Source organism: Corythoichthys intestinalis, unplaced genomic scaffold (genome assembly GCF_030265065.1).
Source record: "Corythoichthys intestinalis isolate RoL2023-P3 unplaced genomic scaffold, ASM3026506v1 HiC_scaffold_23, whole genome shotgun sequence".
Lineage (NCBI taxonomy): Eukaryota > Metazoa > Chordata > Actinopteri > Syngnathiformes > Syngnathidae > Corythoichthys > Corythoichthys intestinalis.
Genome location: NW_026651592.1, coordinates 10,494,017 through 10,566,105, shown reverse-complemented (window position 1 = coordinate 10,566,105; position 72,089 = coordinate 10,494,017). Strand labels below are relative to the sequence as shown.

The following is a 72,089-nucleotide window of genomic DNA, read 5'->3' as shown; positions in this document are numbered from 1 at the left end:
CGTACATGTTTTTCTGCCATTTAAAATGAATGGAAAATTTGGACGTTCATAGTTGTCAATGGCATAGCCTTACTTGGGTGGCAGTTGAATGTCAATATGCTATAATGTAAAATGTATGGTCAAAAATCACAACCACGTGTTTTTCTGCCATTATCAATCAATGGAAAACTTGGACCTTCATAGCCGTCAATGGCATAGCCTGACTTGGGTGCCAGTTGTATGTTAATGCGCTGAAATGGTAAGTGTATGGTCAACGATCAAAGCCACACGTTTTTTCTGGCATTTAAAATGAATGGGAAATTTGGACGTTCACAGCTGTCAATGGCATAGCCTTACTTGGGTGGCAGTTGAATGTCAATATGCTGTAATGTAAAATGTATGGTCAAAAATCACAATCACATGTTTTTCTGCCATTATCAATCAATGGAAAATTTGGACGTTCATAGCTGTCAATGGCATAGCCTGACTTGGGTGCCAGCTGAACGTCAATCTGCTATAATGTAAAGTGTATGGTCAAAAATCTCAGCCATACATGTTTTTCTGCCATTTAAAATGAATGGAAAATTTGGGCGTTCATAGCCGTCAATGGCATAGCCTTACCTGGGTACCAATTGAATGTCAATACGCTGTAATGTAATATGTATGGTCAAAAATCACAACCACGTGTTTTTGGCCATTCAGAATCAATGGAAAATTTGGACCTTCATAGCCGTCAATGGCATAGCCTGATTTGGGTGCCAGTTGTATGTTAATGCACTGATATGGTAAGTGTATGGTCAACAATCAAAGCCACACGCTTTTTCTGCCATTTAAAATGAATGGGAAATTTGGACGTTCATAGACGTCAATGGCATAGCCTTACTTGGGTGGCAGTTGAATGTCAATGTCCTGAAATGTAAAATGTATGGTCAAAAATCACAACCACACGTATTTCTGCCATTCAGAATCAATGGAAAATTTGGACGTTCATAGCCGTCAATGGCATAGCCTGATTTGGGAGCCAGTTGCATGTCAATGCGCTGTAATGGTAAGTGTATGGTCAAAAATCACAACCACGTGTTTTTCTGCCATTGTCAATCAATGGAAAATTTGGACGTTCATAGCCGTCAATGGCATAGCCTTACTTGGGTGGCAGTTGAATGTCAATGTGCTGAAACGTAAAATGTATGGTCAAAAATCACAACCACACGTTTTTCTGCCATTATCAATCAATGGAAAATTTGGACCTTCATAGCCGTTAATGGCATAGCCTGACGTGGGTACCAGTTTCATGTCAATGTGCAGTAATGGTAAGTGTATGGTCAAAAATCACAGCCATACATGATTTTCTGCCATTTAAAATGAATGGAAAATTTAGACGGCATAGCCTGATTTGGTTGCTGATTGTACGTTAATGCGCTGAAGTGGTAAGTGTATGGTCAAAAGTCAAAGCCACGCAGGTTTTTCTGTCATTTATAATGAAAGGGAAATTTGGACCTTCATAGCCGTAAATGGCATAGTCTGACTTGGGTGCCAGTTGAATGTCAATTCGCTGTAATGTAAAGTGTATGGTCAAAAATCACAGCCATAAATGTTTTTAAGCCATTTAAAATGAATGGAAAATTTGGACGTTCGTAGCCGTTAATGGCATAGCCTTATTTGGGTGCCCGTTTCATGTCAATGTGCAGTAATGGTAAGTGTATGGTCAAAAATCACAGCCATACATGATTTTCTGCCATTTAATTAAAGCCATACATGATTTTATGCCATTTTATAATGAATGCAAAATTTGGACGTTCATAGCGTCAATGGCATAGCCTGATTTGGGTGCCAGTTGAATGTCAGTGTGCTGTAATGTAAAGTGTATGGTGAAAAACTCACAGCCATACATGTTTTTTTGCTATTTTATAATTAATTAAAAATTTGGGCGTTCATAGCCGTCAATGACATAGCCTGATTTGGCCATACATGTTTTTCTGCCATTTAAGATGAATGGAAAATTTGGACGTGCATAGCCGTCAATGGCATGGACGTGCATGGCCTGCAAAAATGCCAAATACCGAAAAAAACAAATGCCACGTACCAAAAAAAATGGCACATGCCAACATCCAGCTTGCCAAATACGAAAATAAAAGCCACATGGCAAAAAGACAAAATAACCAACAAAATTCCACATGACAAAATAAATTTTGCCACATGGCAAAAAATACCACATGGCAAAGTTAATTTTGCCACATGGCAAAAAAAAATCCACATGGCAAAATCAATTTTGCCACATGGCAAAAAAAAAAAAAGTCACATGCCAAAATCCATTTTGCCACATATCAAAAAAATGCCACGTGGCAGAAAAATGCCACATGGCAAAATCAATTTTGCTACATACATACCAAATACCACTTTTCGTTCTCGCTGTCGGACATCTCAGATTAAGTCTGATGTCACAAATTCTCAACTTCCTCTTTTAAGGCAAAACACTACCGCTTTTGTCGACCGGCGTTGCTAAATTCAGGTTTTTTATTTTTTGAGTGGGATTGCTTCGGCGCGCCGCGCAGCCCGAACCACTTGACCAATTGGCACAGTTCAAGTCTCGACACGTACGGAATTTTTGCACCACGATCACTTTTTTTCAAACGGACCTGAAAATTTTCCCGTTGCGCCCTTCACTTTAAGTGCAGCAAACTCACTCCAGAAGTTCAGTGAGGATCTCTGAATGATCCAATGTTGTCCTAAATGACCGATGATGATAAATAGAATCCACCTGTGTGTAATCAAGTCTCCGTATAAATGCACCTGCTCTGTGATAGTCTCAGGGTTCTGTTTAAAGTGCAGAGAGCATTATGAAAACCAAGGAACACACCAGGCAGGCCCGAGAAACTGTTGTGGAGAAGTTTAAAGCCGGATTTGGATACAAAAAGATTTCCCAAGCTTTAAACATCTCAAGGAGCACTGTGCAAGCCATTATATTGAAATGGAAGGAGCATCAGACCACTGCAAATCTACCAAGACCCGGCCGTCCTTCCAAACTTTCTTCTCAAACAAGGAGAAAACTGATCAGAGATGCAGCCAAGAGGCCCATGATCACTCTGGATGAACTGCAGAGATCTACAGCTGAGGTGGGAGAGTCTGTCCATAGGACAACAATCAGTCGTACACTGCACAAATCTGGCCTTTATGGAAGAGTGGCAAGAAGAAACCCATTTCTCAAAGATATCCATAAAAAGTCTCATTTAAAGTTTGCCACAAGCCACCTGGGAGACACACCAAACATGTAGAAGAAGGCGCGCTGGTCAGATGAAACCAAAATGGAACTTTTTGGCCACAATGCAAAACGATATGTTTGGCGTAAAAGCAACACAGCTCATCACCCTGAATACACCATCCCCACTGTCAAACATGGTGGTGGCAGCATCATGGTTTGGGCCTGCTTTTCTTCAGCAGGGACAGGGAAGATGGTTAAAATTGACGGGAAGATGGATGCAGCCAAATACAGGAACGTTCTGGAAGAAAACCTGTTGGTATCTGCTCAAGACCTGAGACTGGGACGGAGATTTATCTTCCAACAGGACAATGATCCAAAACATAAAGCCAAATCTACAATGGAATGGTTAAAAAATAAACGTATCCAGGTGTTAGAATGGCCAAGTCAAAGTCCAGACCTGAATCCAATCGAGAATCTGTGGAAAGAGCTGAAGACTGCTGTTCACAAACACTCTCCATCCAACCTCACTGAGCTCGAGCTGTTTTGCAAGGAAGAATGGGCAAGAATGTCCGTCTCTCGATGTGCAAAACTGATAGAAACAAGCGACTTGCAGCTGTAATTGGAGCAAAAGGTGGCGCTACAAAGTATTAACGCAAGGGGGCCGAATAGAATTGCACGCCCCACTTTTCAGTTTTTTATTTGTTAAAAAAGTTTAAATTATCCAATAAATTTTGTTCCACTTCACGATTGTGTCCCACTTGTTGTTGATTCTTGACAAAAATTAAAATGTTATATCTTTATGTTTGAAGCCTGAAATGTGGCGAAAGGTTGCAAGGTTGAAGGGGGCCGAATACTTTTGCAAGGCACTGTATGTCAAATCTATTGATGCAAATGTACTTGGATTCCATTGACGCATCTGTGAGTCCATGCCATTGACGGCCATGGACGTCCAAATTGTTTCCCATTCATTTTCATCGGGTAAAAAAAAATGTCCCCAAATCAACATGAAATGACCAGATATTAATAGGACGTGTCCCCCAATTGTCCCCGAATCCATTGATGCTTGTGGAGGATGCTGCCATTGACGTCCAAATTGTTTCTCATTAATTTCAATGGGTACAAAAATGTCCCCAAATCAACAGGAAATGACCAGATATTAATAGGGCGTGTCCCCCAATTGTCCCCGAATCCATTGATGCTTGTGGAGGGTGCGGCCATTGACGTCCATGGACGTCCAAATTTTTTCCCATTCATTTTTAATGGATTAAAAAAAAAATGTCCCCAAAACACCAGGAAGTGACCTGCTATTGTCCCCGAAATGTCCCCAAGCCAACCTGGGCGGGGTTAAGATCTGTATCACCACAGAGCAAAGTAAGCAGAGTAATTTCTCCGGAAATTCCAGTTTCTAGTTTGTTTACATCTTGCCATGACGTCCTGGTGGGTTTACTTATTTTTAAAAAGTGTCCTGTTCTAGCTGAATGTGTATAATCATAAAAAGAAGTGCCCCGTTCGTTGGTTTGACACACTAGACCAAATTAATCCTTTAAGTCTCAGGTCATCATTGTAAATTTAAAGCTTTTGAAGCAATTCTTTAAAAATTGCCTTTGTAAAACTACATGCTTTTAAAAATAGTATTGGTGAAATTCGCCCCCCCGGCCCAGACGCACCCGCGGACAGCACCAACCAAAACAAGTGCCGCTCGGCTGACGCTGCCCTGTGTGCGCCCGCCGGGAAGGCCGAATCTTGCGCGTCCTCTTATCTTAACCCTTTGTACTGACTCCATGTTTCAAAAGCTTGAAGAACACTCACCGAAAACAGGTTGACAATTTATTCGTCGACAATGGTAAAAACAAGGCAAAAACAGATGACGGAGGGACAATTCTGGATCCAAAACAAGGCTATGTTTCCGAGCAGAAAAAATCTGTGTTATCTCAGTGTCCAGTCTTTTTAAAGTCTTTGCTGAGGCGGGCCTTGTCGAAGGCGTTTCTGGGTGTTGCTTTTGGGCCATCCCCTCTGTGGCCGGTTTTGGGCGGCTTAGGTTCGTGCGCGGATTGGGACGCCCGCTATCAACTTTGCTGTCCGGGCTGGTTGTACTTGTTTAGGACAAGGCGCTTTGTCCTTGGAGTTTGCTGGGAGAGCTGATTACACGAGTTGGTGCGTCAATCTTGTGATAAGACGGCATTGTGTATCTCTTCTATTTCTTCTCATTAAACTATGGTGTGCTATTTATTTTATTTTAATAGTGTAGTCCTACCGTAAATATGAAAATTATACTATTTCCTGATTAATTATATTACTTGTGTTAGACTAATGCAAACAGTTAGACGGTGCCTACGAAAACCTGTACCATATGTATGTGTTAGACTATATATGTGTTAGACTAATGCAAACAATTATATGGTGTGTGCGATGACGATATCTTTTCTCCTTCAGTATATACAAAATCGGCTTTGGATATCGGCAATCGGATGAAACATTTTTTAGATATCGGTATCTGCATTTGAAAATCCCACATCACTCAACCTCTACTTTAATAGCTATGTGCAAACCCAAATTTGGCTCAGTTATATAACTTTTGTCAGGAACAATAGATAAATATTGTGAAAGGGTATCCAAAACATTCGATCCAAGTCATGCACCCATTCGGTGTCCTGGAAAAACGGTGACATCGACACAGGGAGGTGAACAACTTAAAAGCAGCTGCGTGGCGAATGGCAAAATCAGTGGCTATTTTTATGGGATTAGACGCATGATGACCGGCAGTTTCCGAATGCGTCGACTAAGTCTTGAGACGTCTAGCTTGATATATATGGGAAATCTCTGGACTTGACTGCGTCGACATGAACTCTTTGTTTTCTTAATTTAAGAGATTCTATAATACAATAGTAAATTTTGGCATAGTTGATGTATTTTAGAGCAAGCCCACCAACAATGATTGGTTTATTTGTTGTCCATGTGGCTAATTCAGTCCACATGGTGTTAAGTATTAACATGGCATGATAAATCAACAGAGATTAAAAAAAATGACATTGGATTGATATGACTTTTTTTTTAATTTCAGAAAAGCAGTCAGAGAACATTATCAAACACAAAGTGCAGTAAAAATATTGTGTATATACATTAATATATGCTTATGAATCCTGCACATAATAGTATAAAGACATATGCCCACCACATACCACGTTTATCTTGATTGTAACAAACATTCATATCCAAGTGAATTATGCTTTTCCAGATTTTATAAATGATTTTTATTGATTTCTTTTCAGCCTAATATTGTATACATGGTAGAAGTACAAAACAGTGGAGCGTGTGGATGTAACAGCTTGGTCGGGACAAGTCAGACGTGACCGACCCTTGCTGGCAATTGGGAGGCGAGGCGGCAGAGCAGGTGCAAACTGAAACATATTTCTTTTCCAAAATACATGAAGCGCCGCACTAAGCTTCATCTAAGCTTAAATTTGCTAGGGCAAACAGGAAAGGCTATCGGCAATGTGGCTGGAACGCCACACGAAGCAGTGGCATTTCAATAAATCAAATGTGAGCACGTTTAGTTTTCAATATGTCTGTGTCACAGGAGCCAGGCTGAAATATGTGCAAAGTGACAATGTGCTTAATAGCTCTTCTAAACCAGGGGTAGAAGGCGGCGTAAATCAAGGGGTTCACACACGAGTTCAAATTATACACATAATAGACATAATCCATCACTGAACGCAAGTTCTCATGTTCTCTAACCAACGGAGGTACAATGTAGAATGGACAGAAACACAGCAGAAAGACCAGAATGAGAACACCCAGGGTGTTGGCGGCCTTCAGCTCCGATTTCTTTGCTCTGAAAGGGGCAGAAAGTTGAACACGTTTGTTGAGAGAGCGCATGGCTCTCACCTGATACACGACAACCACAAACACTCTCATGTTCAGCGTGACAATAATGCTTAGAGGAAGAAAGAAGTTGATGCTGAAGTCCAGAATGCCTCCGATAACACCGAAATGGCTAAAACATTCTCCAATGCAAGTGAGAAACAATTCGGGATCAGCCAAGTTGTCCTTCAAAAACATGGTGCAGAAGATAACGGAAGCTGACCAACAGACACAAACGCAAAGTTGAGTTTTTGTCACAGTGACTTTGACAGTATAATGCAGAGGATAGCAAATAGCCAGGAAACGGTCTGCTGATATCAGCACCATGTTTCCTACAGAAGCAGACTGACAAATGAAAGTCAGGTAATTCCAAAGAACACATGCCATGGGACTAAAAAACCAGCAGGCTGTGCTCATGATGATCATTAGTGGCATCGCCGCCAAGCCCACCAGGATGTCAGAGATGGCGAGGGAGAGGAGGAGGATGTTGGTGGGGGTGTAGAGCTGCCTGCAAAAACACACACAAACACATAGAACAACAGATAATGCAAACAAGATGTTATGAAATACACTTTCAAGGTGATGAGGAGTAGGCGGCTACATCATTCAACACAGTAGAACAAATCTTGGGTTCAGAGCAAAAGAACATGTGCCTGAAGTGGGAGATAGAGATGATGACGAACAGGTTGAGCAGCACAGTGAGGACGCAGGCGATGGACAGGAAGACTCTGAAAAAGACAAACAAACTCAAAGACCCGTCAGACGTAGGCTTCTTGCAGGAGATGTTGCCTAGCTGTGGGAAGCAGAGATCCGATTGGTACTCAGAGCCCATGGAGGAGCTTGAGCTGAGACAGTGTTCTGTCTGAAGTTCCCTGTTTTTAATCTCTCTTATTTATGGTGTTCTTGTACCTCCCCCAAGAAATTGCGATTGGTCAGTGTTGTCAAAGTATGATGTCATGTTTAGCGCCATGCCCAAGACATTACATTGTCCAATTTTACACTATCCTAAAACATTTTCATTGCCAATGACTAAAAGCCAGCAAGAAGCCTACCTAAGGTTTAGGTTTTGAGTAGTGTTGCACCGATACCATTTTTTGGGCCCGATACCGATACAGATACCTGGCTGTGCAGTATCGGCCGATACCGATACCATTCCGATACCAGTCTGTTTGCAAAAAAAAAAAAAAAAAAAAAAAAAACAATATATATAAAGTTTTGGTCAAAAGTTACCATACACTTGAGAAGAACCTAATGTCATGGCTCTCTTGAGTTTCCAGTTATTTCTACAACTCTGATTTTTCTGCTATAGAGAGATTGGAACAGATACTTCTTTGTCACAAAAAACATTCATGAAGTTTGGTTCTTTTATAACTTTATTATGGGTTAACAGAAAAAGTGATCAAATTTGCTGGGTCAAAAATATACATACAGCAACACGAATTAGCAATTTCTTGTGAGTGATTATTGACTTGAACAATCATTGACTTGAACAAGGCCGGAAAGTCACTTGGAGCCATTTCAAAGCAGCTGTAGGTCCCGAGAGCAACAGTGCAAACAATTGTTTGTAAGTATAAAGTGCATGGCACCGTTTTGTCACTGCCACGATCAGGAAGAAAACGCAAGCTATCGCCTGCTGCTGAGAGAAAATTGGTCAGGAGGGTGAAGATTCAACCGAGAATCACCACAAAGCAGATCTGCCAAGAATTAGAAGCTGCTGGAACACAGGTGTCAGTGTCCACAGTCAAGCGTGTTTTGCATCTCCATGGACTGAGAGGCTGCCGTGCAAGAAGGAAGCCCTTGTAAACCAACAATCATCATCGTACTCTAGAGTTAGTTATGGTGTGCCGCAAGGATCTGTCCTCGGGCCCATCTTGTTTACGCTGTATATGCTTCCTCTAGGTAATATCATCAGAAAATATAGCATTAACTTTCATTGTTACGCTGACGACACACAACTGTATTTATCAATTAAACCTGAGCAGGTCAGGCAAGTAGAAAAACTAAGCGCCTGCGTCCGAGATATAAATACCTGGATGAGCACTAACTATCTTCTACTTAACCCTGAAAAGACAGAAGTCCTTATAATAGGCCCGAAAAGTGTTAGAGACTCTTTAGCTGCCCAGGTAGTCACTCTGGACAATGTAAGTGTAGCCTCCAGCACCACAGTTAAAAACCTAGGAGTTTTATTTGACCCTGACTTATCGTTTAAAGCACACATTAAACAAACCTGTAGAACGGCTTTCTTTCACCTGCGCAACATCGCCAAAATTAGAAATATTTTATCTAAAAGCGATGCAGAAAAATTAATTCACGCGTTCATTACATCGAGATTGGATTACTGTAACTCCCTACTTGCAGCTTGTCCTAAAAGCTCTCTAAAAGGTCTTCAGCTAGTCCAAAACGCAGCAGCAAGACTTTTAACAGGAACCAATAGAAGAGAGCACATCACCCCTGTGCTCCAGGCACTTCACTGGCTTCCAGTCGAGTTTAGAATTAAATTTAAAATACTCCTTCTTACATTTAAGACCATTAATGGGTTGGGGCCACCTTATCTCACCGATGCTCTGGTTCCATACCGCCCCAACAGAACACTCCGATCTCAGAATGCAGGTCTACTGGTAGTTCCCAGGGTTTATAAAAGTACTGTCGGAGCTAGAACCTTTAGCCACCAAGCCCCTGTTTTATGGAATCAGCTTCCAGCTAGTATTAAAGAAGCCGAGACAGTCTGCACATTTAAGATTAGATTAAAAACGTTCCTATTCGACAAAGCTTATGGTTAGGCTAGTTGAAGTCGGAGTAGACTCACAGTTTAGTCTAAGCTGCATTAGAAGCTATAATGCTGGGGGCAGTACAGCCGCTGAGTTCTATCTCCTTTTCTTACTCTACCTACCACTTGTCTTACTTTATTTCTATTTTCCAATGTTAATATCTAGTTGTCTAGTCTCTTCATCACTAGTCACCCGGTGTCCCCTTTCCCCCCTCCCCTCTGGGGAGGGGCTATTTTTCAGCTGCAGCCTCCTGACTGTCCGGACCCCTGGCTGGATGGACGTCCTCGCTGCTACCCCCGTCTCATCTGACTAGAGGGACTTCTTCTTGCTCCTTTACTCCACTGTATTTTTACGGACTATAATTTCGCTTGCTAATTCCCATTAGCCGTTCTGGGGTTCCTGTCTATCCGTCCTGGGAGTGGATCTCTCCTGACTGTGGTACTCCCCAAGGTTTCTCATTTTTCTCCCAATTGACTCTGGAGTTTTTGGAGTTTTTCCTTGCCGGCATGGAGGGTCTTAAGGATAGGGGATACCCAGGACTTGAATTGCATCTATTCATCTTTGTTGCATCTATTCATCTTTGTTGCTTCATTTCTAATTTCATATTGCCTCTGTTAAGCCCTTTGAGACTTCTGTTGTGATTGAGGGCTATACAAATAAAATTGAATTGAATTGAATTGCTCCAAAAGCGGCACCTTAAGGCTCGACTGAAGTTTGCTGCTGATCACATGGACAAAGAAAAGACCTTCTGCAGGAAAGTTCTGTGGTCAGACGAAACAAAAGTCGAGCTGTTTGGCCACAATACCCAGCAATATGTTTGGAGGAGAAAAGGGCTACGTTCATACTACAGGTCTTAATGCACGAATCCGATTTTTTCGTGTTTTTCCAACTCGAGTGAGGCATTAACTTGACGGTCTGAACGTGACAAGTCGCATTGAACTGGACCATTTCAAATCCGATCTGGGTCACTTTCGTATGTGGTTCAAATCCAATCTGGGCCACATTTTTCCAGACTGTCGCGGCGGTCTGTACTGTCCACTCTCCCAAATCAGATTTCATGCAACAATTACGTCATCAAATAGCGAGAGAGACACTTACCGTAGCGGTGCCGCTGTGCGTTATTAGCGCCTAGCTTGCAGTGAACACGGCTTTTGGGGAAGGGCTGGGCTTGACAACAGTCATAAAAAATAAAAATGAGTTGAGGATAAGCCTGAGAATGCTCAGTTTTCTCTCTGCTCCAAGTGAGCAATATTTCAACATTGCCTACACGGCCGAGGTCGGGGCAAACTGCCCGTATGTGTGTGTGACGTGCACGGACCGTGCGTGCATGCTATCGATCCATATAAACTTTGAATATAAGCCTAAACGGGGATTATTTATGTCTGTTATTTGTGTCCTCCTTTTGAAAAGCAAAATATGATATCCCTGGAATGACGGATGACGTGTGTCATTTGTTTTGATGCTTCTGCGCATGCGGGTCGTCTTGCTCAGCGCGTGTCGGACTGCGAATTAGTGCGCATGCGTAATACTTGAATGGTCTCAATGGACAAAGGCAGTCTGAACGGGCACGCCAAAAAACCAGATATGACAAAAAATCGGATTCGTGCATTAAGACCTGTAGTATGAACGTAGCCTAAGTGAGGCCTTCAACCCCAAGTACAACATGCCTACCGTGAAGCACGGTGGTGGTACTCTTATGCTGTGGGGCTGTTTTGCTGCCAATGGAACTGGTGCTTTACAGAGAGTAAATGGGATAATGAAGAAGGAGGATTACCTTCAAATTCTTCAAGATAACCTAACGTCATCAGCCCGAAGATTGGGTCTTGGGCGCAGTTGGGTGTTCCAACAGGACAATGACCCCAAACACACATCAAAAGTGACAATGGAATGGCTAAATCAGGCTAGAATTAAGGTTTTCGAATGGCCTTCCCAAAGTCCTGACTTAAACCCCATTGAGAACTTGTGGACAATGCTGAAGAAACAAGTCCATGTCAGAAAGCCATCAAATTGAACTGAACTGCACCAATTCTGTCAAGAGGAGTGGTCAAAGATTCAACCAGAAGCTTGTGGATGGCTACCAAAAGCGCCTAATTGAAGTGAAAATGGCCAAGGGACATGTTACCAAATATTAGCGCTGCTGTATGTATATTTTTGACCCAGCAGATTTGATCACTTTTTTCTGTTCACCCATAATAAAGTCATAAAAGAACCAAACTTCATGAATGTTTTTTGTGTTCTTCTTCATTCTGTTCCAATCACTCTACCAGAGAAAAATCAGAGTTGTAGAAATAACTGGAAACCCAAGAGAGCCATGACATTATGTTCTTCACAAGTGTATGTAAACTTTTGACCACAACTGTATGTACGTATAAGGGATGGAACGATACAGTTAAGTCACGGTTCGGTATGATTTTCGATACAATTCAATACATTTAATGCTCTGAAACAGAAAATACAACTGTTATTATTATTTTTTAAATGTTTTTTTATTTGCTAACAAGCAAAAATAACAGTGCCATCAAATAAACAAACATTTTAGTGCATAATATTTATGTGCTTGCTTCTTACTGATCTGAAGAAATTTTATATAAAAGTGCTGAGAACAATCTTTACTGTTTGTAAAGTGGGGCACACTGTTGATTGCTGCAGCTCTCCTAGCAGCTATATTTACCCTATAAGCAGGGGTGAAAGTGGCTAGAATTTCTTGTCGGAACTCCCCGACGTGAATGTCGCCACGGAGCCAGAAATTGTATTTATTTATTTATTTATTTATTTTCATTTTGGGGGGGGGGGGTCAAACCTCTTAAACTACTGAAATGCAAAGCAAACTGTCTTGGCAGTTATTTCTATAGCACATACAAAAACGGATTTTCATTGAAAATTGTATTTTTTTCAATGAGTTGCAAAATAAAAGTCAACAAAAACAGCAATAACCCCAACCTCCATCTCCGAATTTTCATTTTCCCTCATTTCCTCACATACTAAATGCCAAATCCCAATTTTAACTACTTAAGAACATAGGATGTATATTAAAATTGAAGTTAATGTAAACATTGACTTTTTTGTTTATTTTTGTAATAAAAAAAGGTAACATACATTCAGAAAAATAAGTACAAATGCGGAGTGAAATGGAATACATTTTGAAGATCACGCAAACATTGACTTTTGTAAATCATAAGGAAATGAATAGGTAGCCTAACATAAATGGACAAATTTGAGGCCAAAGTGCACATTGACAGTTAAGATGTTCGGAACCTCCCCATCACAGCAAATAAAACTAAATATGATAAATAAGCCTCCTCAACTCTTTTGTTGCTCTTAAAGATTTGATCCATTTTATGTTGCATTGCCCTTTTTGTCCAATCAATCCAACAACCTTTTTTTTTTTTTTTTTGCTGTTCCAGAAAACATGCACATTTGAACCAATCAGAGCTAACTATCTCTGCTGATCACATGTCAGTATGAAAGCCAATTGAACGGATAAATGAGTTCAGGCGTTTTGCTTTGCTGCGTGTATTCGCATATTGACGTGACTCATCATCGTCAGACTCAGATAACTGCAGCAGCTGGGGAAACCTCCATGCCGTCCGTGGAATAAGATAGATAATAAATATTGGTGGAAACGGATTACGCTACACAAGCACTTTATTATGCTTGTTGTTAACACTTGTGTATGTAAATCTGATGTCGGGAGATTGTTTTCTTCTTGGAGGTGAAATGCAATTGTGGCAGCTTAGCATTTTTATTATTTTTTTTTACATAGCGTTTTGACAGTTGCCGTCATATTTTTGGAATCAAAGCACCGTGTACCGGAACAGCATTCCGGCCCTGAATCTTATACCGGAACTGCGTTCTGGCCCTGAATGTTATACCGGAACTGTGTTCCAGACCGTTCTGGCCCACTTTCACCCCTGCATATAAGCAAAACATCCAATTTGTGGTCCGAGTCCATCTGTAACATGTACTGAATTAACAGTATTTGCAGCATTATCTATAGTCACTGGTATGGATTGATTTGGCCTGCTTAACTTCCATTCAGTCATGGCGGTTTCTAATTCATCAATCCATCAGTATATGGACTACGCGTCGCTCTGGGCTCATGCAGCTAATGGCATGGGATCTAATGTAGCATATCTAGGTTGCTATTTGATGATATCTAGTGTGTGCGCGCAAGAGTTGGCATGGGATCTAACATCAGACATCTAGGTTGCGGTTTGATGATATCTAGTGCGCGCGCTTGAGTGTTTTCTGGCCACAGAAGCCAAGTCACTTATGCTCATTACTGCACAACACCAGCATATGACAATCGGCGTTCATAAACAGGACGAGTTTGAAGGACGGCGCTCTTAATTTGCCACTCATTGTTCATCATGAAACCATGAGTCTGCTTAGTCTCCCACGGTCTTAACCTTTCTGATCCCATCGGCGCTACAACAGCAGGCGCTAGCTCACGCATGTTAATCGTTTGTGAATGCCGTGTTAGATGAGCAGCGTAACATCGCGGATATGCGTTGTAGTGAACATCCTTAACATTGAAGACGAAGGTGTTTATTTCGTTTGGTAATTTCGCGACAAAGACATACAGATGTCATGCATCGGGATTTGGGAAATTAGCTCACGTGGGGAGGACAGTACATTTGCGTTCAAGTGATGCCAGTAGATGTTATCGACGCCCTAAATGTTGGTACTCGTCGATACTGATACCACCAATTCGGGCCGGATCGGCACCCCCTGCCAATACTGGTATCAGTATCGGTGCAACTTTAGGTTTGAGTTGTGTTGGGTTTATAACCAAAATGCAAAATATTTTTTTTACCTAACCGTTAGGTAAAAAAAGAAAAAAAAAAACATTTAATAACTTCAATAGCCATAATAGTCGCGTCATGCAGCTGGTGCGTTCACCATTCACTGAGCTCTCAATCTAGGAGATGGGAATTTTGACTCTCTGGCACGATGACCATAGTGACAGTGCCTGCCAAGATGTAGCCTTACAATATCAGGCGCTCATTTTACATGGCACACCCTGCACAGTCCGATTCACTTATGTTAAATAGCCTGCCAGGCTGACCCAATAGAGCCCCTCACTGGCATTTTTCCAACAAAATAAGTATGGCTCTTACAAGGAATATCAAATAAAATACTGAGTGGTGGACCGTATAAACACATTACAGTATGATACATTGAACATAATGGACCCCAAATTTAATACTGAAATGGTTTTGATACAAAACTGGCACAGTGCTGGTCCAGATGAGGTAACATGTTTGACAAATTTGGGCTGTACATTGATATGGTTTCTCCTCCTGCGTGTTCTCCTGTTTAGTGTCGCAGAGCGGATGCCCGTTTTCAGGGTGCGCGCTGCTGTGACGTCACACGTTAACCGTGAAGGAATCTGACCTTTTAATCAGACTGCCAGAATCGCTCCAGCCAAACCGCAGACGCAGCTCCAACGACCTGGGCTGGCGGGATCCCGACATCACCAGCCCGGCCAAAAGGCCAAACTCAGCACATTTACCTTAGTCTTAACTAGGGTTGTTCTGATCATGTTTTTTTGCTCCCGATCCGAACCCGATCATTTTAGTTTGAGTATCTGCTGATCCCGATATTTCCCGATCAGATTGCTTTTTTTTTTGCTCCCAATTCAATTCCAATCATTCCCGATAATTTTTCCCGATCATATACATTTTGGCAATGCATTAAGAAAAAAATGAATAAAACTCGGATGAATATATACATTCAACATACAGTACATAAGTACTGTATTTGTTTATTATGACAATAAATCCTCAAGATGGCATTTACATTATTAACATTCTTTCTGTGAGTGGGATCCACGGATAGAAAGACTTGTAATTCTTAAAGGTTGTAAATTGTGACTAAATATTGCCATCTAGTGTATTTGTTGAGCTTTCAGTAAATGATACTGTAGCCATGCCCAAATGCATGATGGGAAGTGCAACCATGACTGTGCGTAGTGCTACCAATTTATATATATTCTCTGCGTTGGGAAATAACAGAGTGTATTAAGAAAAAGATCAATTACTACCTTGCTTCCCCACATTGCTTCCCACGATATTTCTAATCGTAGGGAGAGGGATTGTAAGGCTTTAGTCAATTAAAAGAAGTAGCCAAAGGCTTTCAAAATTCACTTTACTCATTTTACGCTGCCTTTTAGCTCTCTATATAGGTAAAACGGCGCCATTACAGATTGAGCGCGACAATGCGTGAGAGGGTCGTGCAGCGCATGCATTAATTACGTTAAATATTTTAACGTGATTCATTTTTTAAAAAATCAATTACCGCCATTATCGGGATAAATTTGATAACCCTACCTTAAGCCAAAACTAAAGATTCTGGATGAGTGTAACATATTATGTCTAATGTTAAATACAATTAGAAAACGATTTAACTAAAAAAAAAAAAAAAAAAAAAAAGAATATATATATATTAAAAAAAGGCATGTCCGATATTTTTTTGCCGATTCCGATACTTTGAAAATCCGATTGATCGGGACATCTCTAGTCTTAACCCTTTGTAATGACTCCATTTTGAAAGCTGGAAAAAGGCTTCGAAGCACAAGTTGATAATTTATTCAGGTCGACAGCAGTGTTGGGCACGTTACTTTAAAAAGTAATTATAGTTACTCACTACTTCGTCTAAAATGTAACTGAATTACTCTATCGTAAAAGTAACTAGTTACCAGGGAAAGTAACTATTTCCCTTACTTTAAAAAGAAGTTGGATGTCAAAGAATTTGAAATTTTCTGAGCAGTATTCGAGTCAGTTGAAGAGAGAAGAACAGACAGGTAGTTGTGTTATAGAACCTTGTAATATTTATTGCACCTCACCAGCAAAAGATTTGTCCTACACTTAAAGTGCAACAAAAATAAACAGATTTGAATTGCTTACCACAGATGTCGACAAAAGCTTTGCCCCGGGACATAAATTACACTTTACATGTACGTTCTTTCCTTTAATTTCGACCAACTTGAAATAGTGTTTGTATCTCCACCTCATAAAGGACAAATTTTCCTCTGAATGCTCTGCCATCATATCCCTCTGCATCTTTTTTTCGTTTGTGTGTTTGCCGCTCGCTCTGATCCGGTTTGTGTGTGAAACACCGGCTGTGAAGTTTTTTTTTTTTTTTTTTTTTAAACAAACTTTATTAACAACAAATACACATATACAAACATAGGGCGAGACAATTCACATATAAACAACCGGCTCGGACGTAAGTATGCTATTAGGCTCGTGCGTTTACGTCACAGAATGGGGGATCACGTGAGATTTGACAACAAAGCTGCCATGTTGGAAGCAGGTTTGGCTCACGGGACATTCAACTTTAACTTGCCAGTTCGATAAAGAGACAAACTCGTTACTAAGGCGAAGAACAGATATGTGATCAAACTTAAGGATGTGAACAATGTTGACCCTATGTTGTCCCTGAACGCACCCCAAGTCTTGGATAACAAATAAACAGAGTACACTCGCTACAGCTGGTAGTTTCTTCAATTTATTCAAAGTAAGTAACGCACCGCTTTTGACCGTCAGTAACGGTAACGGCGTTGTAACGGCAGAAGAAATAATTAGATTACCCCGTTACTAAAAAAATAACGCCGTTATGTAACGGTGTTATTTATAACGGCGTTATTCCCACACTGGTCAAAAGCGATCAAACGGCAAGACGAAACAAAAACAGACTCGGGGGGGTGGGTGGCAAGGTCACCCTATCACACGTCTACAAAAGGTTCCCGAGAAAAATGACCACGATTAGTTAAACATTCAGTCTTTTGAAGGCTCTCGCGGGGCGGGCTGTGGACAGAAGGGTGTGTTTCAGATAATCTTCTATTGCAGTTTGGTTCAGCTGAGGTGGGAGGTTGGGCCTGCTTTGACGTCTGAGAGGCGCGGCGCTATCAAATTTCGTTCTACTTGTTCTGGGGTGTTGCCTTTGTAGGCCGGGGCGTCCTGGCCCCACTGAAGAGATGCCGACGCAATTGTTTCCTTTGCTTATCAGGCGAGGGCTGATATGGTATGTACTGATGACTCAGCACTGGCCTCCTGCTTTGTGAGGAGTGCGTCTGTGTATTATAACTTATAATTCTTATTAGGGTTGTTCCGATCATGTTTTTTTGCTCCCGATCCGATCCCGATCGTTTTAGTTTGAGTATCTGCCGATCCCGATATTTCCCGATCCGATTGCTTTTTTTTGCTCCCGATTCAATTCCAATCATTCCCGATAATTTTTCCCGATCATATACATTTTGGCAATGCATTAAGAAAAAAATGAATAAAACTCGGACGAATATATACATTCAACATACAGTACATAAGTACTGTATTTGTTTATTATGACAATAAACCCTCAAGATGGCATTTACTTTATTAACATTCTTTCTGTGAGAGGGATCCACGGATAGAAAGACTTGTGACTTTGTATATGGTGACTAAATATTGCCATCTAGTGTATTTGTTCAGCTTTCAGTAAATGATAGTGTAGTCATGCCCAAATGCATTATGGGAAGTGGAACCATTACTGTGCGTAGTGCTACCAACTGATATATCTTCTCTGCGTTGGCAAATAACATAAGGTGTTAAGATAAAGCTCAATTGCTACCTTGCTTCCCCACATTGCTTCCACTGACATTTCTAATTGTAGGGAGAGGGATTGTAAGGTTTTAGCCATTTAAAAAAAGGCTCCAAAGGCTGCCAAAACTCACTCTACTCATTTTACGCTGCCTTTTATCTCTCTATACAGGTAAAACAGCGCCATTACAGATTGAGCGTGACAATGCGTGAGTGGGTCGTGCAGCGCATGCGTTAAATGCGTTAAATATTTTAACGTGATACATTTTTTAAAAAATTAATTAGGATAAATATGATAACCATACCTTAAGCCTAAACTAAAGACTCTGGAAGAGTGAAACATATTATGTCTGTAACGTTAAATACAATTAAAAAACGATTTAATTAAAAAAAAAAAAAAAAAAATGTATATATTAAAAAAAGGCATGGCCGATATTTTTTTGCCGATTCCGATACTTTGAAAATGACGTAATCGGACCCGATCGATCGGCATTCGATCGGGACGCCGATCGATTGGGACATCTCTAATTCTTATAGCATAATATTAAACTATGGTTAAATGTCTTTTTTACCATATTGAGTGTGTTAGAATAATGCAGTTAGATGTTGCCTACGAGAAAAGGTACTATCTCCTTCAAGCGTTAAATTTCAAGCGCACCAGGTCTGCACGGTCCGTCCCGGAACAGTGCGTAACCTATCATTTGGACTGTCAGATTGATGATATGGGTTTCATCTGGCGCACTGATGTTCAGCGGACGTGATTGCTATGCGGATCTGGCGAGCTGAGATTGGACCCAGCACGGAGTCACCTGCTATTTGGGTATGCACATTGTGAGGCTAGCATTTTCAAGTTACACTTTTTACAAGTTCTCTGCTTGGTTACGTTCATGTTCATACCATTTGGGGAATCATTTTCACACCCACAGACTACACACTATTTCTTACTGTAATCCCTCACTACTCTGTGGCTTAACTTCCACACAGTCAGTGCAATGCAGATTTTTAAATATTGTTATAGGAATAAAAAAAAAGTTCTAAACACGTATAGTCTTTGGTTCTTGCTCTGTAGTTGTTGTCGCTTTTGAAAGCTTAAGTTTGACAAAAATTATGTATATCCATCTTGCCTTTTCGGTCCTCGGGTGGTTTTGGCTAAGCAAAGCAAATGAACACCTAAGGTGCTAGCCATATGATCTGTTTAAAAGATAATTATAAAAATATCTTTTTTTTTGTTTTATAGCTTGAGAACATTTATAGACAATATTTTACCGTAGAATTCTTAAAATCATATACTGTATAGGAAAGCCAATTACATCCAATGACACTATTTGGCCACCAGGTGGGGCCTGACTCCCCAGAAAATCTGCTCATGGTTGCCAAGCGAACCAAATTGGTTAGGAAAGGCTTGTTACGACGTATCCGACTTTTGTGTTTTCGACTTTACAACGCCGGAGTCTCGTCAGCCATTTTGTCTCCAATCTTTTTTTGTTTGTTTGTTGCGTAACAGTGCCCCCCCCAATGTTTTGTCACCAGTCACAATTTAATTTTTTACTTTATTTGATTAATATAACGTATAATACATGTTTTTAGATAGTTATTTTGAGATTTAGGGGGTATTTATAGGTACTTAACGATTTAATTCCAATCTATGCAGAAATTCGGGTTTCGTTGTCGGCGTAGAAACGGACCTCGTTCGTAACGTGGGGACTACCTGTATTTGGAGATAACTAACGTTGGCCTGCAAAAAGTAGCTGCTAAGGTCAAATTACCTTTGGTGCAAAAAATTTGGCGACATACACTACCGTTCAAAAGTTTGGGGTCACCTAGAAATTTCCTCCTTTTTCTTAAGAAATAGAAAGAAATTTTTTCAATGGAAATAACATGAAACTAATCAGAAAAATGGCTATTCTAGTTGTAAATGTCCGGTTTTAATGCAATACCTACGTAGTTTTGTAAAGAGGCCCATTTACAGCAAACATCACTCCAGTGTTCTCATGGTACATTGTGCTTGCTAGTTGCCTTAGAAGGATAATAGATGATTAGAAAACCTTATTAAATTATGTTGGCACAGCTCAAAACACTTTAGGAGGTTAGAGAAGCTATAAAACTGATTTTCCTTTGAGCTCGTTGGGTATCTGGAGCATCACCTTTATGGGTTTGATCAAACTTGCAAAATGACCAGAAAAAGACAACTTCCACGTGAAACTTGACAATCTGTTCTTAGAAATGAAAGGTATTCCATAAGAGAAATTGCCAAGAATTTGAAGATTTCCTATAACGCTGTGTACGCATCCTTTCTTTCTTTATTTTCCCTTCAGGCATGTAGGTCATTCACTAGGTCCCCCCGCGTGGTTCTGGGATTTTTGCTCACCGTTCTTGTTATCATTTTGATGCCACGGGGTGAGCTCTTGCATGGAGCTCCAGATCGAGGGAGCTTATCAGTGGTCTTGTATGTCTTCCATTTTCTAATAATTGCTCCCACAGTGGATTTCTTTACAACAAGTGTTTTACCTATTGCAGATTCAGACTTCCCAGCCTGGTGCAGGTCTACAATTTTGTCACTGGTGTCCTTCGACAGCTCTTTGGTCTTGGCCATAGTGGAGTTTGGAGTGTGACTGACTGAGGTTGTGGACATTTGTCTTTTATACTGAGTTAAAACAGGTGCCGTTAATACAGGTAACGAGTGGAGCCTTGTTAGACCTCGTTAGAAGAAGTTAGACCTCTTTGACAGCCAGAAATCTTGCTTATTTGTAGGTGACCAAATACTTATTTTCCACTCTACTTTGGAAATCTTAAAAAAAAAAAAAAAAAAAGTGATTTTCTGTTTTTTTCCCCAACATTCTGTCTCTCATGGTTGAAATTTACCCATGTTGACAATTACAGGCCTCTCTAATCTTTTCATGTAGGAGAACTTGCACAATTGGTGGTTGACTAAATACTTATTTGCCCCTCTGTATCTGTAATGGAGTGGCCAACACAGTCAACAGATCTCAAACCCGTTGAGCTGTTGTGGGAGCATCTTGACCGTATGGTACGCAAGAAGTGCCCATCAAGCCAATCCAACTTGTGGGAGGTGCTTCTGGAAGCATGGAGTGAAGTTTCTCCAAATTACCTCAACAAATGAACAGCTAGTATGTCATTGGTCTGCAAAGCTGTAATTGTTGCAAAGGCAAGGCAAGGCAAGGCAAATTTATTTATATAGCACAATTCAACACAAGGCACTTCAAAGTGCTTTACGTCACATGAAGATCATAAAAATCACATTTAAATCAATACAACGTAAAAACCAAGACAATCAAAATAGGAAATAAAACTATACATAAAAATCGCATTTAATCACAAATAGAATAAAATAAATAAAATAAAACAAAAACAACAACTACTAATAATAATCTAAATCAGCAATGGAGATAAGCACAAGAGGAATAGAAAGCAAGTAGATTGAAATATATAGCCAGTTATGGATATGCAGTGCTAAACAAAAGCGTTTTTATCCCTGATTTAAAGGAGCTAACAGTTTGAGCATACTTCAGACGTTCAGGTAACTTGTTCCAGAGGTGAGGAGCATAATGAATAAATGCTGCCTCACCCTGCTTGGTTCTTGTTCTTGGAACATGCAGGAGACCGGTTCCAGACGACCTTAGGGGTCTAGATGTCTCATAGGAATCAAACAAATCAAGCATGTATTTTGGTCCAAGGCCATTAAGTGTTTTGTAGACGAGCAGTAGTATTTTAGTCTATCCTTTGACTCACTGGAAGCCAGTGTAGCGATTTCAAAACTGGTGTAATGTAGTCAAGCTTCCTTGTATTTGTGAGGACTCTGGCTGCAGTATTCTGTGCTAGCTGTGCCATCTTATCTATCGGAAATTTTAACTTTTCGTAACTCTGGCAGGACTCTTCGCTCGACCGGCCAGCTTCTTTTAGATGTTCCAAGGTCAAAACTTAAACAGTGGGGAGACCGATCCTTTGTGGTTGCTGCCCCCAGGCTGTGGAACAGCCTTCCCCCCCGAAATCCGCACCACCACGGATGTAGGTCTTTTTAAGTCTCGGCTAAAAACATACCTTTTTAGACTCGCCTTTTACAAAGATTAGGATAGCCTGGTTTTATTAGCTTAAGGGCTTTTTTCATGTTTTTCGATTTTATTGGTTTTATTGTTTTACTTGCTGGACTTTTATTGCGATGCGCTCTGTTTTATTTTATTTTTTAAATGTCATTGTATAATATTTTCCTGCCTTTTATTTATCTTGAGCCATGTTTTGTTGTAAAGCACTTTGAGGGCCTTTCGGGTTTTGTAAAGGGCTATATAAATAAATTTGATTGATTGATTGATTGAGCTGCAGCTTCCTGACTGATTTTTCATCAAGACCCGTAAATATACCGTTGCAATAGTCCAATCTGCTGAAAATGAATGCATGCATAAGTTTTTCCATGTCTTGTTGAGTCAGAAGCCCCTTAATTCTCGCTATATTTTTTAGGTGGTAATAAGCAGATTTAGTGACTGACTTTAGATGGCTATCAAATTTTAGGTCTGAGTCAATAATTACGCCAAGGTTTTTGACTTGATTTGTAGCTGTAAGTGACATTGTGCTAAGGTGCCTGCTTATCTTTGACCTTTCCTTTTTTGGCCCAAAAATGATCACTTCTGTCTTCTCCACATTTAACTGGAGAAAATTCTGGCACATCCATTCATCGATTTGATGAATGCATTTACTCAGGGAGACTAAGGGACTACAATCATGTGGGGAGACAAATGTACAGTTGTGTGTCATCGGCATAGGTGTAATAGGAGATGTCATACTGTTCCATAATCTGAGCTAAGGGAAGCATGCAAAGAGAGCATCCTTTAAAGTTTGAAGGAGATAATGATTATTTCAAATAAAAATCCTTATTTCTTATCTTGTCTATGTCTTGACAATGTTTTCGAATCATTTTGCAATTCATTTGCATGATTAAAGTGTGACTTTTGAAGGAAAACACAAAATTGTCTGGGTGACCCTAAACTTTTGAACGGTAATATACTTCTTTCAATGTTGTCAGTTTGATGAAAACAACATTACTGTCTGTTTATCTTGCTTTGTGTCTGCAGGGACAAACACAAGTATTGCCTCAGGTGTCGTTTTGTTATGTTCACACCTCTAATTGCAAACCGCTGTCATCATCCCTTACTAATGGGCCAAGGTGTGAACCAATGACAGTAAATAGTCGACCGAAACCTCCAAGGATATCCTCCAGGGAAATGCAAGCCATATTGGAAATAAACTTTTGGTTACTCAAGATTTGAAGGTATTTCGTGTTTTACCTACAGCGCTTCTTCTCATTATCATGTTTATGAAGTTGATGAGTCGTAAATCAGTGCTGGTCATGACCGGTCTCAACAGAAAATCCTCAGTCCACACAGCAGGACAGTCCAAGATAGCGAAAAGACTTCTGGGAGCCAGGACTGAGATGAGAATAAGACCAGGGGTGAAAGTGGCTAGAATTTCTTGACGGAACTCCCCGACACTAAGGTCGCCACGGAGCCAGAAATTTTATTTATTTATTCATTCATTTTTTTCCCCATTTTTTTTTTTTTCATCAAACCTCTTAAAACTACTGAAATGCAGCGAATATTCAGTCGCTGCCACCCTCCCAGTTCAAATGGATTGGACGTCTACTAGTGATAAATAGGCCTGTCGCCATAACAAATTTTAGTGGGCGATAAAGGTTCTCATAAATTGCCATATGCGATATTATTGCGCCCCCCCCCAATTTTTTTTTAAACCAATTTACAATAAGACAGAATACAGTATATATTAATAATACATGGTAATATGAAGTACACCCATTTACACGCGATAAACGTTTACTCTAAAATTTAAAAATACTTAAGAAATCACAACTAAAAACAATAGACCATGCCTCTTTTAAGTAAAAGACAATATCAATACTGCACCGCACAGAAACAGTAAAATGTCTTTTTCAAGAAAAAAATATATAGTTGCAATTCAATAACTTAAGCATTTAGGCACAGAGGTATAAAGTTGTAGTAACACAAACAATTGCACTTCAACAACGACAGAGGAAAAACACAATAATTAAGTAGCAGTAACAAAAATTTGGCTTCACTAAGGCTAGGTTCATATTGCAGGTCTTAATGCACAAATCCGATTGGTAGCTGGGATAGGCTCCAGCACCTCCGCGACCCTCGTGAGGAAAAGCGGCATGGAAAATGAATGAATGAATAGCCACGTTTACATGCTGACTTTTTTTCATACCGATTCAAATCATTCCTAATGGAAATTTCACATCAGCTGTTTACATGTCACTTCATCTATTCCGATCCAGCGTTTACATGTGTCTGCCTTTATTCCAAAAGGACGTTTGACAACTGCCGTCTGACATGCGCAGATTAATCAAAACAAAGCGTCACGTTGCAAAACATGGAGATCGATCGTCAGATCAGCTGCTGTTCTAACTTTTCGAGTGGAAACAAAACTTCAAAATGACACGCCGTTCATTTAAAAAGTTGTGTGGGTGCGCTGTGCGTGTGCTTGGAAGCCATGTTGCATGTGATGTTACTTACGTCAGCAAGTGACGTCACCACGTCAGTACGGAGCATGTGCAGAAAGAACGCAGCCAGACACCATTCCGCTTCCCTGTTTACATGATATAATTTTACTTCTAATCGGTTTGGGAAAAGGAATATTCCACCCCTGTGAATCGGAATGAAATTCCATTCGGTTTGGGCCTGTTCATTCCGAATGAGGTGTTTATATGGAACACATTTATTCGGTTTGAACAAATATTCCGATTGAAATTGGAATATTTGGCTCCATGTAAACGTGGCAAGTGTCATGTCTGTTTTTTTTTGGCGTGCCCGTTCGGACTGCCTTTGTCCATGGAGTGCGTTCAAGTATCATGCAAATGCACTAATTCGCAGTCAGAGATGCGCTCTGAAAAGGGGCCCGCATGCGCAGAAGCATCAAAACAAATTACACATGCTAGCTGTATGTCATTCCTGGGTGATCATATTTTGATTTCCAAAAAAATGAAACAAATAACTAAGGGTGTAACTGTACATGTATTGAACCGTTTCGGTACGTGGTGCTCAGTTCGGAACGGTGGCGTACCGAACGACTTTCTGACGTAATGTAACCCTTACCTTTCGAGGCTGTGAGTCGATCGGGTTACAGTTTCTTTGTGTAGATCAGAGGTCATGGAACCGCGGACCTCGGTCCGGGTCCGGACCCTCAAGCCGTCTGGACCGGATCTCAAGCTGTCCGGACTAATACACGTTGCAACAACAAAAATCATTTTTTTCTGCGGGTTTGCAGAGTGGAGGCGGGCAACAAACAAAAACCTTAGAGGTGACGCGCGTGAGCCAGCCAATGGGAGTGAAGCATTTGAAAGTTATTTTTAGAACAGCATGTTTCACACTCGCTTTCCAGACTCCGCGGCGTGACAGCCAAAAACTTAGCCGAATGAAGTTGGAGGAAGAGGTGAAAAGGTACGGCAAATGGCGTGCTCCAAACTACGCAAGATTGATGCAGAAAACCGTGTTTAACGAGGAGTGGACCAACACATTTTTGTTCATTTACCTGGCGGCAGTACAAGACCCCTATGCCTCATCTGAGACTCATTCTGAGACAGTAGCGCTTATAAAAAGCAGCAATTTGAAAAGGCACTACGAGACTAAGCATGCAGCTTTTTTTTTTTTTTTTGTGTGCAAAGTTTCCTTATGAACTCTGCCATCAGTTCTCAAAAAAATAGCGGAATTAGGGGCTCAATGTGATCGCACCTCAAGGCTCATTTATTCATTGCATAGCACGCGCAAATGAATACTCCCTCAGAATAGCGTGGATATTGGGTCAAAACAGTCTTTCAGTGATGCACCGATTGTCAAAGATTGTATGAGTGTAGTTGCTGAAACTTTGTTGATGGAAAGCAAAAAGAAGAGGTCTGTCAAAAAATAAAGCAAATCCCCCTGTCAGCATCCACAATTTAAAAAAAAGTCTTGAACATGCTCTTATGGTGCTATTTAACGATTCAATTAAAGCACTTTAGTTTTATGCACCTTTTATATTTTATTTACATTTTTGAATTTTGTAATTATCAGCATGGTCACGTAAAAATACGTTTATTTTTTTGGGGGGGGGGAAAGCATTAAAAATATTTCCAGACCCGAGATTGTTGTAATTTTTTTATTTCGGACCCAGAGGATTTTTAATTCATGACCCCTGGTGTAGATTATATTTACTCCGTCTTCTCTACTATAATGAGGTGTTACGAGTACCCCTGGTGGTCAGGGGCCGCAAGCGTAACATAAGACGGCAGGTGTGAAAGGAGGAGGCAGTGACAAGTCAAAATTGCAAATTTAACAGAAAAGAAACAATGGACACAGCACACATTTACCCAACCCCCTGCACTATGCAGCAAACACCAAATAAAAAGTTCCAAAAACCCCAACTAAACCTACAACCGAAAACAACCCCAAAACTAAATCACTACCGTGGCAGGCACCTATTGTGCCCCAAAATACATGGGTGGTGTTGCCGCTCAATCTAATGCAGGGCCGGCCCAGCCTATATGCAGACTCTGCAGCTGCTTAGGGCCCCTGACCACTAGGGGGCCCCCCAATCTGGCAATTGTTTAATTTATATTCTGTTTACTACAGTTTGCTTTATTTGACTTTTGTGAGTTTTGATACTTGATTACAAGCTTTAAAAAAATAAAAGTTCTTCCTTAACTTTCTTTCCTCTTTTAGAAAAAGGTTTGGCACTATCTACTGTAAGTACTGACAATCATTTAGGGTGAGGAGTTTGAAGTATGCGGTGCAACAAAATCTGATTAATATACAAAATATGGACGTATGGGTTGGATTGCATGTATTGGTTTCACAGTACACTGTGACGAAATGGTGGGCCAAAAATATGGGCCCCTTTGCATTATTTTGCTTGGGGCCCCCAAATGGCCTGGGCCGGCCCTGATCAAATGGACTAATACAGAGGGTTACCTACATGAGGTGGGAGACACGATGTATATCTGCAGGTGTATAGCTAAAGTCCCTACCTCTGTGCTCTGCGCCAACCTAAAGAAAAAGACAAAAGAAACCATTAATAAACAAGTGGCAGAAAGCAAACTTCACAAACACAATCAAAGTCAACAACATAACAGGCTTCAACAAACCAATACAACCAAATTGAGAGCTGCCATCGCCTCTCCTGAACAGAGCAAACAATTCAACTTATATAGTGGCATGACGAACACATGATTGGATGATTGGCTAATGGTGAAGTGGTTCCAGCTGTGGAGGCCATCTGTGATCACACAGGTGGAAACTACTGCATAGGAAAAATACAGGTGAAAACCAACATAAACCAGTACAAAGTGAAAGGGAAAACAAACATACCTGAACAAAAGGATAAATTACTCTCCATCCGTAACATGAGGACCAACACGGTACGCCAGTATAACCCAGAAACGTCAACGGCGCGACAACGTGGCCGCGGCGAGAACGCAGTCATTAAAGTCAATCAGACAATGCACACCAGTCGCAGTGCGGCCACGTGTTAGACGCGTCCCAGAAGCGGCTCAACGCGACGCACGCAAAAAGAACGGCAGAGTTTATTATTTGACGCGAGACGCGACCCTCCTGCGGCAATACTACTACCGGTAGCTAAGATCGGGCAGAGCGGAAGTCACTCGTGTAAAAATACGGTGGATCTGGTCGATTTTCAAACTAATATGCAATCGTAAACCACTTTTTGAGTCCATCAGATCTCTTGAGTGGTAGATCGGGGCACAGTTGACTTGTCTTTGTTGATTTACTGCTGTTTTCTCTGCTATAATAATAACCAACACGGCCCGGTGTTCAATACAATACCCTCCTACCACAACAAAACAAGTAGGAACTAATATTCACATAGGAACTAAAGTTATACAACATAAAATATACAATATAAATGAATACTACATCACATTTGTAAAATATAAACACATAAAAAAAATAATAGCCCATTTAAATAAAATGTATTGAAATTGTCAGGGAAATGCGGGGAGGCAGGTGGTGTGGACCCAATTGCAGGGAAACAAAAAGCAGCAAGGCAGGTGGAGGAGAACTCAAAACACATTTTAATAACAACTAACCAAAAGCACAAAGTACAACCAAAAGGACTGGGGATCAAAAAGGCAATGTTCAAACGAAAACTTACTTAAACGGAGGGACTGGTACACGAGGGCTTGGACAGGTCTTGACTTTGGCACAGACATAGACATAGACAATGACGCAACAAGGAGTGAACAGAAAATGGGAGCTTATATACACACACGCAGACAAGGGGTAACGAGACAACAAGGAACAGGTGAGCACAGGATGATAGACTAGGAGAAGGCACATCAGGTGAAATCAATGGGCAATCACAGGGACAAGTCACACTAGGAGAAAACAAACACAAAACCTAACAGAAATGAGCTAAAACACCTGTAATTAAAAAATAAGAATAATACACAGATCCTGCTTACACAATTAAATTTATTAATTTCTGTGTGGCGCTTTAACTTGAGAAAATCCACCAATAAAGCTTTTGAAAACCGTTCAGAAGAAAAAAAATCATTGAGGCATTTCATTTGTAAAATACATGTTAAAATCTTTGTCATTGGAATTGCTTTTCTCTTTAGCACAGGACTTCTTTTTTCTTCTTTCTTTCAGAAAGAAAGCTGACCAATACGCGGGGTCAGAAAGGCAAATTGTTGTTGGATTATTATCTTTAAATACCCACTACTTTTTGAGCAGAATTCTAGCTTTGTATAAGCTTCTGTTCCTATTGTTGAAAGCACAAAAGTGTGTAATAAACAACTAGCACATTTATATTTTTCAATTCAATTCAATTTTATTTGTATAGCCCTGGATCACAACAACGTTGTCTCAAAGGGCTTTGCAGAGGCAATATGATACACATTCAGAAACAGCAAATGAAGCAACAAGGATGAATAAATAAATTCAAGTCCTGGGTTTCCCCCATCCATGTCGGCATGGAAAAACTCCAAAAACTCCAGAGTCTTCGGGAGAAAAATGAGAAACCTTGGGGAGTACCACAGTCAGGAGAGATCCACTCCCAGGACGGATAGACAGGAAGCCCCAGGACCGCTAATGGGAATTAGCAGGCGAAGTTACAGTCCGTACAGATGTAGTGGAGTAAAGGAACAAGAAGCGGTCCATCTAGCCAGATGAGACGGGGGTAGCAACGAGGACGTTCATCCAGCGTGGGGTCCGTAAAGTCAGGAGGCTGCAGCTGAAAAATAGCCCCTCCCCAGAGGACAGGGGGAAAGGGGACACCGGGTGACTAGTGATGAAGAGACTAGACAACTAGATATTAACATTGGAAAATAGAAATAAAGTAAGATATGTGGTAGGTAGAGTGAGAAAAAGGAGATAGAACTCAGTGGCTGTACTTCCCCCCCAGCTTTTGCATTTTGTTTTCTTACTGTACCGAAAATGAACCGAACCGTGACCTCAAAACCAAGGTACGTACCGAACCGAGATTTTTGTGTACCGTTACACCCCTAATATATACTGTATATATATATATATATATATATATATATATATATATATATATATATATATATATATAACGGAAATGGTAACAGTGGCAGTCAGATACCATTATGCCAACCCAACAAAATGTTTACTGCATATGAAATGAGAATGGATTCACCGAGCTGGTGTTAAAGTCCGCGCAAGTTGATTCGGTCTTAACATCTTTTCCTCCTGAGTTTTTGGTTTCCGGGAACGTATGAAGAAAACATCCTTCATGTGTCGTAATGTCTAGAGTCGTTTCTACAAGTTCCAATAAGCAATGCGTGATCGGCATGTTCGTTTTTGAAAGATTACCGGTGAAAAGTAGCACAAATTACGTTGTTTCTATACGAGGGCGGGTCTATAATGTCCCACTTTGGCTATAGTTCCGCTTTACGATGCGACGTCAAGGGCTAAAAATAGCATGCGTGCGGTACGCCATTGGCCTGCCAACTCTCCTGACCTGAACCCCAAAGAGAATCTGTGGAATAATGTAAAGAAGTTGAGAGACACCAGACCCAACACTGTGGATGAGCTTAAGACCGCTATCGAAGCATCCTGGGCCTCCATAACAACTGAGGAGTGCCAGAGGCATATTGCCTCCATGCCACGCCGCATTGATGCAGTCATTTCTGCAAAAGGATTCCCGGCCAAGTATTGAGTGCATAGCTGATATAATTAATTGAAGGTTGACTTTTTTTGTATTAAAAAACACTTTTTTTGTGTTGGTCGGATGAAATATGCAAATTTTTTGAGATAGAGACTTTTGGTTTTTCTTGACTTTTTTTTGCCAAAATCATCAATATTAAAACAATAAAAGACCTGAACTACTTCAGTTATGTGTAATGAATCTAAAATATATTAAAGTCTAATGTTTATCAGTACATTACAGAAAAGACAGAAGATCTTTATCACAATATGCAATTTTTTTTTTGGAAGGACTAGTACATTTGAGGTGATGTTTAATATATGACATTAAAAATGTAGGACTGTCGATTGTCAGCTCTAGGGTGTGGCGGTCATTATGACAGCATACTTTCACCAATCACAATTGCTTGGGGAGGGCACTCGAAACACATAAATGAGATGGACAGCAGAGAAGTTTCGACAGAAGGCTGTCCGGGCTCCATCTTCTCCATGTTCACTGATAATGAATTTGATCTTTGCTTCCCACAGCTAGGTAACATTTCTTGCAGGAAGCCCTCAACTGAAGGTTTGCTTACCTATTCCCTGCTGCCTGTCATCACGATCTTCACAGTGCTGCTCAATCTGATTGTCATTATCTCAATCTCCTACTTCAGGCAAGTATTCCGTTGAACCTCATTTTAAATGAAATTTGTAAAATGTTCTAACATTGTTGTTTCACGTGTGCGTAGGCAGCTCCACACTCCCACCAACTTCCTCCTCCTCTCTTTGGCAGTCAGCGACAACCTGGTGGGCTTGCTGATAATACCAGGAGAATTTTACAGGCTGACTTCCTGCTGGTCTCTTGGTGTTCATCTGTGTTCTTTTTGTATTTATACAACTTATTTTGTGTCGAGTGCGGCGGTTTATAACATGGTGATGATATCAATTGACCGTTATGTGGCTATTTGTTATCCTCTGCATTATAACACCAAAGTGACTGTGAAAAGAATTCAATGCTGCGTTTGTCTGTGCTGGTTGTTATTGCTTGCTTACTGTGGATTCATTTTGTCTGATGTGCTAATCCATCCAGAAAGTTCCTGTGATGGAGAGTGTGTGTTTATGTTAAAATACAGTAAAGGACTGTTGGATCTGTTGGTGGCTTTCATCCTTCCGCTGAGCATAATCGTCACACTGTACGTGAGAGTGTTTGTGGTTGCCGTGTCTCAGGCGCGGGCCATGCGCTCTCACGTTACACATGGCAAACGACAACGGTCTCTCCCTTTAGGAGCAAGGAGATCAGAGTTGAAGGCCGCCACAACGCTAGGCGTTGTTGTTCTCGTATTCCTCATTTGCTTCTGTCCATATTTTGCTGTGTCTCAAGTATATGATTTTTTTCAGAACGATCTCTTAACTATTTACACCGTATACCTGTACTATAGCAATTCTTTGATAAACCCGTTGATATACGCCTTTTTCTACCCTTGGTTTAGAAAAGGTTTTAAGCACATTGTCACCTTGCGTATACTACAGCCCGGCTCCTTTGAGATCAACATACTGTAGACGCGCACTCGAATGTTCTCAAATGAATGTGACTGTTACAGGGGCTGACTGGGAACTAGGATGCGATGCACTGTCAATCAACGTTCTGACTCGGGTTCCTTTGTTGTTAAAGCTGGAGGTTACAAGTACTACTGCTCACTTAAGAAAAAGCAAACCTTGTTTGAATGATTAAGTATTGTAATAACATTGTCGAGGGTTACTGTGATGATGTGCGTCTTGTGTTTTTATCTCTTAACAGCTCCCTCGAAGTCATCAAACCAAGTGGTATCCACTTAATCTTCATCATCACCTGTGCATACGAGCACCCTACCCAAGAATAGATTGTCATTGTATGGGGCGCCGTTTGTAAAGCAGCACATGCTCAAAATTACGACATTTTCTCACATTTAGCGCGAGACAGTGTTTAAAATGTGGTGTGAAATTTTTAGAGTCACTTTTTTTTTTTTTTTTGCACATTTACAACATTGTTTAGCAACTTAAATATTTATTTTTATAAGATGTTTTGGACCTGATTGTTTAAATCCAGAACTAAATATTTAATTTAAAGCCTAAATTTATATCTTATCTGCTAAATCTGGAAACGGTTGGAACTTAATATGCAAATTCACATGACTGGAGACTGGAACAAAATAAAAGCTGGAGCACACAAAATACTCTTTAAATAGTTTCTCCTAAATATGTATTTTACCTATATATTGTTATTATCACAATGACTCATGTCCAAGAGCAGACTGCCACAGTTTAGTAGGTTTTATTCATTTTCAAGCAACATTAACAGACAGTCTGATCTGCTCCACCAGCTTTTATTTTGTTACTTGCGGTCTCCAGTCATGTGAATTTGCATATTAAGCTAAATATTTAGTTCCAACCATTTCCTGATTTAACATTTAGGATATAGGATATAAGTTTAAGATTTAAATTAAATATTTAGTTCTGGATTTAAACAATCAGGTGCAAAACTTCTTATTTAATAATAAATATTTAAGTTGCTAAATAATGTTGTAAATGGGGAAAAATAAAGTGACTCTAAAAATTTCACGTTTTAAACACTGTCTGGCACTAAATGTGAGAAAATGTCGTAATTTTGAGCATGAGCTACTTTACAAACGGCGCCCCATATCATTGAACACAACGAAGTGAACATTGTCAGACAACAAAATTTGACAAACCACAAGTGTTTACTTAAACCCATGCATAGAAATGGAAATCTCAGATCTGTCTCCGCTTAGCTGTTTTGTGTTGAATGGATTTGGATGAATTTTTTTTCTCACTTCTCTGTCATTGAAGAATTATTTTCAAAGCTTGAGAGCGGTTGACAGATTAAAAAAAAAAAAAAATTCTAACAACAGCCTGTGGACATGATCTTAATTTCATTTTTGAATTGTATCATTTATCTTCTTCACAAATAAAAGTGTGCATACATTTTGCATGACTGTTCATTTTTCAATCTTTTAAACATTGGCAAATTGCTATGTATTAAATAGATGAAATCATGAATCCTTAAAACAAAAAAATTACATAAGTGTTTGGATTTTATTTTTAAAAATCAATTTTATGGATTGGTTTATTTTAATTACATTATCTTTTGAAGTCCTGATTGTGAGTCGGCCACCTCTGTCTTGAACCAAAATTACCTCGTTTTTCAGTTTTAAAACTTTTTCATAGATTTGTGTTCAGCCTAAAAATTTCCCACAAATAATTTCAATTAAATTCAAATTTCAAATGGTATTCAAGCACGAAATAACGATGTAAAAATATATACAATAAATTTCATTGATTCAAACACCGAATTTCATTTCGTGTATTCTAGTTGAGTTCTACTGCCATCTGCTGGCTTAGTTTGGATATCACTTTGTACAGCTTTGAGTGACGTCACCACAGCATCCACTGCATAAATAAATTTAACACAAGACGTCTGATGTGCGCTCTGAGCCATAAACGTATTTTAAGGGGGGGGGGGGGGGCTGCCCACCCCACCCCCGGTGACCGAAAAGTGTGTCAATGCATGTAATTGACTTTCATATATATATATATATAAAATATACTTTTATAATGGGTCAAAATTATTTTTTGAACAGATCATGTGAGTAGGACCTTAGACGGTCATTTGCTTTGCATATAATAAAAAAAAGAGGAAAGGGCAATTTTATTTTTCAAATGATTTTTTTTTTTTTGGATTGAAAATATTTTTTTTGATTGAAACAACCTTTTGGGGGATTGAATGATTTACACACAAATGTCTTACCCATAATATGGACCAAACACAAAAAGGACTGCTTAAATCGGAGAAAACTTTTCCAATGATATTAGGTGTTGAAATGCAAAATTTTCAATCTCAAATATTTTTGCTCATTAAAAAACTTTTTCCATGATTGAAATATATATATTTTTTTGATTAAAGTGATTTTTGTTTTTGAAATATTTTCAAAAACAAAAATCACTTTTTAATCAAAAAAAAAATATAATTTTCAATCATGGAAAAAGTTTTATATAATTATAATAATTTTATATGATTTTTTTAAAGCAACTTATTTTTTGATTGAATAATAAAGACAAAAATGTCCAAGCCAAACTTTGGCCCAAACACAAATCAACATTACTTCAATCAAAAAAGTTGCTCCAATTAAAAAAAAAAAAAAAAAAAAAAAAAAAAAAATGACTTTAGTAAAAAAATAAATTAAATTAAATTAAAGAAAATAGCTTTCACATGCATTTTTTTTTTTAGTTTTTTGAGTTTCAAATGTATTTTTATTATATATATATATATATATATAAAATTTATTTTATTTTTTCAATTTTATTTATTTTTTCACTTTTTTTTGGTTGAAAATATATATATTTTGATTGAAGCATCTTTTTTTAAATTGAAGCATCTTTTTTTTGGGATTGAATAATAAAGACACAAATGTACCTTCATATGGCTCTGCCCAGGGGATACAATTTTTGACTGGGGTAACCACATTGGCACGACACCGCACCGGCGGGCGTACCATATTCAATGGATGAGGATCTTGGCGAAAAGTATTGCCTAAGCAGCCTGATTTAGAATTCCCTCCAACAATGATGGGAAACAAAAACACTCTGTCAACTTATTATTACCGGTATAAATATTCTTGTAAGTTAATTTTAATGCTGACACTGCGTTTCGGGGTCATCAACATGTTGATGACCTTTTGATTCAAAATGACCTGGTATTTCATAGCATTCATGATGCCATGCACCCTAACAAGGTTCCCAAGGCCTTTGGAAGCGAAACAGCCCCAAAGCATCACTGACCCACCCCCATACTTCACAGTGGGTGCATCATGTGCAGCATGTGCATCTTTCGTGGCACACCAGACCCACTTAGAGTGTTTGTTGCCAAAAAAGCTCAATCTTGGTCTCATCTGACCAAAGCACACGGTCCCAGTGGAAGCCTGGAACCGTGTGTATTTTTGTGTGAGAAATATGACAGGGCAACAGCAACAACAACAAAAAAATGTCGCGCTTCAACAAACAGGCAGTAGGAGTCCCCCTTGTTTATCAACAGAAGTGCATCAAATTTTAGAATCAGAAAGGTAAGGGTCTACTTACCTATTTGTAAAACCAAAGTTGCATTGTTGTAGGTTTTCAAAGCTGTTGTGGCTGAAATGATGAAAACAATGAGCTGATCGGGGACCTGTATGCATGCTCACAAAAACGGTCCAAACCTTTGCAGGAGAAGTTTTTTTGGACCACTCCGAGAGTCTCGAGTTTTCCTGTGAGCAATTCATCGCTACACATCGAGATGGCATGATGAATCCCGCGAGTAAAACCCAGAAAATATTTGCAATATATGGCGAGGATAGCGTGGTGCTATATTTCCGTGTTCAGAGTGGTGGCGAGGCTTCCTGCAAGTTACGTCATGAGGTAGCGGTCGGCAGGACGGCGCGTCCTTCGTTGCTATGGTGTTGCTATGGCCATAACTCAAAAACTATGCGGTCAGTTATTATTATTTTTTTTTAATGTGACTTTTTGAGACAGCGAATGATGCATTTAATGCAATTATTATTATTATTATTAATGCAATTCAACTGAGTAAAACACTCAAGAGCGAAATCCGAAAAGCTCTTCAGTTGCCCTTTAATCCTGGCTGCTTGCTCCCCAGATGCTCCAAATTTCCAAAGTTTTTTTTTTTTTTTTTTTAAATGTCAGGGGTGTGATTTGTTGGTCCAGCTTTTCAGTGCATGAACAAATGTCTGTTTCAAGAAAATTACGTTAAATTTTTACAAACAACATGTAATTATTGGGATTTGTTCTGTAAATGAATTATTCATATCACTATTTTATTTTATACATTAAAAAAAAAAAAAAAAAAAACTTTTTTTATATTATTATTATTATCTACACACGAGGGGTGCTGGATCTACCCAAATGAGTCCCGGAACACAGGGAGGCCAAATTCAAGAGGTGCCGGATCTTGTTCCGGCAGGATCCAGCACAAATAAACCCTGATTGTTACTATTATGAAATTAAAAGGACCATACCTCCGGTTTTCCGGGGTCAATCGGTGCCAAATAAAGACTGGGAGAAAGGTTAAAATCTGTGCTTTCGATTCACATTGGAAGCAGCACTCTGTGTCAAATACCTCATTTTTTACGACGCTTTAAAAACGTCACGTGATTGAACAGGCTGATAATAGAATGGCAAGCTTGCGTCAGATTAGTGTAACGGAGTCACGTGATTAAAGTTTGGTGAAATTGTTAGAGCTACTCTTGGCATTGCTGGAAAAAAAAATCTAATATGAAGGATAAAGAGGAAAAATGTAACGACTCTGAGAAAGAGTAGCGTTTTTTCTTCACATATCCACTCAAGTAAAAGTAAAAAGTATATCTTAGTGAAACTACTCTTAGTACATTTTTCTAAAAAATGTACTCAAGTAAATGTAACGGAGTACATGTAACGCGTTACTACCCACCTCTGGTCTTTATAGACCCTACTCACGTGACGTCACAGCCACGCCCCCGCGCCATGTTGTCCGTATACTCGTCATGTTAATGCATTAGCGCTTCGTAAATTCCTCCTATTATGGCGTGTTTTTCTGCTCGTTAACATTAATAATCAAAATGGTGAAGTCCTGTGTGGCGGTCGGTTGCAAAATCAGAGAAGATAGACGGAGAGACTTGAAGTTTTACCGTATTCCGAGAGACCCGAAGAGGAGACCGAGATTGACTGCTGCAATTCGACGAGAAAACTGGGCTCCAGACGACTACCACAGATTATGTAGTAGTCATTTTATATCTGGTAAGATGCATTTAATATGTATTTAGAGGGTTGACAACCACAATTAAGATCATTGCTAGGCTAATCGCCGACAACATACACGTATGTATGTAGTGAGAGTGCTATCGCTAAACCATATAAACATTAAAAGCCCTAACTCCATTGACAAACGACATGAAATACATTAGACTTGACAGTGGATGTTAGCAATAACAAAAGATTTTGAATTGAAAATTTCGTAACTCACCTTTCCAAGCACAAGATAGATTCCTGCCGAATTTTCGTGGACGAGGACCTGTTTCACCCAACCAGCAACGAAGTATTTATAAGCCTCCAAGCTCTTAAAAGTTTTTCAAACTTTCGTGAGAATAGGCTGATTTTGTGTGGACAAGATAGTTGTACATATCAGGGTAGCTAGCAGATGTCAGGCAAATACGGCGGAGACAGCGGGTCGAAAAACATCGACTTAGGCATCAAATATGGATATGGCGAATGGATAAACTGAAGCTTTTCCACATAACGCCTTTTATGCAACGCATCAAGTGAGTTTACGGCATCCGAAAGCACCGGGTCTTCCATGAAATGCATTATAAATTGCTCGATCAATTGAGACCATTGATAATACAGACACAAAATGACGGACAAGGGGGCGGAACCATACAGCGAGCACGTGATTTTGTGACGTCGGTGGGTAGGGTCTATATTCGCTCGGAACGCTTTGAGGTCGCAACTGGGACCATCCCAGTGGGAAAAGTCCGACTGCCCACCTTCCTCGTATGCAACAGTAGGCGAAAAATCCTACGCCATTTCCGTTTATTGTACGGGAGTGGCCAAACGTTGGTAAAAAAAAAAATCATGTTTTGTTTGTCAAAGTTTGACTTAAACGGCAAACGAGTACCATTTAGATATCAATTACGTGAGCATGTCGGGTGGTGCTATTGTAACTTTATTTAAATGGCGGACATATTGCGTAACTCCCGCCAAGTTACAAAAGCACGTCCAGGAAAACCACAGAGGAAGTAGCGGTAATAAATAGTTTTACCTTCAAAATAAAACTTTGTGAGAGTTTAATAAAGACGCTACAATTCTATTATGACCAAAAAATATACGTCTTGTGAAATAGGTAGGTCTGCAGTTGGTAACTAGATGTTCTTCAAACAAACAGCTGATGAAGTTTTTGACCATCAAAGGGTTTAACATTGTTTTGAAGACTTTGATGGTCAACATCCGGCAGTGAGTTGACTCACTGATTGGCTGACTAAGTTTCATGTGGCAAAGAAGACGAACGACTGGATTTTAAATTCCAAAATAATCCACTTCTTACGCGATTTTAAGGCAACTGCAAAACTTCGGACCAATTGCGACCGTCTTCTAAGGTAAACCGTCGTTACTTAGAACCTGAAAGGTTTCCTGTCAATTTCTACAGACGAGGATGTTCTCTTGGCCCAGCGCGTTGAAAGTTTTACAAAACGTATTCGTCGTGATTAGCAGTGTGTTATTGTAACGCGAAAAAAGTAGAGATGTTAAATTAGGTTACAATTCTATTTTGCATCAGTGAAGCGGATGCGAGTCTTTAGTCTCGTCGATGATGTCATCGTGTTGGAATTACGGCGGCTCGAAAGGCATTAAAATACGTTAATAAATCAGATATACCGATAAAAAAAGTTACTAATTGCCCCAATAATATTCAATTTTTGGTGATTATTTCAATTTCGCCCACTTTAAACGTTTGAATTGATTTTTCTATGCCTTTAAAACGTCCTCTTTAAGCCAGTGGCGGTTAAACTTCATTGCCCATGATGCACTTCGCTAAAGTTCAACCCTCATGCGTTTTTTTGGTAGTTGGGCTCAAATCACAGGCGGGAGAAGAGGGAAGCAAGAAAATGGTGGCAGGATTTAAACTTTAAACGTTACCGTGTTGTTACTGTAATATTTATTCTGACTTCATTTTCATTTGGCGTCAAGACGAGAGGAAAATTAGATTTTAATGAACACCTTTTGACGTTGGCTCAAAAGTCGGAGACCCACAAGAGGAGAAGCAACAGGTCGGTTTATGCTCTTTTAAAGTTTTCGTTTTTTCTTCAAAATGTCTTGCCTTCAAACTTATCTATTGACAGGTTGGGTGATTGTAAGTGAAGATAATTTACCTTTTTTGTTGGCTTTTAAGTGTTTACACACTATCCACAAGCGCGTGACGTAATTGAATCGTAACGTGCCTTATTTTTAAAGTTTTTTTCCAGTCGCAATCTCGTATTTAAATTCAGTTATTTTTTACCATTTGCCAGTTTTATTGAAGTCATAACTCAATAGTGATGTACGAATAAATCCACAACTATGCTGAAAAAGTAACGTAATTCGAATGTTTTTGGCGGGGCAGGTGCTACAGCTAGCCACGTTAGCCGCCGCGTCAGGCGAAAATGTCTGTTAAATATGATATTTGTTTGTTTTGAGCAGCGCTAACCGACTCATACCGCGCCGAGGTATATAAAAGAGTGGTGAAATGCATCATTTGATGTCCGTTTTTTTCCCTTAACCCAAAACCGTTTGATGTTTTGAGTGGCCATTTTGAAAGTGACTTCGGTTTTCTCCGGCATTCTTCGGTATTCCGAATATGAGAACGTTAACGCACTCATCATCAACAGGCTTATCTCAAAGCATTTTAAGTGATACGATCCTTGAAAAGACACGTGAATATTCATGTTTCAGTGCCATTAAATTTGATGAGCATCACTGGACGGTTGTCAAGCTCAACGGCAGTGAAAGAATAAAAAAAAAAAAACTTTTAGTGTCAGAGTATTCACTGTTAAAAGGCATAAAGAAGAAGATTTGGACAATTGTAGGTTTCACAATGTCTCTAAACCAGGGTTATCAAACGTATGGCCCGCTGGGTTGTGCCGTCCGACAGGCACCTTGTAGCTCATTCATACTTTAGGAGTGGGAACCTTAGGGCACCTCACGATACGATACGATTCGCGATACAAGGCTAACGATAACGATTACCTCACGATATCAGGATACAGCGATTGTCGATATATTGGTCAGAAATTTGATACATGATATCCTACGATACAACTATTGAAACGAGAGAAAAAAAATTCAAAATGGAAAAAATACTGTTTTAGTCATTTATTAAGCAGTGACGCCTTTTCTGTGCAACATTGCTGTAAAATATAAATCTACTGTAAATTGTGTACCTGGACATATAGGGGAAAGAAACCACAACCACTGATATCTCTTGGAGATCATGATGAATGGCACCCTTAATTTTTTAAAAGTTTTAAATATTAAAAAAATAAAAAAATCAGTGCCGTAGGTGTCAGTCAGCAGTTGAGCTTGGAGTGGGACAATGGACCGAGGTCCGCGGTTCCGTGACCTCTGGTTTAGCCTTTATTGTTGTTGTTTTTGATATGTTAATAGTTAGCGTCGAGCGCTAAGCTAACTAGCTAATTCCCTAACGTGTATTTCATATGCAGAACGTGTAAAACCACGATATAGTACAGCAGTAACACTACAAACATGCGAAATAGTACATAATTCTGTTAAAACAAAGTATATAGATTAAAAGTCTTATTTCTAAAGACACTTTGTTTCCGGAAAATGTGGAACTCATTCCACCTGTGTAAATGTTATTGTATTGTTGAGAGAAATAAGTACTTCCTTTAAAATGGGTAATGTTTTTGCACGTTCTTGTAAAAAAATAAATAAAAAAGCAGCTTCAGGGCAGCTTTTTGTTGTATGGGCATGTTTATATCGTTCCTGTTGAATCATTAGGATATTTTAAATAAATAATGGACATAAATTTTTTTGGCTACTGTATTAAGTAGTAATGTACGATGCATCGAGTATCGTGATAACAGCGATCCTCGTTTAATAATCGGATCGTAGCGACCTGAATATCATATCGAATCGTGGGGTGCCTAAGATGGCACACCCCTAATGTCAATAAACCGAGTGATTCCAGCATGTCTGTGCAACAGGAATATCAGCTTGTAGAAATCGCAAATCACGGCGACCTTAAACGTACATTTGACACAACAACTCTACCGAGGTTCTGGATTAAAGTCAATTCGGAATATCCTGACATCGCTAGGAGAGCACTGAAACAAACGAAACAAGCTCAGGCCTCCCACTGATTCAGCGGGTGAGTTGTATTTTCCCTGCACTTAACATTTTGTTTTTAGCCCCGTCGTGTTATTTTATATTTGCTGTATTTTTCTGCCGCACAATGCCGGTGTTCTGACAAATTTGGCATGCACGTAACGTTAAAAATTACCGCGAATGCAGTGATTCCAAAGTACACACTACAAACAGGTACATTAACTTGCGTTTGCGATGTTAGCTGCACACAACAACTGCACGCAGCTCTCACACTTAACGACTTCACAGTGTCGTTAATCATTAATTTACGCCATTTTCGTGTTGCACATGTATGTTTATGATGTAAATAGTTTGTTAACACCGTTGGATAACATTGAGAGTCCAACTGAATATAAAAGAGGGCTTTTTTCACCGCCACAAAAGCTTTGGGAGCAAAATTTTATAAGGGTGAAAAATTTGACAGAAAACCAGTTCGTGAAAAAAACAAAACAAAAAACAAATATCAACGGTCCGTGGTGCAAAAAAGGTTGGGGTTTACAGTATCCATACTCCATTGTATAGCCAATATGACAAAGTATCGATACTTGGTGGTAGCATATCAATAACCGATGGGGTTGCAAAATATCACGATATATCGCTGTATCGAGATATTGTCATGCTCTTAGTTCGTGGTCACATGCTTTTATTTTGACATTGGTGGTGTAAAACCAGAAATTTGTGATTTGTGTGACCGAGTGCATGCACAACTGCATTTGGCTCAATGTCCCCCTTCGTCGTCCCCTCACAGTCAAAATGGATCAGCCAATGGCTTAACAAGGAAGTGACCCAAAAATGCCTCAAAACCATCAGGAAGTGACCTGGAAATTCCCCCAAATAGAATAGGAAGCCATTATTGTCATTATACAGAGTACAACGAGACTTAAAGCTTCGCTATAACGTGAGCCACATAAAACAAAAGCAAATGCAAAAATAAAACAAGGCTAATACAAAAACACAGATTACATTCTACACAGATCAGGAATAAAGTGATGAGCAGAGAGTGGTGATGTAGTGGAAATATAATGGTGCATATATGACAATTTACAGTGCTCAGACTAGGAGGCAGATGGCTGACTTGATGCGATACTGATGTAACAGTGCAAAAGCGCTGTAATGCAACAGTACAAATATTGATTCTGTAGTACCCAGATTGAGACAGATGTCCGAGAACATATTATTACATAGTGAGGTGCATGTGACAATGTTGTGGCGTTGGTAGTGCAATGGCAGTCACATTTCAGTGCAAACTTGAGTTGAATATGGAAACAGCGCTTGGAAAGAAACTGTCTTTGTTTTGGCTTGTATGGCCATGTAACGCCTAGCAAAGGGCAACAGCGTGAAGAGGTGGAAGCTGGGGTATGTATAGTCTTTTATGATGCTCCACGCCCTTCTTATAGGCACCAAGAGTTGTAGATGGTGGAGAATAGAGGAAGGGGGCAGTCAAGCCAATAAATCTTTGTGCTGTTTTGATCACCCTCTGCAGTAGGGCTGAATGATATTGGAAAAATAACTTGCATTGCGACTTTTGTGGGTTTGCATCGCGATATACTGTACAGTATATTGTAGAGGTGTGCAAAATTTCCGATTCTTAGATTATTCGCGATTCGGCCGTGGAAGATTCGAGAACGATTCACAAACATCCAAATTCCGATTATTGAAATATGCCAAGTAAAGCGGAAGTACAACACACTCAGCGCGCCGCGCGGTCTTCGGGGCACAACGAGGAAGAACGCAGCGAGAGTAGCTAAACATCATGCTTCTCATTACCCGGCCCCTCGGGTAATGCCAATGCTCAACTCACGGCTCTAGCTCAACTCATGCCACGAGATAAAAAAACACAACAACATACCTGACTGCTGCCGAAAAGCTGCTACAAAGTACGTCATCCACATAATGTAATGGTAGATATCATTTATATAGGACTAGATGCACCATTGTTTCGGTAGCGTGAGCAGCACCGTTAGTAAACGGCCGCCATCTTAAAGCAGTACACTTCCCTGCAAGGCTGTTGTAGCGAACCTTCCAAGCAAACCTAATTAACTTTTTATCTAAAATACTCCTAAATCGGTAAAATATTGACTCGAAGCTATCTTTAAAATAGTTTTAAAACTTTCACATGTCAAAAGTAGACAAAAGGGAAATTATGGAATAACGGGAGCAATTTTAACAACTTTAACAGTTGATTCACAACATTAAATTAATTGAATGTAGTTTAAGGCTGCTGTTACAGAATGGGGACTGGAGTTTTTTATTTACTGTTATTTTTGTATATTTGTTTACTGCTATCTGTTAATTTGATACTGAAATAGTAGTTTGGTTTAGTCTGAGAGGATTTTTGAACAATTTTGGAACTAATGTACAAAACATTTAATTAAAAAAAAAAAAAAAAAAAAAAGGAGGAGGGGGGTGCATCAATAATCGTTTTATAATCGAATTGTAGCCTCTGAATCGTAATCGTAATCGAATCGTTAGGTGCCCAAAGATTCCCAGCTCTAGTATATTGTGATATTAAAACAAGAATTTTCACAAGATGACCGTAATAGTACTTTGGTTGACTCCAGTATTTTTAGATGGCTTTCCCCTGTGTTTCCCTTGTTTTTCCCTCATGTATTCTGAATTCTTTATTTTATATTCAAGCAATTTATCATATTACTTATAAAAATGTTATCCTAGTGTCTAATATTTTATTGATGCATTATAAATTTAAGGTGCTCCAATTTATTTTTTATTTACATATTTAAAAAACACAGTGCAAAACTGCAAATATGGTTGTATTTAAGTTGTATATGGTTCTGCTAAAATCTGCTACATGGGCGAAACGTCCTACATTAGTCGAATTTGACACCTAAAGTACTACCGTGCGCTCTAAACTTGTTTTGTTTCGATACATATAGGCAGAACGTACTAAAAAATGCCTTAAGAAAATACTTGAATGTAGTTATATCAAATAAGGATGGTTTAAATAGTTACGTGACTAGTGTGGTCAACTGCTTCAAAGCTAACACAAAAAAACACAATGGTTAAAAGTAGAGCTGAAACGAGTACTCGAGTAACTCTAGTTTAAAAACTGATCCGAGTAATTTTATTCACCTCGAGTGATCGTTTATTTTGACAGCTCTAAGCATCACGTTTTGCTCGGACTACTTTTAATGCGGGACAACACGCTGTCACGTGCGGAGAGGAGGAAGGGGGAAAAAAACAACGACGCGGACGTTGCTAAATACTAGCCCGCACGATGCTACGTTGGTAACAGGTAGCGTCTGATGCATCTCATAGAGATCACATGTATGTTGAACTAGAGCTGTGCTCCAATACAGCCTGTGTCATACATTTATTTTGAACACTGCAAAAACTCAAAATCCTATCAGGACTTACAGTTTAGACCAGTACTTCTCAAATGGTGGGGCGCGCCCCCCCAGGGGGGCGCAGAGCGATGCCAGGGGGGGCGCGAGTGACCTCGGGGAACATGCTTTTTTTTTTTTTTTTGCCGTACTAGAATAAAGTGTACTTGCACATCCACTCCGTGGGTGGCAGTGGCGCTCTCATTTTCAAAGTGCGTGCAGTATTTTTGAAGTAAGCAAGAGCACACGGAAGAGACTCATGCAGAGCTGGACTCACGCAGCGATCCGCTGTCTTCTTCGGTTCTCACGTGTCCGGTGTTGTGCCGAAAAATGTCCCCCCCCCCCGTGAAATGTCCGCCCTGACGGGAACGCTTATTTATAAGGCTTTATTGAGGTGAAAACACCAAAGGTTTTCATGGACGCATTACAGGAATGGATTTACGACTGTAAAATCAGTTTTAAATAAATTACACAAAGTAGTAGTACTGTATTTTTAGTAACAAATCGTGGACTGGGCCACATAACCATCTTTGAACAGAAATGTATTAGTCTACAGGTTTTCACGACCATATCCCAATGACAATCACAAAGGTATGACATTTATTAGTTCAAGCAGAGTAAAATAATCCATATTCACGGTACAAGAAAATCGTTTCCATGTCCGTCGTTTGGTAAGAAAAAGCTGTTTGTACGCGTGACGTGTGGGCGCTCAATAATAAAATAAATAAGCAAATAAATAAAATAAAATAAACGCTCAATAAAGCGTTATAAATAAGCGTTCCCGTCAGGGGGGACATTTCACGCAAGGCGGCTATTTTTCGGCACAACACCGGCCGAGAAGTGCCGTTTTCGGCTTGGGATCGTCACGACCACCGCCCTCACCTACGGTTCTCCCTCGGCCGCCGAGAATGCGCTTTTTTCGGGCCGTTTGCCTTTGACTTTTAATATAGTGGGAAATGAGGAAAGACCACTGTTTACTGAGTCTAAAAATGATTATAGCGGAGAAGCCAAATCAGTTAAGACGCCACTTAAAGACATTAGACCTCAATCTCATTGATAAGCCGCTTGATTGTTTTTCAGCGAAAATGTGCCGAATATTGCCAATTGTCACAATCGTCCCGCTTTGTCAGTGTTATATCAGTAAACCAGTGAGCACTGTGGTGAATCAGCGAAAATAAAAACATTCCTTCTGTCCAAAGACCTTTTTCCCCCCATCTATTCAGTTTTGTTTTTTTTCGGTCAATTTTTTTGGCATGTTGTCCTGAAGAGTAAATGTTTCTAATCAATTTGAATTTGTTATTATTTACTGATTTTATTACATTTTATTTTTCAGTATCAAATGGTCAAAAATGTACCTTGAGTGAATTTTTACAGTTTGGATGTGACTTTTTTTTTTTTTTTTTTTTAACTTCAGGCAAATTGATGCGCGTTAAGTCTTTTCTGTTACAAGCAACACAATGTTAAAAAAGTTATACTTTATTATAAGTTGATCTATGTTACTTTTTTTCTTTAATAGAAAAAAAAAGGACACAATGTTAGGCTGAGGCGTACTTATAATAGTAATATAGACGAATGATACTATTTACAGTGGCGGCAGAGAGTTGGGGGGGCGCGAAACATTTACGTCTTCCTTGGGGGGGCGTAACAGAAAATAATTGAGAAGCACTGGTTTAGACTAACTTAAAACTTAACTAGAACTTAAAAATGGCTTGACACAAAGAGAAATTCAATTGAAACACATGGGGAAAACACCTAACTTTTAAGTGATGTGTGTTATCAAGCGTAACGGCATTTTTAGGTAAGATATATATATATATTTATATATATATTTTAATAAGATCTAAAGGTTTTTTGAGTGAAAGCAGTGAATTTGTCTTTTTTTTTTTTTTTTTTTTTAATTCTAGTTACATCTGAGATGCAATTGTTGGCTGTTTTCAACAATATACATCGAAAATAAAGACATTGATTGAATGAAAATGGTTCAAGATTAGATGAAATGTCTTGTTTTCTCATGTATATTTATAATTGCTCTTCACTTAAAAATATATTTGTTTTATCCGATTAATCGATAGAATTTTCATTCGATTATTCGATAGCTGCAACCTAGTTAAAAGTACTAGAGGGTAATACAACCAAAAAGTATCTTCGAGGCAATGAAAAAGTTGTAAAAAAAAATGAAATAAAAACAAAAATAGTGAGTACTCGACGCTTCTAACCGATGTGCGAATGCGTGCGGATGGTTGCGCAAGCGCGCTGAGCATTGTGTAGGATGTTTCGCCGCATAGTACGGAAAGGCCGAACACCGGTCATGATATACAATTAAGTAGAGGCGTGCGAAATTTCCGATTCTTAGATTATTCGCGATTCGGCCGTGGAAGATTCGAGAAACGAAGAAAAGATTCACAAACATCCAAATTCCGATTATTGAATTTTACCAGGTAAAGCGGAAATAAAACAGCGCAGTCTTCAGGACGCAATTAAGAACGAACCGAGAGTAAATATCACGTTCAACTCATGCCGCTAGATAAAAAAAAAACAATGCCTGACTGCGGCTGTCAGCCACTACAAACATACGGCAACATACGGCAGCTATCACATATATCTAGAACTAGATGTGAAATTACAGACGACGGCCGTGTTAGATCATATACCAAGAACTAGATGCGAAAGACACTTTCCCGCGCTAGTAAACAAGTGCCATCTTAAAGCAGTAGACTTCTCTAGAAGGCTCTGTTGTAGTGAACCTAATTACTTTTTATCTAAAAAAACAAAAAAAAAAACAACCCCAAATCGGCAAAATCTTGACTTGAATCTATCCTTAAATGATGAAACAGTTTTAAAACTTTCACACCAAAAGTAGACAGAAAGGAAATTATGGAATAACGGGAGCAATTTTAACAACTTTAACGGTTGATTCAAAACATTAAATTAATGTAGTTTAAAGCTACAAATACAGAATGCGAACTTGAGTATTTTATTTAAGGTTTTTAACAGTTGACTTGATACTGAAATAGTAGTTTCTTTAGCCTGAGAGGATTTTTGAACAATTTTGGAACTAGTGTACAAAAAATATAAAGGGGGGGGGGGGGTCTGGTTGTGGATCAATAATCGATTTATAATTGAAACGGAGCCTCTGAATCGTAATCGTATCGTTAGGTGCCCAAAGATTCCTACCTCTACAATTAAGTCTGCGGCTGCGTTTTATCGCAGAGTGCGTGCACACATGTACACGTGTGTTGATAGCATATGACACTCCAGTTCCTTTCACAGATGTTTATTGATAACACGTCGTAGAATTTAAAGTTCAGGCGTACAAAAAAAGGAAACTACATATCACACATTGTAAAACTTTAGCATTGCTACATTGAGGCTAATAGGGAAACAAAGACAACATACTAACTTTAGCCTGCTATAGAACATTGGCAGTCTTCTCCAAAATGCAAACTTGCGGTGACACATGAAAAATCGCTGTTTAAAAGCATTTGCAAGTGGAAAAAAAATCTATTACTGACAACACATGCATGACGAAAAAAGAAGTGCACTTTTTTTATGCAGTGTAAAGCTTACTGTTAGCGGCGTAATGAACATACTTCCGGTGAACATTTGAAAATAAAAGCACGTCTTGTTCAACAAAAACGATTTCTGGAGTTAATCTCACATACTTCAGCTTCTACACAAAGATTTAAAATGACACCCTTGATGAAAAATGTGATTGGCAATGAATAATTTGGCTTCAAATTTTTACCGTAAACTTTGCGGAACAAGATGACAGTTGTTTTGGAACAAATGCTGTATCAACACTTTTGATGGACTAATTTGCAGAGAACAAAAACGGCATTGGGTTTCTCATCTATTTCATATTCTGCACTTGGCTAGCTTTCAAATGACTCGTTCTGCATTGTTTCTTTAAAAAAAATATTTTTAGTATAGTTTAGAGCTGAAACGAATACTCGAGCAACTCTAGTTTAAAAACTGATCCGAGTAATTTTATTCACCTCGAGTAATCGTTTATTTTGACAGCTCTAAGCATCATGTTTTGCTCGGACTACTTTTAATGCGGGACAACGCGCTGATGTCACGTGCGTAGAGGAAGAAGCAAAAAAAAAAAAAAAAACTAACTGCAACCGACAGCCGCCGTTGCTAAATACTAGACCGCACGATGCTACGTTGGTAGCAGGTAGTGTCTGATGAGTCTTATAGAGATCACATGTATGTTGAACTAGATGCAAAATGACAGACTTGGCCGCGTCTGGGCAGTGTTTGTAAACAGCCGCCATCTTAAAGCAGTAAAGCGCTAATAAATGAGATTAATGTTACTGTCACTAGCTCAAGTAACGTTAGCCCTGCGGAGGGCTAGGTTTCTATTAATTATGACCATTTTCGATGCGTGGCTAACGTGTCTTACATACAGGCTTTAACATAACATAACGTTGTGGAGTGATGAGGGTGTAAAATAAAAACTCAATAATGCTAACTATCAATTTTAGCTCAGTAGTCATTGCTGGATAAAACACTAAGTAGCACTGGTCCCTAATGTGCTCCAATACAGCCTGTATCATACATTTATTTTGAACACTGCAAAAACTCAAAATCCTATCAGGACTTCGACTAAATGGCTTGACACAAATAGAAATTCAATTGAAACACGTGGGAAAAAAATCCTAACTTTTAAGTATATATATTTTAATAAGATCTAAAGGTTTTCTGAGTGAAAGCAGTGAATGTCTTTTTTTTTTAATCCTAGTTACATCTGAGATGCAATTGTTGGCTGTTTTCAACAATATACAGTGGTACCTCTACATACGATCACTTCGACACACGATCTTTTCGACATCCGACGTAAAATTTGAGCCGCCATTTGTTTCTACATCCGACGAGTTGCTCGAAATACGACGACATGACAGCACTGCAAACGAACGCACGGTGGATTTTCTTGTGTGAGAAATCAACACAGTTTTCAAAAAAAGTTGATACAGTTGGAGAAACAAGGAAAAAAGTGATGCTTACCTTTGAAATGAAGATGCAAGTTATAGAAAAATATGAGCTTGGGGTGCGCGTCCCTGAACTGGCTCAACAATACAGCTCCATGGTCCTCTTCCGACCACCGTTCGCCACTATTTATAAGTTAAGGTGACAATTATTATTGTGGTAACATTGCCAAGGAAATCGCCAGCTTCGTCACGTTTTTATCATTTATTTAAGAACTTATCCAACACAAAACGCCCATTGTCTTAAGCAGTTGACCGCTCTCAAGAAAACGAAAGTATTATCTCTACCGCACCGACCTATCTCACTGAGACGTCACCTTCGCGGTGCGTTCAGGGACAGTAAAAAGTGTCCGCCATATTAGAATCCGATTCGTTACATTATTTACATGACTAATTATTAATTATTCTTCTTATTATTATATTATTCTGAATTATTTATTTATAACTTATTTGTTTTTCTATGTTTAATTGCCATTTGTAACAGTGCCAGCAGTATTTATTAAGAATTTAGTGTATGTTTTTAGGCTTTGGAACGAATTAATGGAATTATAATGTATTCCTATGGGAAAATCCTGCTCGACATACGACCATTTCGACTTACAAACAAGGTCCTGGAACGAATTAAATTCGTATGTAGAGGTACCACTGTACATCGAAAATAAAGACATTGATTGACTGAAAATGGTTCTACATGAAATGTCTTGTTTTCTAATGTATATTTATAATTGCTCTTCACCTAAAAAGGTTTTATCCGATTACTCGATGAATCGATAGAATTTTCAGTCGATTACTAAAATATTCGATAGCTGCAGCTCTCATAGTTTGTGTTGTAACAATTTATTTCATTTGAATGGGTGATTTATTAGGATGTACTGTCACTACATTAGTGGTTGAATTGGTCAAAACAAGGAAGTGACACATTAACTCTTAGCCTGCCATTTGACAACGGTAATGTCCAATTCACTTAAACTGGGAGGACCACATGTGGATGCTCATTTTCAGTGGCATTGGTGGCGGTAGACATCCAATCCGTTTTGATGCATTTATTATTTGGCCGAAAATAAACAGGTGCAGTCCACATGAGATCGAGTTGCCATGAATGAGCCCCGCGAATGAATCAGAGTTTGAAATCCCTGCTCTAAACAATCGATTACCGCAGTTAAAAGGTTGAAATTCTCAGAATTTGTACTTACATTTTTTTTTTCTTCCGGCAGGGTTAAAAATGATCATGAAGACACACAAGCGCAAGCTCCAGCCGGATCAGTCTTCAGAGGATTCCCCATGCAGTGGTGCAGTAGCGTGGGAGAAACAACGGCAATTTGTGTTCAGCGTCTCCTTGCGCAAATACCGTCGGGACCAGGAGCTGCCCGAGCCCAGCCTACGGAGGTCAGTCCTTATTAGCAACACGCTACGACAGGTAGAAGCGTGTTTGGCGTCGCCGCCGGAGAACAGCTCGCCGTCTCCTGCCAAGAATCAACGTATGGCAGAAGCCGAGGACTGGACGTCGCTGTCAACAGACCCAGATTTTGGCATCACGCCCGCCGTCTCGTCTATTCTCAGCGGGTTGGACTCTGATGCGTCGCCGCGAGCGGCGCTGCGGTCCCTGGAGAACCTCCAATCCTGCCCGGACACCGGCATGTCGTGGTTGAAGCAGCAGGTCCGAGGCACGCACGGCCAGGACCTGATGGAGTGGGAGGCCGGCGTGGAGGCGGCGCGTTCCAGCTACCTCAAGGACGTCACGGCCGAAGACATGTTCCAGGACATAGACACATCCCAGTTGGAGAGTGACGCGGCCGCCCTCAGCCTACGGGCCGAGGAAATCCCGTATCACGGCGCAAAGGGCCTGCCGTCCTTTTCTTCTTTCAGCTCGCCGACGACGTCCCTCAGGGACGGCTTGGATCTGGAGCACTTGGTGACTATGCTGGTCGAATCCTGACAGGTTTGAACGGGAGATGTTGGAACGTTCTATCCAGATTCTTTGCAAACTAGTAAGACAACGGCATAAAATGCTGAAAGTGCAAGTAAGTTGTATTAGTCCTTTAAATTGTCTTACTAGAAAAGACATTGCTATAAATGCGGAAAACGTGTTTCAACTCATTTGCTGCCGTTGACAGTAATGGACGAACCAGAGTTGCTTTAAAAGTGAGCCGTTTTTACATTAATCACAGTAACTTTGGAATATTACTATTTACAACATTTCTGCTGTTCAGCTTTTTTCCATAAATTGACATTGGCTGCCATTACACGCTAGACGTCCAGGTGACTGTTCGTTCATTCACTCCGCCCAGTCAAAAGATTTGACGGCACTAGACATCCATGGAAATAATCAGACGGAACTGTCGAAACACTAAAATGTTACGTGGAATCTTCCGTGAAGAAAAGTTTTGCCTCGTATTTATCAAAGCAGTTTGTATGAAGATATTTTTGTCTTACTTTTGGTCTGTTTTGTATTCATGAAACTTTTGTTTCCTTGTCGGAGTAAACGCACTTTTTTTTTTTTCTTGGACGTTTTGAAATACGCCTTACTGAGCAAAGTTACATTTCTTCTGACAGTGTTCCAATAAGACTCAAATGTTTTTATTTTGTGCTTGTTTTTTAAAATGGAGGGCACAATGCCAGTGTTGTAACTTCTTCAAAGAGATTTGTAACATTTTTCACTTGTACTAATATTTTTGTTAAATTGTTATGATACAAGTGTTGTCTGGGCTTTTTTTCCCCTCCCCCCTCTCCAACTCAATCCCTTAATTCAACATCTTTATTACTGAACAAGTTATTGTACAGAATCTTGGTTAAAACATAATCAATAAAGTGCATCTCAAGCATTCACATCACATATTTGGCCCTAAACCACTATGAAAAACACATTGACAGCAATAAACTTTCAATCGGTTTTGACAAAATTGCTTGGATGTCTATTTCCGATAACTGCCGGGGATTGATAAACTGTTCGAGGGAGCAGTTAGACGCTATGAAAACATACCCGAAAAACATACTTTGGCATCCTTAGGCTGTGACGCATCCATTTAAAGTTCATCAGAAACCGACTGATGTTTCTTTTCAGTTCTTGGGCTGAAAATTCACGTCACCGGTCACCCACGGAGTTGTACGAAGGGCGCTTTTGTCCGCCGCCGTTCTCCACGATGGGCCGGCGGTCCTCGTTGGGGTCGGACACCTCGCAGCGTGGCAGCTGCAGGTAAGTGGTGAGGCCGTGCAGGTCGGCCATTTTGTGGAAAGCACGCAGAAGCAGGTACATCATCATCAGGCCCAGGAACAGGTACACTGAAAGGCACATAAAACATTCTCAAAAGTGAATTGAATTTCTGAATTAGGGATGTTGCGAAGCTGATTTTTTTTTTTTTTTTTTCCCACTTCCGATTCAATTAAGATATGGGCATTTTTAGCAGCCTTTTTAATTTCAGTCATATTTTAGTCATTTCAAAATGTGTTTTAGTTGATTACTCAAAAATGTATTTGAAAATTAAACAGAAGCACATACCGTATTTTGTAGCATCTACAACGCCAATTTCATAATACTGTACAGGAAAATAGTTCAATTTTTTCAATGAATTATACCCTCCTGGTTTAAGATGGCGCTCGCTATGCAAAATGCAAAAGCTATGCTAATGCTACAAGTTACATTTAATGTGTGATAGCACAGGCGTTTAAAGGCTAAAGCAAGATTGCATATTCTCTCTTGCCAAGGCAAGAAAACAAATCTTACATAAAAAGCATGGCCGGACCCAGATGAGATGGGGACGCGCAGCATGTCAAATGAGTGACACCGCCAAGCTGACGTGCCCCTCTTATAATACATCAAAATGTTTCGTTATCGTTGAAGAAAAAATTGGTATGGGTATCGGCACTGACAAAACATTTCTAGATGAGCAATAATAAGTAATCCCTGCTGGTACCTCCTCAAGAAATGCTCTGTGACAATCATTAGTCGATAGAGAGGTAGTCTCACACAGCAGAAATGCTTGATGGTTGCCCATGTAATAGTTTGATTTACAGCAGCCAAAAAGTGCCATGTTGCTAAAAATGTGAATACTGGATCTGATCTTGTGACCAAATCAGATACTCCATAAATGGCTATATCGGGCTTCACTGCCGATACAAACACTGAGTATCGGATTGGGACATCACTAATCCGAATCCCTTTATAGGGCACTCATTTAACCCCTTCAGGCATAATGGTCATTACAGTGGACAGCTATTCAAAAGTTTGAAACTTAAGACCTTTAACCTTTTACAGGGCAAGTGACCATTTTTGGTCATTAAAATAACTTAATCAGCAGTTACAGTACATGGCGGATAACACAGACAAGACTGAAAAAGCAGTTGTTGCTCTTGCACTCCTTAAAAGAAACTGCTGTATTTTAAGCCATAACAACTGTTGGGTTTGATGGACCAATGTGTCTGTATGCTGCCATAGCAGATTCATGGCGCATTAAGCCACCAAACTTTTTAATTTGCCCTTTTTACCGTGGAAACCCCCGTTTACAGATGTCGCGCAACCACTTTTGTTTCAACCCAGCCATGAAAACAAGGTAAGTAATTATATTATTCAAAATGTCATTTTTTAGCTTAGAATCATTAATTGATGTCTAATCTTTCATTTAAAAAAAAAAAAAGGGGACAAAAAATTATTCACTCGCATATTTTACTTTTAAACAAATTACGTCACAATGAAAAAAATTGGCGTCCGTAAAAAAGTATATAAAGGATATCTACCTCATAACTATCACGAAATTGTATTTTTTTGTTAGTCACATTTTCCCCGATATGTTAGATGATAATCGATCCAAACAAAGAAAAATTGAAAAAAAGCATTTAAAAGTGTATATATATATATGAAAAAAAAAATCTCGACCACTCTCCGATGTCTGCGATTTCTGCATCACGACCCTTGTTATATTACCATATTTAAAAAAAAATTTTTTTTTTAAAATAATGCCCTCCTGTCCAAAATTTTTCTTTCCCCAGAAAATTGAGATTTTAAGCTTTCCAATGATGTATCACACATGCATACTGGACAATTTTGAAATTTGGCCAAATTGGGGGTCTCAGAGCGGAACTTCAAGTCACCTGAGTGTTTTCCGCCATATACTCGTATATTATTATTAGTCATTATTGTATTTAAAAAATATATATGTAGATGAAATCTTCATAATGTTAACAAAAGCTAAATTAATGACATTGAAATTAATAAAAACAAAGGTCAACCGATATATTGGCCGGGCGATATATGGACTTTTTCCCCAAGATCAGCCATTGGCCGATATGATCGTACTTAACTTTATGACTGTCGACTCACTGATATATCGGCTGGCCGATATATGGTTTTCTTTTCAAGATCAGACGATACAAGATCTGTTAACATTGTGAATTTGCACCATCTAGTGGACAGTATTACAAAAGCAAGCAGAAGAAATACAGGGTGCACCAAAGTAAACTTTTCAGCACTCTAAAAAAAAAAAAAAAATAATAAAATAAATAAATAAAATGATGGAAGTATTTATTCACAGTAAATAAAACCCTAAACATGCCATTATAGAAACAATTATGGAATTTTTTTCCCCCCCAAAATTATGTCCTTTAACAGGTGTCCTCATGTACGAATGTGTTCTTGAAATCTGCAGAGGACTACTGTTCAAAGACAGGAATTTTTTAAGTGTGGGCATGAACAAGTGGCAGCACTGCAAGATGGTGCCCTTCAGCAGGTAATCACTGCAATTTTAGTAACCATAGTGAATTCAGGATGAAGTTCACAGTATCCCAGCGGTCAATGAGGACTCAACAGTAGATGATTGCAAGAATGCATTTGTTCAGGAGGACGCCATTTAAATGGGGGGGATGCACACCTACTCCTCCCAGTGCCTCAGCAGAGCTCTAAACATCCTCAAGGATAGCTCACATCCTGGTTTCCAGCTGTTTGAACTGCTCCCCTCTGGGAAACGCTATAGGCGTTTAAAAGCAGGAACAGACTGAGGAACAGTTTCTTTGCTGAAGCCATCTCCACCCTGAACTGCCATATGTAACACCACATCACCCAATGTCCAATATTCATTTACATGCAATATTCACGTGTATTATTAACGTGCAATATTTATATTCAATGCCTCACTGTCAACTGTTGCTACTTCAATTCACACACACACACACACACACTATGTGCAATATTTACGTGCAATATTAACGTGCAATAATCAATGCCTTCAATGTCAACTGCTGCTACTTCACCTCAATTATTTGCACTACCTAAACATGGGACTACCTCATCACATTTTACATTTATTTAGATCTTATACACTTGCAAGACACTTTGAGACTTTTACTTATCCTGCACTGAAGCGGAGATGCTCCACAATTTCATTGTCCAACTGTATAATCACAACAAAGGGCTATTCTATTCCATAATTTCAATTACTATGAATAAAATACGTTTCTTCCATCAGTCTTGATTTTATTGGAATGTGCAAAAGTTCCCGTTTTTTCGGCTCACCCTTTATTTAATTCTATTCAATACATATATATTTCAATTGGCTTTCATTACAAACAATAACTACATCATTTGTCAGCTTCTAAAATTGGCAACTGGCTGATTTTTTTTGAAACTCCCATATCAGTCGACCTTGAAACAGAAATACTTGGGGATGGAACCACAGTGTAAACCATAGTTAATTTGTTTCCCATAGTATTTAATGTGTTGCATGCTATTGGTGGCGACAGATGTCCAATTTATTACAACAGACTATGAATGCTCATATCTCACAGCCATTGATGGCGATAGACGTCCAATCTTTTTGACTGGGAGGTGTGAATGAAAAATGTTCACAGACAAAATTAACATTATTTCGCTCCTCACACTCAAAATGGATTGGATGTCTAGTGACGTCAATCGCAGCCAATGAGTTAGCGTAGACGCAATCCTAGTGACAATTGAAGTGAAATTCATGCCAAAGGTGAAAAAAACAAGGTCTATGATTCCTGCTTTGAAGGCTACATAGTCACATGCACGACAAACTCCACCCACAATTTGGCAGCCACTAAACTCAAGGATTATGACCTGAGAGTGAACGCTGACCAGGGGATTAGTTGCCTTATTTGGGTCCCGTTTAAAGATTTTTAAAGCAACATTTTATTAACGCATTCACTGCCATTGATAGCAATCAACGTCAAATCCATATGAATGCATTTCAGTGGCAGTGACAAGAATAGGCCAATCAATCAGTCCATTCTGATTTTTGTGCCTCTTTTTAGAAAATATTGTATTTTTTTTCTAAAGAAAAAAAAACACTTTAAAAATCTCGCAAAAGAATATTTTCCATTTAAAAATAATCTTTTTTTTTGGGGGGGGGGGGGGTAATATTAAACAACAAAAAAAGTAAGTACTCTATATATTTTTTTCCTAGAAAATATTTCGATTATAAAAAAAGGGGGGGGGTTGTAAAATTTTTCTTTAATTTTACTTTGAAAAAAAGGGTAAACTGTAAATAGTCTGATTTTTTTTTTTTTTTTTTTTTAAAAAGGCGCAAAATTCAAATTTCCATTTGTTTTTAATTAGAAATACAAACAAACAAACAAAAAGAATAGTTTTTCAGGGCTCCAGGCTAATATTTTTTAGTAGGAACACAGTGGCCCCTAACTTAATATTTTAGGGACACATCCAGAAGATTCAGATGTGCACACTGTAAATGGACATGCAACGTTTCACTGTTTAACCAATAAATACTTTTATAAAACTAAATACTTATGAGTCAATATTTTATTCTCTATCAGTTTTGACATCAACCAGTAGACTGCTTAGAAATTAGGTTGGCTACATGGACATGGAAACGGAGTGTCCCATTCATGACAAATGAACATATATATGGCGGAAAACACAGACAAGACTGAAAAAGCAGTTTCTGCTCTAGCACTCTTTAAAAGAAACTGCAGTATTTTAAGCCAAAACAACTGTTGTGTTTGATAGAATAATATGTCTATATGCTGCCATAGCAGATTTGTGGCGCATTAAGCCCCCAAACTATTTTTAATTTGTCCGTTTTACCCTGAAAACCCAACCCAGCCATAAAACAAAGGTAATAAATTATATTATTTCAAAATGTGTCGTTTTTAGCTTAGAACAGGGGTGCACATAAGTGGTCCGCATGCGCGCATGCGTACTGGACGTAGACAAACGCGCTGGCCCTCAACGGCTTCCTTACGCTTTTGCGTACCGATGGCTGACCACTGTGTGGCAGACACGAGAAAATCACTTCACAAAATGTCAAAGAGGCAGGCCCCACTGAGTAATTATTTCCGTGTTCCCCCACCCCCGTCAAAAGACAGACAGACGACAGAGACGTCACCGAAGCTACCGGAAAAAAGGACTTTTGCTGAAAAGTGGCTGCAGGAGGTACACGGCTAGAAGCAAATGATGCTCGCACGGAAATGTAGTGCAACATTTGCCGTGAGAATCCCAATGTCGTTAATAAGAGCAGCGCATTTTTAGCCTGGTACACCAGACTCACCGCTGTTCCAGCTATTGAGTCTGGCCACCATTCAAGCGGATACAATTTCCAAGGCGGAGCAAGCCACAGCAAACAGACAGCGGAGTGGACCAATCAGCAACGGGCAGTGCAGACTCCCCGTTAGTAAAGCGACGAGAGCAGGACGAGGGACTTGCGCGCGGAAGTAAACGTACGAGGAGAGCGGAGTTTATTCAACATGGCTAGCGCGGGACAGACTGTTGTCAATGACTTGTGTCGATGTGTTTTTGGTAATTTAAAACTGATTTTACCGTGGATTGGAACATATTCTCGGCTCTCCTGTTCAGCTTTGTTGTGGAGACGACTTCCGACGCGCAAGACTGACGTTGCTCGTTAAGAGCACGTCACGCAAATAAACGAATCTGATTTGTCGACTGATTTTGTACCTGCTCGAAAAGGCTGTTAATGGGATGGTTCCCAGACTATTTCTCTCAGTGTTTGAAAAATACAGGGAGAAAAGTCTGGCAGAGCCAGGCAAGCGCATTTTATGTCGGGTCAAAGAATTTTAGCCATCCAAACTTTGAAAAGCACGAAAAAAACAGCATGGTGCAATTAAGCAAACTATCGATGTCAAACAGGACCCCACTCGCCCTATGGACAAGTGGCGAAAAAAAGTTATTGAAGAACAGCGCCATGCACTGACAAACGTGTTTTTGCTCGCATTTCACAAAGCTAAACATGCACGTTCATTGAGCTCTTATTAGGAGGACATCCCACTTTTACAAAGGCTTGGAGTTAATGTGGGAGCCGCATATGAATGCCCTTTATTTTAAATTAGTGCTTTTATGTTTATTTCTTTACATTTCACTTCAAAGTAATGGCAATTTTTTTGTGCCAGTTGATGTTAATCGTTTATATAATTAATTAAAGGTAATTGGCTCTAAGTAAAGCTTGTCATAATTTTATCGCATCAGGCGGGTCGGCTCTCAAGCTCAATGAGGACCAAGTCACATCTCCAGGTCCTCCTCTGAGAACCTGGGCAAAAAAAAAATGTGCAGCCCTGGCTTAGAATCATTAATTGATGTCTCATATTTCGTTTCAAAAAAAGACTTAAAATTATTCACTCGCATATTTTAAACTTTTAAACAAATTATGTCATAATGAAAAAATATGGCGTCTGTAAAAAAAAGTCACCGATGTCTACCTCATAACTATCGCTGAATTGTATTTTTTTTTGTTACTGTCGCATTTTCTCCGATATGTTAAATTAAATAATCGATCCAAACAAAGAAAAATTACATTAAAAAAAAATAAAAAAATTTAAAGGGTAAATATATGAAAAAGAAAATCTCTACCGCTCCTTGATGTCTGCGATTTCTGTAATTCTCTCTCGCGTGCGCTCACCTCCAGATAGGGGTTTGCTGTTAAAAAAAAAAAAAAAAAAATTAATTTTATTTTAAAAAATATTTTACTTTGTTTTATGGCTGGGTTGAAACTGGGTTGCGCTACATCTGTAAACGGGGGTTTCCAGGGTAAAACGGACAAATAGAAAATAATTCGGGGGCTTACTGCGCCATGAATCTGCTATGGCAGCATATTGACATATTGCTCTATCAAACAACAGTTGTTTTGGCTTAAAATACAGCATCTACTTTAAAGAGGGGTGCAAGAGCAGAAACTGCTTTTTCAGTCTTGTGTTTTCCGCCATATAAATATATATATAAGTGTTGCACAGATACCATTTTTTGGCCCTGATACCTGGATGTGCAGTATCGGCCGATACAGATACCATACCGATACCACTCCGTCTAGTATATAATTTTTTTTTTTTTCATTTTTGGATGTGAAATCATTGCTATCGTGGCTTTGTCAGGCTGCTGCTTACCTTTGTGAAACAGGAAAAAGACTAATACAAAGTGAATCCAGTAGATCTTTTTATTGCATATCTGGTATGGGTAACAATAGTTGAATAAACCCTTGGCTCTCAAAGGCCAAAATAGTGCTAAATTCGTAAAATTAAAACATGTATAACACTAGCCCAACAGTAAGTAAAAATGCATTCATAATAATAAACTCTGGATGAACTGAAAAAAATTTAAACCTCTCAAAGGCCAAACAGTGCAACTTTCATGAAAGTAATAATAATAATAATTGACCAAAGCATCCCGTCTCCCAATTAGCCTCCCTCTTTGTGCAAAAGCCGCAACATAACTCCATCTATAGCAACACATAATTGCAAAACGCACGCACACACAGCTTAGCCACTTATGGTAAATGGAGAGTACTTTTACTTATGTAGCGCATCTATCTACATTGTTACAATGCTCAAAGCGCTTTACATTAGCACAGATTCACCCTTTGTAAATAACCGAAGCCTAATTTTTCTGTTTACCGGATGACTTTTATTTTGCAATTCGCCATTACTTTCGGTTACGCTTTTACTTTGGTGTATTTCCTGTTTCAAGTGTTTTGCAATGTTTGTAGCTTGATGGGCGGCCGGAGTGACGGCGAATGTTGATCTCGTGTAGCCGACCCTCGGGAAGAGGCAAAGCTCTTACGGTGATTCTAGAGATCCTTTTATTTTCTAAGGTGATTGGTTTAATTTTATTATGGTTCAAAGAAACGTTTTGCAAGGTTTGATAATAAAAGACACCAAATCATCAGTCAAGTTTCACCCTTATTCTGAGCTGGTCCGCTACAGTTAGCTTACTTCTATAGCACTTTTGAAACAGGTCTCAAATTACTGCGGCGTTTGTTTCAGTAAAAGACAAGAAAAGTAAAGTACCTTTGACTTCGGGATGCTCCAGTTGAGCAGCTTGGCCAGTCTTTGTAATCCCTTGCAAAGAATGCAAAGTAATCACATTTGATCACCCAACACAGAGTGGAGTAAAGAGGAAAAAGGCTGTGCTCAGTGTTACCGGACCGGGAAATGGGATCGGCGCCCTCTTTGTTGGTACGCGCCGATACCGATACCACCATTTCGGGCCGGATCAGCCCCCCCCTGCCGATACTGGTATCGGAATCGGTGCATCTTATATATATATGAAAAGTTTCAAAAAAGCAGAATCTAAAGATAGTCATGGGTTAAAGTAAGGGGTGAGGAACCTTTATGACGAGAGATCCAAAACACCCAACATATTTTAAAACAAAGACCACGGGGCTGGGTCAAGTGACCCAACACCCAGAATAAAATATAAAATACCTGTGCCTGTCAGTGTTGTTTTCGTCAACGATGATGATAGCGAAAATATTTCGTCAACGAACAATTTTTTCATGACGACGACTACGTTACGATGCGGAGCTATAAACATGTCTTGGGAGACCAACACATAACGAGATGGATGCCAGTTGTCGTCTGACGGGACGAGAACAAGATGAAAATGCGCCGTAAGTTCACAATGTGTGATATTATTTTTTATCATTTGTGTAGTAAGTTAGCACACATCTTAGCCATCTTTGGTCATGTCAGGAATGTGTCGTGCTGCGCCTCCCCCCCGAGCCACACACAGGCTTAAAGTGCGTACGACGGGAGAAAAAAAAAAAAAAGGCTTAGATAGCATTATTATGTGAATTACAATCATATTATGAGACGATGTGACTATATATAACAATTTAGCAAATAGCATTATTATGTGAATTAGAATCATATTATGAGACGATTCGACTATATACAACAATTTAGCAAAGCGCAGATGATGAGAAATTAGTCTTTTAATCTGCCGGTTAGCCAAAACTTAAAGGAAAAAGGTTTTGGTAGATTATTTTTTTGGGGGGTAAAAAATAAATAAAACATATTGAAACTGTAGCGTATTTAACTTTGGGCATTAAGTATATAGGTTGAATTTTTTTTTTTTTTTTTTTTTTAATAACATGGTCACCACCTGACCCCTTGCTTGCTACCGGGTCACGCTGAATAAGGCGCCATTGGAACTGTTGACAGAGGAGGCGTTAACATGGCGCAAAATTGATTTTTTTCTTTACAAAACAGCAAATTTTCTATAATTCAATTCAACATCGAAAATGAAGATGATTATGAGGATAGTTCTATAATGGTGCCCAGTGAGGAAAAGGTAGCTGCGAATTTAGACCCGGGAGATGATTCTGGGGAATCACTAGCCAAAGCGGGAGATATTCCTGCATATCCATCAAGCCATCCCAGATAAAATGGACCTTAAGGCAGTGATGAAGTTCATTGACAACACAACAGAAAGGAAATCTATCTTTGGTGACAAGACATGCTTGTATTGTAGCCTTATTTTTGTTGCTGTTGAGCTGCCGCCATTATTGGATAAAACCTTGAAGTTGTTACATTTGTCATTATTAAAGCATCCAGTGGGGCACCACAATACAGTTAGCTATAATATGTGAAGTCCGGGACCGCATATACCGGATGTATTTTCCAAACCGCAGACATGTTGGCGCCATAGGCGGAGTTTGACTTTTGGGCCAGAAGGGCACAACATGTCGATGACCCCAAAACGGGGCAATCAACGTCAGCAATAAAATTAACTTACAAGAATATTTATAATAATAAGTTGAAAATGAGCATTTTTTTGTTTTCCATCATTCTTGAGGGTAATTTTAAATCAGGCTGCTTAGGACAGCTACACTCGCCAAGATCGTCATCCACTGAATATGGTACGCCTGCTGGTGTCGTGCCAATGTAGTTACCCCAGTCAAAAAATGTATCCCCTGGGCGGAGCCATATGGAGGTTGATTTGTGTCTTCTTTATTCGATCAAAAAAATTGTTTGAATGCAAAAATAAATTTGAAACTCAAAAAAATGCTTTTGAAAGCTATTTTTCCTTCAATTTTTGTTTGATTGCAGTCTGTTTTTTTAATGAAGCAACTTTTTTTGATTGAAGTAATGTTTTTTTTGTATTTGGGCCACATTTTGGCTAGGATATTCGTGTCTTTATTATTCAATAAAAAAATAAGTTGCTTCAAACAAAAAAAATCACTTCAATCAAAATAAGAAAAAATTAAATCAGAAAAAAAAGCTTTTGAATGCGAAAAAAATATTTGAGACTCAAAATTTGCATTTGAACAGTAATTTTTTTATTTAAAAAGTTTGATTTTAGCGATCCTTTTTGTGTTTGGGCCATATTATGGGTAGGACATTTGTGTCTAAATCATTCAATCCCCCAAAAATTTGCTTTAATCAAAAAAAATCTTTTCAAACAAAGAAAAAAATCATTAGAAAAATAAAATTGCCCTCTCCTAAATTTTTTGTTGTTGTAAATATGCAAACCAAATGACCATCTAAGGTGCTAGTCACATGATCTGCTTGAAAAATAATTTTGACCCATTATAAACATTTTTTGTTCATTTCATCCATTTTTGTTGTTTGCTTTAATGCTTTACAACCATTATATATACTGTATATAGGAAAGTCAATTACACGCAATGACACTTTTTGGCAACCAGGGGACCCCCCCCCCAAACTCTGCTTATGGTTGGCGCTCTACAAATTCCAAACCACGGATAAGTGGTGTGAGCGAGATAGCTTCAGCCAGCATGTTGCTTCCCGCCGTGTTTTGTTGACGTCATCACATAAGGCCTAAGGTTCTTGACACTATTCAGTGGTAAACTTTCGGTCTTTAAAAACGATGATGCATTTTTAGCTATTTATTATCAGACAACTCTAGTCCAATCCATTTGAAGTGGGAAGGTGGCAGAAACCCTCCCACTTAAAATGTATGTGACGTCTCAGTGGCAGCCAGGGTCAAGTTCTTTGCGCCCTCAAACTTGAAGAGATGTTTCTCTTTGTTCAGCTGACTCGATTGGTCGCGGCGAGTCACAATGGCGACTGACTTCTTACTTTTGAGACAAAAAGGCCATTCAGCTGGCTTTCTGATTGGATTACTGTAGACGGATGCGGAGAGGCAAACAGCTACCGTTACAGTTCTGAAGAACAGCGTGAACGGAACAGTCCCTGCCAAGCCAAGCACGTGGGGAGGCCGTGCCGCTTCTTGTTTGGACAGACGTCAGAAGACATGGGTCACGGAAAGAAAATTAGCCCGATAAAAATATAAAAAAGGAGCCACGTGTGACCACAAAGGTCCTAAATTCCACGCCCTGGCGACCTCATAAAACACTAAGATGAGAAAAATGAGTGACAGTAAGCATTTGGTGGCCGAGTGAGATGCCGGCCTCCAAACCGACAATTCTAGGAAATGCTCACAGAGAATGTGACCGGACTGCTTTGTTAGTAGTTTCTCACCCAGACAAACCTTGCTAGAGAAGATGCCACAAACGATTTTGATAGTCGACTAATCACCGTTTATTCTTACGAGTCGATTTATCGGTTCTTATAAAAATCAAGTGTTATTTATTGCTATAATGTTCAATGCCTTACATTTTCGCTGTAAATGTGCATTCGAAACAAAAACTCTTGTGTTGAGAAATGCTGGACTATGAATGTCATGTTAGTTGTAGCTTTATGCTTTAAGTTCTGTCAAGCTTTCCGATGCCCCGTTGCCTAATTGATTTATTTGGTGGTTTCGCCATTGCCAACTTTAATAAAAGTTTACGGAAGCCGATGATCAAGTCTCAACAAGTTTCAGACGTCCAAAATGGTGAAGCGATGAGTCTATGGTAGGGCTGCAACTCACAATTGTTTTTATAATCGATTAATCGGCCGATAATTTAAACGATTAATTGGCCAAATGTCACTTTTTTTCAATTACCTTCACAATTTAACTAGGGATGTTGTAAGTAAAAATGAAGACAAAATGGTTGACTATTTCCTTCAAAAATATTACAGCTTCCTGACTTAACTGTCATGTACAAATGTACTGTTTTAAATACACAAAACTTGTTAAATTTTTTAAATCAAGGTTCTGAGTATATATACATAATACATGAAAAAAAATTCTCAGAACACAAATCAGACTAAAGTCCTGTTCATTCATTCATTCAAAAAAAAAAAAACAAAAAAAAAAAGTGCTGCTGATTGACATTTTTTTGTTTTGTGGGCTAAATGTTGATATAAATTGTGTCACTGCCTCATTTATTTAAACAAACTAAACAACAAAATCGAATAAGAAGGCAGACTGTGAATGAATCGCTTTTCTTTTTCAAAGTTATTCATAAATACAATCCAATTTCAAAGCACACTCTCTCGTATGACCATTTAGTTTGAATGGGAGTTTTGTGTTGAAAGAATCTAAAAGCTGTTATTTGAATGGGTTTATGTTTGTGGTTTCTTTATAAAAAAAAAAAGAAAGAAAGAAAACTTTACGATCTAACATTAACTCAGGTGCTAAAATGCTTCTCCAAAACACAATACAAACAGACACTTAAGACGCTGATTAGCATGATCGCTAACTAGCTTAGCGCTCCGTCCTAAGTAGTAACATCTCATCAACAAAGAATACACACAATACAATTGGCTTCATTTACTCACCTCTGACGGAAGCACACTGGACCTAACAACACATACAACTCAAGGCAGATTAATCTAACTCTCGATATTCAATATTGATTCAGCAACTCAACCTGCGGTGTAGCAGTGAACTCTCTCTTGCTCTAATTACAGGCACGCCCGCAGCCTAACAGACACGGACCCAAACGGGACTGCACTTAGCTGCCAGCAATTATCGATTATCAAATTAGTTAGCAACTCATTTATTAATCTAATTAATTGATTAGTTAAAGCCTTCGTGTATGGAATATTTCAATCCGACACAAGGCACTCACGAATATGAGTATAAATAGGGTTCTTGTCCTTACTAAAGCCGAAAAAACAACTGGAGTCCAATGGATTAAGAAGTCGGGACTTACGGCATCACTCCCAGCTAAATGTCTTCAAAAGTAACAAGGATACCGACGTGTTTTCTTCAGGTAAAATCAGCTAAATTCAGAGGCTAACTAGCGAGCGGTCTTGCCAAAATGCTTTAGTCGAGGTAAGAACATTCATAAAATTGGATTTCACAGTTCTAGTTACTGTTATCGAATATTATATCTTACAAGGATGTCATCGCTATAACGTTTTATTATTATTATTTTTTTTAATGAACATAACACCCTAATAAGCGCCCTGAACTTGTTTTTTCCCCCATGTAACATTCTGTGAAAAAAATGTTTCCTCTTCCTTAGAAATGTATTGGATTTAAAACAAAAAAAAATATTAACATAATTTTATAAAATAGGTGAATATAAAAGAAAAATTAAATAAATACTTCACTTTTGGAGTAAAGTTTTCAAATGAATGTTTACCAATTTTTTTCCCCTTTAAAGTGTTTTCTAAAAATATATTAAAATATTCAGTTTCTTTTTTTTATTACAAAAATAATTTTTTAAATAAAAATGAAAACAAAATTGAACATTGTTTTTGTTTAAACAAAAAGGATATTTAGTTTTCCCTATATTGTTGAAAATATTTAAAATACAATAAAATTACAGTAATAGTAAAATTATGAAAACTTTCTCATTACAACTATTAAAAGTGTTTTATTTAAAATATTTTTTTTAATTACAAACAATAAAAATCTAAAAAATTAAAACTACAGTTAAGAGGGTAAAAAAAAAAAAAAAAAAGAGGATTCTTTCTCTTGTTGACAAAGTCTCTAAACAACCAGCTATCAAAATAGTTGATTCATTTGACAACAAATTGATAGATCATGGTAAACCTAGCTGCTACTTCAATTGAGAGCAACAAATAGTGGCCGAACAGTGGTCGTAAAAGTCTACTCACCCATAACGGCGACCTGGTAGACCTGCTTGAACTCCTGCTGAGGCCTAGCGGCGGGCACCAAGTCCCCGAGTCCAATGGTGCACAGGGAGATAAAACAGAAGTAGAACCCATCCAGGAAGGACCAGCCGTCCTCTACGATGCTGAAGACGGCCGCCGGCGCTGCAAACAGACACAGCAGCACCAGCGCCAGCAGTGACAAGAAGTGCACGCCGGCTGCCGGGCGGGCTTCCAGGCCGCAGCGCTGGAGTTGGCCCAAAGGCGCCGCCACCAGAGGATACATAAGCCTCTGCACGCACGCAGTCAGGACCAGCATGGTGAAAGGAACGCCCAGCAAAGCGTACACGATGGAGAAGATCTTGCCCGCCGTCGAAAGCGGCGTTGTGTGACCGTAACCTAAACCGTACAGAAAATATTTACATTACCAAAAAGTACTGAAGTATCGATACTCAGTTTTTTTTGCGCTATCACAGATCACCAGAAATAAGGTATGGTGTAAATTTAATTTTGCATTACTCTTTATAGTATATTTTTGCATTTTTCTTAACTCATTGGCAACCATTGATTGTGCTAGACGTCGAATTCATTTTGAAAGGGAGGAGCAAAAGGATTTGGACGTATAGCATAATCAATGGCACTGAAAGATGAGCATTCACAGCCATTCCTATCAGTTTAAATGAATTGGTTGTCTACCGTGTAACATCAGTGGAAAATTTTTAGGCTAGCGTGGCTAAAAAGCACAAGGTCAGAATAGGTCAGAAAGCACACTACCTTCCTGGAGGAGCTTCTGCTGCCTAGGTACACATTTTCTGGTGTAAATTGTTTGTCTATGCAAGATTTTGCATTAAAGTAGCTCATTGTTCCAGGTATCTGTAAACCTTTAAAGAGCTAGCGGCTATTTTTGGTAATTAAAAAAAAAAAAAAAAAAAAACATAACCCCATAAATACTTGGCATCCACATGATACAATTATTAGAGGTGGGAATCTTTGGGCACCTAACGATTATTGATGTACCCCCACCCCCGTGCCCCGCTTTTCATGTTTTGTACACGAGTTCCAAAATTGTTCAAAAATCCTCTCAGGCTAAGCCAAACTAATATTTCATTATCAAGTTAACAGTTAAAAACATTAAATAAAACACTCAAGTCACCATCCTGTATCAGCAGCTTTAAATGGTAAATGGTGTTATACTTGTATAGCGCTTTTCTACCCCTCAAGGTACTCAAAGCGCTTTACACTACATTGCCATCTACCTACTGGTGACACAGCACCAGGAGCAATGCGGGGTTCAGTATCTTGCAACCACATTCAATTTAATTTAATGTTGTGAATCATCCGTTAAAGTTTTTAAAATTTCTCCCGTTATTCCATAATTTTCCTTTTGTCTACTTTAGACATTTGATTAGCAGATGACTAGACACAGCCCTACCCTGACGCACACTGACACAACCCCGACAGAAATACATATCAACATGCTGCCTCCTCCTCCTTCAAAAAAAAAAAGGGGATATTAGACATTTTGTTCGGCCAGCAGCAGCAGCAGCCACTGTAATTAATGTAAAAAGACGTCAATGTTGTGGAGGCGGGGAACACGCCACTAATTTTGCAACTGAAATTTCAACCTGCATCAGTTAGCATATCATTAAACTGTGTGAACTTGCAAACCTGCAAAACCCGAGCTGCTTAGAGAGGTGTCCTGTCTGTGTTTTCTATTGTTAATGTTAATTAAACTGAGAAATGTAGTGAACTCTGCTGGAAACTAGATAACCAGCTAAACGTGAGCAAGAAGCTGCGAAGAGATTCCCAGGAAAGTGTTGACAGTTAAAATAAAAAAAATAAAAAATAAAAAAAAAACACGCTGCTGCTTTTCTTCTTGTAAACGGCCTGGTTTAGAAGAATGCCACAGCGTATTGTGACTTTATACTTTTGAAACCTATTTGTGCATTTATTCAATAATTAACACGTATTTATTTTCATCATTTAAAAATAATTTTATTTGCAGCCTATGCAGACTTTTCAGACAATCATACAATAATCATAATTGAGGTAGAAAGTTTAATTAATCCCGATTTAGATTTTTTTTCCATAATTGCTCAGCTTACTTAAACATACAGTGATCCCTCATTTTTCGCAGTTAATTGGGACCAGAACCCGCCGTGATAAGTGAAAAACCGCGAAATGCCCCCCCCAAAAAACACAATTTTGTGTGTGTGTTCAAAGTATTTATTCAGATTTATCATTGGAAAGAGATACATATAAGACATTTTTTCTTCACTTTTTTTCACCCTAAAGTATAATAAAAAAAACTTTCATGTGTGTATACACACACACACACACACACACACACACACACACACACACACACACACACACACACACACATATATATTTATTAATAAATTGTTTTTAAGCACTTCAAATGTAATAATTATGATTTTAAACATTTTAAACATGTTACTGTGCCACTGAATTATCCTTAAGAAAACCGTAGACCCCCCCCCACCCATTTTAAAAAAGTTGAAAAATGCTTGTCTTTATTAAATGCTTCATTGAGTGAGTCCACTCAAATCAGCACAAGCTGCTCACTTACACACAAAGAGTTGCCACAGCAATCGTTTAACAAGTTAAACGATGTTGACTCGTGCAGCGCTTTAAAGTCTCTGCTTACCAGTGTTTTTGGCAAGATCAAACCTTACCTGTCAGTCAATCATCGCCATCTTTTATAAGCAACTCCAGTGCACTGCCTGACCAACAACGAGCAGGGACAGGGAGAGAAGGAGAATGAAACTACGGGATCTGCTTGGGACAGCTCATCTGTATTCATTTACTCATTTTTTTGATTGGGGAAAAAAAATCCGCGATGGATTGAGGCCGTGAAGTTTGACGTGCGAAGTAACGAGGGCTCACTGCCCACTCTTGTGGTGACGGACAATGTAAGCTAACATATAGTTTAGGGCTGCAGCTATCGATTATTTTAGTAGTCGATTAATCGATGAACCATTAGTTCGAATAATCGAGTAATCGGATAAGTAACATGAAAAATTAAATTACCAGAGCTGAGCCTCAAACGGTATTTAAAAAAAAAAAAAAAATTGGGATCTATGTGCAACAAAAGAACAATTGGCTAACTTACATATCAAAAGTCCGCTAGTTTAAATGCTATAAAATGCTAACTTTTTTTTTTTTACAATGCTCTTAACAAATGGTTCAGACTCATATTCCACAAAAATAGGTTAAAAATACCTATAAACTAAATAACGAATGCATTAAAAAAAAAAAAAAAACATTAGCTCAAACAAAAACGTAGCTTAAGTTGGTCTTAACAGGGAGCAGCTAAATTCAGCTATGTGAAATGAGGCAGACTAGAAGGCAGTGTATCCACCCAAATCAATAAAACTAAATGCAAACACTTTCAAAATAAACCATTAAAACACCACTTAAATTAAACAAATACTCGAAGCAGCAAAATTTAATTTGAATCTTTTTTTTCTAATCGAATACTCAAGTTAATTGATTAATCGTTGCAGCACTAATATAGTTCCATCACGTACAGTATAGGTTAAGCAGTATCCCAAAGCGAGTGAAGGGGCCCCTTCAGAGAACTCACACACACAAGGCTTTCACTGGAACTGTCATACTTGTCGCTGTGACAGTGCAGTAAAGCTGAGTGTGCTAAATCTGTTGGCCCTCTGGGGGCCCCTGCTGGCTGGGGTCCCTAAGCAATTGCCTGGTTTGCCTAATGGGACACGACGCCTCTGCCCATCACCCAAAAACGCAACCACTGTAAATTAACTTTATCTGAAGCAAGGGGGACTTCCCCGTTTTGAAAAATGACTTTCGCCCATGTATATATCAATTTTAATTTTTTTCATTTTTACGGCGGAAACACACCAGCATATTCGTGAGAAATATAGCCATGACCCTGTTCACCCAATCCGTTTGGTCTTATTAGTGTCCAGTCCCCGGCAAAAACTATACATGCATGTATAGTGTTGTTGAGTCCAAACCTAAGCCCTTGATTAAAACCATCTGGTGGTGCGTCCGGTGACAGTCTGAAGTCAACGATTCCAAATATTCACAAATGTCAAGTTCAAGTTCTCAAGTAATCCACAGAAGTAAACACAAGCAAAATTAGCATTCTAATTAACCTTTCACAGGCGTAATGAGCCTGAACGTCTCATTAGTTTTGGCGGTAAAGTGTTACCCAAACCATTTTCTTTGGGGTTTTCGTCTCTTTAGTTTCGGACCAAAAACGTCCACGTGGCAAAAATGAGTTTTCTCTGGGTAATTTCATTATGAAGTCTTTGAGAAAATGTCGAGATGTTGGAGCAGAATAACCCCAAAGTAAGTTTGTTTGCCTCACTCACCCACAGTGGTGACAAGCGTGTTGGCGAAGAACATGGCCGAGGTCAAGTCCCAGTTGGACGGGTCGCTGGAGGCGTTCCCGGATGCCGCCACGCCGTACCTGTTGGCGGCCAGCACCTGGCTCACGAAGTGGTCCAAGGAGGCAGCGGTCACGCAACTCTGGTTGAGGAAACGCCGCTTCAGAGCGTCCACCTCCCGGCGGAGCTGCTCTTCGACGGGCCGCTCCAGGCTAGAGAAGACCAGGCCGCCGAAGAGTAGGTAGATGACGTAAAAGAGGACGAAGCCGCTGAGGAGTAGCCACGACCTCCCTAGGGGATGCATGACTGGTATACAGCCGAACCGGGCCGGAGACGCTCCACTATCCTCGATAGAGCTTTGAGGGGGCCGGGCCCGGCCCGCGACGCCCCCCCTTCCGCTCTTCCCTCCCACGCGCTGGGAGAAGGGAGGAGTTCGTCCCGGAGGTCCCATCCTGGATCCTGGAGGCACAGTATCACACTATCACGTTACACAAACGTGTTTTATAACTAAACATTGTTGGCTGTACACCCGTACGGAGATGTAGCTCCAATTGTTCGGTTTGGTTTTGACTGACTTGCCAATTGGACACTTAATTAGCGACACCTGCACCAGTTTATGTGAGATTCAACCAAGTAAACTATAAAATGTAATTTGTGGAGAAATTCAGCGGGGATACTTTGCTCCATACCCTATGGGTCACTT

The 72,089-nt window shown here is 39.3% G+C and overlaps 4 protein-coding genes across 5 annotated transcripts; 2 read left to right on the top strand and 2 right to left on the bottom strand.

Moving 5' to 3' along the window:
* Positions 1-6,472: 6,472 nt before the first annotated feature.
* Positions 6,473-7,915, bottom strand: LOC130911249 (trace amine-associated receptor 13c-like). Its single transcript, XM_057829096.1, has one exon. It carries the CDS (start codon positions 7,472-7,474, stop codon positions 6,713-6,715), a length of 762 nt encoding a protein of 253 aa, XP_057685079.1. The 5' UTR covers positions 7,475-7,915; the 3' UTR covers positions 6,473-6,712.
* Positions 7,916-30,975: 23,060 nt separating this feature from the next.
* On the top strand, positions 30,976-32,131 carry LOC130911248 (trace amine-associated receptor 13c-like). Its single transcript, XM_057829095.1, has 2 exons — positions 30,976-31,249; positions 31,325-32,131. Exons 1-2 carry the CDS (start codon positions 31,031-31,033, stop codon positions 32,129-32,131), a joined length of 1,026 nt encoding a protein of 341 aa, XP_057685078.1. The 5' UTR covers positions 30,976-31,030.
* Positions 32,132-38,608: 6,477 nt separating this feature from the next.
* LOC130911251 (SERTA domain-containing protein 2-like) lies at positions 38,609-57,056 on the top strand. 2 transcript variants are annotated; one of them, XM_057829097.1, is made up of 2 exons: positions 38,609-38,748; positions 51,053-57,055. In XM_057829097.1, exon 2 carries the CDS (start codon positions 51,061-51,063, stop codon positions 51,772-51,774), a length of 714 nt encoding a protein of 237 aa, XP_057685080.1. In that variant the 5' UTR covers positions 38,609-38,748; positions 51,053-51,060; the 3' UTR covers positions 51,775-57,055. The 2 variants fall into 2 exon arrangements, with proteins under 2 accessions (XP_057685080.1, XP_057685081.1); XM_057829098.1 differs by lacking the exon at positions 38,609-38,748 and adding an exon at positions 38,878-39,417 and having other exon boundaries at positions 51,053-57,056.
* On the bottom strand, positions 52,189-71,837 carry LOC130911271 (potassium channel subfamily K member 6-like). Its single transcript, XM_057829117.1, has 3 exons — positions 71,372-71,837; positions 67,008-67,400; positions 52,189-53,117 (listed from the first exon to the last, which is right to left on the bottom strand). Exons 1-3 carry the CDS (start codon positions 71,835-71,837, stop codon positions 52,921-52,923), a joined length of 1,056 nt encoding a protein of 351 aa, XP_057685100.1. The 3' UTR covers positions 52,189-52,920.
* Between the last annotated feature and the right edge of the window lie 252 nt (positions 71,838-72,089).

Coding starts and splice junctions, on each gene's coding strand:
- LOC130911249 (XM_057829096.1), bottom strand. CDS start 7,474: ATGCCACTAATGATCATCATGAGCACAGCCTGCTGGTTTTTTAGTCCC.
- LOC130911248 (XM_057829095.1), top strand. CDS start 31,031: ATGGACAGCAGAGAAGTTTCGACAGAAGGCTGTCCGGGCTCCATCTTC. Junction 31,250..31,324: donor CAATCTCCTACTTCAGGCAA/GTATTCCGTTGA, acceptor GTGCGTAGGCAG/CTCCACACTCCCACCAACTT.
- LOC130911251 (XM_057829098.1), top strand. CDS start 51,061: ATGATCATGAAGACACACAAGCGCAAGCTCCAGCCGGATCAGTCTTCA.
- LOC130911271 (XM_057829117.1), bottom strand. CDS start 71,837: ATGGGACCTCCGGGACGAACTCCTCCCTTCTCCCAGCGCGTGGGAGGG. Junction 67,401..71,371: donor CACGCTTGTCACCACTGTGG/GTGAGTGAGGCA, acceptor TGTACGGTTTAG/GTTACGGTCACACAACGCCG. Junction 53,118..67,007: donor CTACCAGGTCGCCGTTATGG/GTGAGTAGACTT, acceptor TGTGCCTTTCAG/TGTACCTGTTCCTGGGCCTG.